The 72089-nt window shown below is 35.7% G+C and overlaps 2 protein-coding genes and 1 long non-coding RNA gene across 3 annotated transcripts in view; 1 reads left to right on the forward strand and 2 right to left on the reverse strand.

The window, feature by feature from the left end:
* Positions 1-7688: 7688 nt before the first annotated feature.
* On the reverse strand, positions 7689-38180 carry LOC136030030 (probable methyltransferase-like protein 24). Its single transcript, XM_065708645.1, has 4 exons — positions 37913-38180; positions 21518-21833; positions 16085-16243; positions 7689-7960 (listed from the first exon to the last, which is right to left on the reverse strand). The coding sequence occupies exons 2-4, from the start codon at positions 21606-21608 to the stop codon at positions 7722-7724; spliced, it is 489 nt and encodes a 162-aa protein (XP_065564717.1). The 5' UTR covers positions 21609-21833; positions 37913-38180; the 3' UTR covers positions 7689-7721.
* A 13977-nt stretch (positions 38181-52157) lies between these two features.
* On the forward strand, positions 52158-70696 carry LOC136030034 (uncharacterized). Its single transcript, XR_010618175.1, has 2 exons — positions 52158-52207; positions 70426-70696. It is a non-coding gene; the product is annotated as an uncharacterized LOC136030034 (long non-coding RNA).
* Positions 56868-72089, reverse strand: part of LOC136030031 (probable methyltransferase-like protein 24) — a 40061-nt gene continuing 24839 nt past the window's right edge. The window contains exons 3-4 of the mRNA XM_065708646.1: positions 70698-70856; positions 56868-57139 (exon numbers count right to left, since the gene is read on the reverse strand). Coding sequence (XP_065564718.1) covers positions 56901-57139; positions 70698-70856 — 398 coding nt within the window. The 3' untranslated portion in view covers positions 56868-56900. The remainder of the gene's footprint in view (positions 57140-70697; positions 70857-72089) is intronic.

Consider the following 72089-nt stretch of genomic DNA (forward strand, 5'->3'; position numbering starts at 1 on the left):
AGCAGCGCTTATCCCCTGATATTTTCAAGACTCTAAGTAAGTCTTACTTATCACTACCCGCTAAAACTAAAGGAAAATCCAGTCTAGCACCATTAACTCCAACTTCTGCAGCAGCATCAACTTTAAAAGAAATAATAAACGAAACTCAAGAGGAACTAATGAGCACTAAGTCTAACCTAATGAATGATATTTCTCGTGTCGTATCAAATACAATGAAAGATCGCCGAGCTTCGGAAATTATTAGTGAAGATATTGTGGACGAAGTTTATAATTCGATTTCCCTTGAAAATAAAATGCCAAATTTGAAAAAATTGAAACAACCCTTCGAAAACTTTATAATGCCGTGAACTTGCTTGAAAATAAAATCTCTAACTTAGAAGACAAGTTTGACCAGCTAGAGCAGGATGCCTTACTTGATAGCCTAATTTTCTACGGTGTAAAACCAAACCCCAATGTGGAACTGAGAGAAAATCTTAATGGAGTGATAACACAAATAATGGACTTGCAAGATTTTAAAGAAATGGACCTCTTAAAGGTTAATCGATTCCGCATGCCTGCTAATCAAACTGAGAATGTGAAAATCGCCCCAGTTCTAGTAAAATTTTCAAGCTTAGATACTGCTCGTAAAGTGTTTGCAGCAAAAAGTAAGTTGGCAAAGTCAGGTGTATTTGTTTTAGAAAACCTAACTAAAAAGCGTCGGGATCTATTAAACGCGGCTCGTAGCACCTTTGGCCCAAGAAGTGTTTGGTCTGATCACGGTCAAATTCTAGCCAAAGTTCCTGGTGAAACTCGTATACGCAAAATAAATTATTTGCATGAATGTATTAGTATGTGACTGGTTAATATTTTCTTGATGCGTATCCTTTCCTAAGTCATTCTTTTTTACAGTTTCTTTTTATTTCGTTTCATTTTTTTTTTCATGCTCATGGTTCATCCCGATAGTACCTTCTGTGCTATTAATTATTTATGTGTTTATAATCCTTTGACAGGTTTTTCTTTCGTAATAGATTTAGGTAAAGATTTCTTTTTTGTTCATCTGGTGATTTAAATGGACTCCAAGTAAAACCTGCTTTTGTCAATATTTTAAGTCGTGAAAGACGCCTTTGCGAGCTTGAAAATAATCCTTTTGATCTAATTAGTATTGTGAATAATTCTGTGGGTCAGGTTAATCAAAACCTGACTAATATAAACCCTGTTTGTAATAGTAAATATGTTTCGGAATTGGGGGGAGAGGAGGTTACCAAAGGAAATTATTCTCTGACTGCACTTCAGCTTAACATTCAGGGTCTTTCCTCGTCAATAGATAATTTAAGACAAATAGTTTCGGATGGACAGCCTGATGTTGTTGGTTTGTGCGAGACATTTTTGGATTCTGGAAATGAAATGCTATTGGATATCCATGGCTACAAAATGGAACATATAAACCGCTGCAAGATGGCTAAAGGAGGTCTTGCCATGTTTATATCTAGTAATTTGCATTATTGCTTACGGGATGACTTATCAAGGAATTTTGAAGGTATCTTTGAGTCACAATTTATAGAAATTAGAGTTAATGGTATTGATCTAATCATAGGCAATATTTATCGTTCTCCTAGTGGCGCGGTTTCGTTGTTTCTTCGGAATCTTGAGGAAATACTTGACTTAATATTGAAACGTCCGTGTCAGTTAATCATAATGGGTGACTTTAATATAAATTTGATGGATTCAAATTCTTCGGCTTCAGTTGATTTTCTTTCAACCATGCTTGCCGCAGGAACTCTACCAACTACATCCATCCCCACACGAGTAACTAATGTTACAGCTTCTTTGATTGACAATATCTTCTCTACGCTTTGCTTGAAGAAAAACTCAATTTTAGTTACTGATATCTCCGATCATTTTCCCATATATTCTCGGTTCAGTTTTAATCGGGGAAGGAATAACCGGGCTCAAGTGTTTGATTCCTATTCTACTAGGTTTGGTGAAAATGAGTTATCTCTTCTTGGTTCTAAATTAGCGAAAAATTCGTGGAGCTTATTTGATAATAACAAGGATTTTTCTTGTTTATTTGAGTCGTTTTATGGAACCATAAAAGAGGCTATTCTTAACATTTGTAAAGTACCACCTTCTAATCGCAGGTCTAAAAGGATTATTCCTCTAAACCCATGGATGACATCCGGACTTCTCAAAAGCTGGAGAAGGAAAAATAATCTCTGGAGGTATTATAAATGCGCTACACTTTCAACGAGTGCTATTCGTCTTTGTCAATTCAAGATTTACCGGAATATATATAATTCCTTGTGTAGGAAAGCCAAATCTCTCTATTATCTAAATAATTTTGCTGCGTGTAATAAGGATATTCGTAAAACTTGGAAGGTAATAAATTCTGTGCTTAAACCTGGTTCTCAATATAGCTCTTTACCTATGAGTCTGGTCATTGGTGATGAGACTGTAGAGGGTGAGCTTAATGTCCAAGAAGCATTTACTTCATTTTTCGCTAGTATTGGTAATAATATCGCTTTCACAGCTACTTTTTCTCGGTCTAAGTCGGACTTTAGATCTTACCTCGGGCCGTCTTGTGTTAAGTCTATGTTTCTAGAGCCAGTAACAGAAATTGAAATTACTAAAATTGTTAATGGCTTGAAAGACTCATCTTCATCTGGGCCAGATTCTATTCCTACTAAGGTAGTTAAATCTATTCTTCCTTCAATAGTTGTGCCTCTTACAAAACTTGTTAATCTTTCATTTAAATATGGGGTTTTCCAGATCCTCTCAAGCGTGCTCGGATTATTGTTCTGTATAAAGGTGGACCAAGAAATGATCCAGCAAATTATCGACCAATTTCAATTTTATCAGTATTTAGTAAAATCTTCGAAAAGGCTATGCTTTCTCGTCTGCTTAAATTTCTAAAATCTAAAGAGTTTCTTCATGATTTTCAATTTGGTTTCCGAATGAAGCACTCCACTGAGCATGCCTGTATGACCCTTTTGAATTTTATACATTCTGAATTGGATTCGGGGTTAATTCCGGCTGCTATATTCCTGGATATTCGCAAGGCATTCGATTCCTTAACCCATGAAATTCTTCTATCGAAGATGTCTCATTTTGGCATTAGGGTTAATGTATTTTCTTGGTTTCAATCTTATTTGAATGATAGGTTAATTTCTGTCAATCCACAATTTAATTTCTGTCAATCACAAGTGAATTTTGGCGTCCCTCAGGGATCAGTTTTAGGGCCAGTGCTATTTTTGATTTATATAAATGATCTTTTTTACGCAGTAAAAAAGCAGAAACCTATTCATTGCTGTAGACTCTGTCATCCTAAACCTTCCCTTGCCCATAGTGCCAGCTATAGTTCACCATCTTCTGATGTCCTTGTTTGTTTTGCTGATGATAGCACACTCGGCACTTCGGGGAACTGTGAATCCGAGCTTCGATTAAACTTGGAATACTTGTTTGAGAGAGTAATTTCATGGCTTGATGCTAATTTTCTTACCCTAAATTATTCAAAATCCAATTTTTTGATATTTTCGCATGTTTCTCAGATTTATCCCAAGTTATCAGAAATTCATCAGCCAAATGGGATAATTCACAGATCTAAAGATCGATATGTTCGTTTTTTGGGCATTCTTGTTGATGAAAACTTGTCTTTCAAGCGTCACATTGATTTGATTAAAATGAAGATATGCAGGAGTCTCGGTATTTTAAGGAAACTCAAACATATTTTTCCTGGATCAATTTTGGAAATCCTTTTTCACTCCTTGATCCGATCTTACGTTTCCTACTGTCCAATAGTATGGATGTCAACCTTTCCTTCACTGTTAAAACCACTTTCTAAGGTTTATAATAAAGCTAGAAACCTCATTAAGGAAACTAACCGTTCAAGAGTTATCCCATTACTTGATCTCGAGTCACTGTATATTCTTTCGTGTGCATGTTTTACTTTTTCTTAGCTTCATGGTGACCTCCCCCGTCCCCTAAGTGTTCAGCCATCTCTCACCTCTGATCAGAATAATTATAATCTTCGCAATACCGAAAATCATATTCAAGTTCCTTTTACTCCTTGTGTAAGGTCAGACTTTAATCCTTTAATTGCGAGTTATATTGTATGGAATAAGTTGCCCGAATCAGCTCGAAGGTGCCACTCATTCGGTTTGTTCAAAAAAATTATTAAAAATTCATTGGCTTCTTAGAAATTATTTTATCTCTTTTTATATGTGTATATGCGTGTATGTATGCATATATATTTCCTGATTATTTCATTGGAGTTTATTTTATCTACAGATCTACTTAATTAATTTAGTCTGTTCAATCTATTAGTCTATTTAGTTTTGTTTTCTATAGTTTTTCATTTTATTTATACTTTCCTCTCTTCTCCTTTTCGCTCTTCTCTCTGTGAGTAAGTGATTATTTTTTTTTCTTCTCTGAGTAAGTGGCTCGTTCATTTTCCCCTTTTTTACAGGCCAAAGAGCCTTTGGGGAAATAGTAAAATGTAATATTGTATGCGTGTTTCGTGATGAATAAATCTTATCTTATCTTATCTAGCTCGAAAATCTTTGAATCGTGGTCGATTATGGACTAAGAAGCTTTGAAACGACACCCCAAACTTTTTGAAGTTTTCTTTCTGGCAGGAAAAGACACATTGATTGCGGATCTAACAGAAAACCCATAAATTTTATTTATTGACTTGAATTTCCAGTTGAGTGACAAACCCTCAATTCTAACAGTGAATTTGATTTTTCATGAATGTTGTTTTGACATTCTGAAAGTAACCGGTACTTGTGTATTATTCAGAACATACTCAATAAGTGAAGCTAGGTTCTTTCGTGAAACAAACTGCGATGCAGGTACATTTTAATTACAAATTTGGTATTTGTTCATTATTCAATTAATTCAGTTCAATTCAGAACACACTCAAGAATTTTGCTGAGAAAATCTGGTTTCATAGCCACAAAGACAAAACTCGATTTAGTTTGCTACGCATAGTGCTAGAAGATAGTGCCAAAGACTGAAAAGAGGCAATTATATTTTTCCAGGATCGGGGGTTGTTGCCCACAACAGAGCAGTGCGTCAATGGACACCACATTACTTTATAACCTAATTAAACCTAACCTAACATCGTAGTTTGTTTCACGAAATAACCTAACTTCACTTATTGAGTTTGTTCTGAATAATACGCAAGTACCAAATAACCTTCCCAGAAAGGCTAATCTTTCAAGTAAACAACAGACGAATGTCAAAACCTTTGTCAAACCTCTGTCAAACCTTTGTCAAAGTAGGGAGAAGACTGGTTTCATTTCTCTTGTAAGAACCCTTGGGGCTCCTGACAAACAATTTGGCATTAGAACCTAGCAACAATCTTCTTCAAACAAAGCTGCATTTGACCATCAAGATCAACAAGATATGAATAGTAAAAACCGACAAGGTTAACAGAGGTCATGTAATGATTTGTGTTATTAAGAGAATTGCAGACTAAAAGTTTCTATTTTAAAATGACGGTATTTAACGCTTTTGTTAAACTCTTTAAGATTCAGAATAAATTGAGAAGAGCCATTTTTCATCGAGACCGTAAAAAATGGGGGAAATGTAAAGTATTTCCTTTTTTCTGAACTTGGAACTTCAACAATAGCGTCTTTATGCAGTAAAATATCAACTTCTTTCCTTATAACGTGTAATTCTTCAAAAGTAAAACTTTTGTTCTTTTTTCAAAGCTTTTAATGGTGTTTTCTCAAATTGAATCGCATAACATGTAGGCACAATATTCAAAATATTCGAATCACTGGTTATTGACTGCCTTTTCAAGACAAACATACTAATTATCCCTATTTGAAAGTTATCAGCCAAACGTTGTAGCTGGCTAATGAAATTTATAACAAAATCCTAAAAATTAAGGGCAGGGTATGCTGGAAAGCACATACCAGCTATTTGCGACCACATTTCTAGAAACTCTTTGAGTTTGGGCCTTTCTTGAGGGTTCTGCCTGAATGAGCGCAGCATTGCCTTCTATGCTTCTCACGATCATAATTGGCATTCATGAAATTGTACAACAAGACAATCACTATCTTATCAAAATACATTAAAAGCAACGTATATACATATACTGTGCATCATAATTACTCATTAGTTTTTTGGTGTTAATCCAGGCTAAAGCGAACATCAACTGATATTGCTCTTAGTTTAATCTAGGTGATTACGGACTTCTATCTCAGTTTAACTCGAAAGCGTAGCTAAGGAGCTGCGCTTCGGAATAGAATGAGCTTTAACAAGGGCATGGAAAATATTACTTCCTTGTTTTCAACAAAATGTAATTTCACCAACAGAATCAAAAATTAACAACAGTACAACGGTACTAAATGATTCCCAGAGATTGCTTTGGGTACCCGACTGACCGACCGTGTCTAAAACAGTAAGCTGTACGACAAATTTGGTTCAATAATGTTTCAATTTGGTTCAAAATTTTCGAGCGCTATAATGAGAGAAAGGATGAGACGGCTTGACACGTTCTGCAGATGAAGGATGACAGATTGCAAAACATTGTCGGCTAATAGTCTAGGGCCAAATGAAAAGTAAGTTGACCCTGAATTAGGATGGAGGATACCGTGAGAAGAAATTTAAGGGAAATATAAACTTCTTGGGAGGGTGTAAAGAGGGATCTTTTGAATAGATTGGGCTGCAGGAGGAGCGTGTGTAGCTGTGTTGGTCTCAGGTGGCTTGGTGCTAGAGTGAGATACTAGTAGTAAAAGTAAGGTAATAATAAAATCTTAAATGTTCTCATTGTCTTCCGTTAAAAAAAAGAAATGAATACTTTTGGAGTTAAAATTAAGAGCAAAATTCACTAAGGATTTTGTCAAAATCCTGTGCGTCTGAACTTACCGTTGCTATTGAACTTTTAGATTTTGGAGTTTCTATAGTTTTGAGCTAATGGTATAAACAACATAAATGTTACAAACAAATTTTTATTGAAATTCTGGTTTTATTTTTTATAGTGTAGCTGTAATAGCTGTTCCTTAAAATCGACGTAGATTCTTATTTAGCTCTAAACCCTCAGTTAAAAAGAACTTGGGCCTTTCCATGAAAAAAGAACTAAGCCGGATTTATAATAGACAATTTGCAAGGCATTCTTCTTGGTTAATTTACTGATTTGGAATTACAAAAATGGGGCTTTAGATTGTAATATATGACGAAAAAAAGTTTAGCTGGAGTTAGTTTGCTATTGGTTTTGACTTAAGAGTTTAGGTTTGGCTATAGGTTATTGTCCTTTAGAAAACGCAAATCTTAATTTGTTCCCTTTCTTATCTGAATGTTTTCCAACTATAGTTTGGGGATCAAGCCCCTCTACTTTTTTAACTTTGCCAATGTGATAAGAGACGGAACATAATAGCCTTACTCTAAAATAAACATAGTAGGAAAACTCAATCAGAATTCAAACAAGCGAGTTACATAACCCTTTAAATTTACAACTATATCAATTCAATATCAACTCTACCTATGTAGATAAGACTCTTTCTATATTTGTTATTTTTTATATTTTATCAAGAGGCTAAGATTATTTATTTATACCTGGGTTCTGTGTAGATCTCCCAGTCTCAGTTATTTAAACCCTGGTCTTTAAGGCCATTGTAAGGTGTAGCTGGGTATCATGAGTTGTTTCTATACTTGAAAGTATTGATCGTCCTACAAGTCTTACATAGCACATTAATGATAATCAATGAAACATACAGAATAATTTAATGCGAAAGAATTCAAACAAAATAAAATTTTGGATTATACCAAGCCATCTCATAAATAAAAAAGTCACTAATATTCGCAATTTCGTTTAGTCTATCACTGCCCATTCCAGCCTGCGAGCTGAATCTGATAAATCCATGCTTTTCCAATTTATATATTTGCTGGTATTTGAAGCGGTAGTTTTGACTATCTTGTCTTGACATTTGAAAATTATGAGTTTCTAATGCTATTTGCTTGATTTGGGCTGTAACACCTAAAAAAGAAAACAAAATAGTTACAATTCTCCAGAAACGCTGTAGGACTATCCTAAGGGAAAGAAGAGAAATTTTCCTTGGGGACTAGTTGTCTTTAGATTGAGTATGCAAAGTTTACCCCAAACCTTTCTTTTTTTATCAGTTCAAATATGCCTTCCATTTACTTTTGTTTTATCAAACAGTTTGTGGTAACGAACTGTGGTTAGGGAGCGATTCGGTCCAACAATAATTGAAGCTCTAAAAACAGAACTTTGGTAACCATAGGTACATTAAAAGGATTGCATTTGTTTGCTGATTTCAAATATATAAAATTCATTAAGTCTTATATTACTCGTCAAAAACTACGAGCCTGAGAAAATTTACTTGATTTTAAGAAAAGGGGAAAACACCCAAAAAAGGTCTAGGAATCTTAATGAAAATTGCACCATCAGATTTCACATTTTCAAGGAGGGAAGTTTCAGGGTATGAACTTCCCAGGAGAACTTCTACACGGAGAGAATTTGCTAAAATTTCTATACGAAATTATTTTTATCTGAATTATTCTCTTTTTGGCAACTCAATTTTACATATGGAGATGTTCTAGGGGAATTGACCGGGGGAAATTTTCCAGCAAGACTGAAATTGTCTTGGGAATTTTTCTGGGGGTAATTTTCCGTAGTAGGAATTCTCTATGGGAGAATTTTCTACGAGAGAGACTTCGCGTTGAGGTAGGCGGGAAATATTTCATGAAGTGGGGGGGGGGGGTTGGCGGGAATGAAATTGTCTGTATCTCCAGGATACAGGCATGGCTTGAAAAACGATCATAAAATAAGAAAAACACAAGTTGTTTTGCGAACAAATCAAGGCTAGAACAATTTTCCAGGCGGAAGTATCCGCAGGAAATTTTCCTGCGAAATTTTCTGATATCTTAGGGTACCGAAATCAGCAAGCTGATATACAAGCTTTGGACACTTCCGTTTCCCAAAAATAGCAATCTGGTAACCTAATTGTAGATCCCAAAGACCACCGATGTGGGTACTGGAGATCCGATTTTAGAGAATGAAATAAAAAAACAAGTTTTTTCAACTGAAAGTAAGGAGATACATTAAAAAATAAACGAAGAGAAAATATTACATATATGAGGGGAGCTGCCCCTTCTTAAGCCCCTTGTTCCTTATTCAAAAGTGTTTAATGTTTAAAACGAGCTGGTTTTTCCAGCTAAAAGGTTGGGCAGGACTTCAACAGCCCTTGTTTTTCAGTAGAATGGGAAAAAAGTAAAGCTTTGGCATAAAGAACGAGGGGTTTAGGAAGGAGTGTTCCCTCATGTACAGAATAATAAAGAATAATTGCTTATCATTTTAAGTTCCAATGCTGCTCCTTACATTCATTTGAAAAAGCTTGTTTTTTATAACTAATTTGTATTTGTTTTTCAAATCATGCCAAGGCCTAACTAGATGTGATGTTGGCTACCGGCCCGACAAACCCCGATTTCTTGCTATTAAAATGTATATGCCAATTATTGTAAACTGATTGGTAGCGTCCAGCTTCTTCAATTTTTCTGCTTAAGGGTTAAAATTTTGGGTTGTAATTAAGTTTTAGACAAAATTTGAATATTTTAAGAAAATTTGTGATTTTGGGGAATACACTCTTATTTATATTTTTTACTGCAGAGTTTTGGATGAATGGATAGGGGAATTAATATTCATACCGATGGCAATTATACGTGGCTTTTGATCTTCTACGTAGCAGAAGCCATCGCGGCCTCTGCAACAGGGTTCTTTGATGTTTAAATACATTAAAAATTTGCACACAAATGGGAAAAGAAAAATATTAACATTTGAAATTGCTGGTAGCAATATAAACGACATTGTAGCACTTGCTAACCACTCCCCCAAGAAATTTCCTAGGGAGGCTCACGAAGTCCTGCCTAGCCTTTTCCACCTCTGCGCCGGCAGGCAGATGATTGTAATATTTTGTGCTACATTGAACGAATTTTTTGAAAGGGAAGTGAACCATCAACCCCCTAACTTTTACCAATAATAGAGGTGAAAACCAAAATGTTCCCGGGAATATAGGGATTAGATTTCAATTTCTATCCTCCCCCTACCCCAAAACTCATCCTATATTTATCTGAAGGTTAAATGAGAGCAAGGATATTTGGGTATTAAAATTAACTCTTTGAGAATTCTATACCTGCTCCCCCAACAAAACGACCCACCATCCCTCTTTCATAATAGCTGATACTTAATTGTCAATATACATAATTTTTTGAAAGATAAAACAAATTCGTTTAGTTATATGAAAATAAACGTCAGAAGCATTTTTTGAGAGATTAATTCCAAACCCCCTAACTCCTTCCAATATTTATTTAAAGGTTCGTGGAAAGTTCGTCTGTTTGGGCATTGAAATATGCTCATTAAAATATCTTACCCCTCCTCCACCTATACAGTTGTCCACCACCCCACCTTCATAATAATTCTTGCGTAGTTATACATCACTAAATATAATTCTTGTAAAATCACGTGAATCAACTTAGTTAAATCAAGCAGCAAGATAAATGCCAATATTAACCATTATCTTGTGTGGACTACGTGACTTTTCAGGAATGACTACGCTACCGTGTGGCACTACTTTCTCTGCAGCTGGTAATAGCAGTATATTACTAATACTTTTAAATCGACTTGCTGTCTCAGATTTTTCGATCAATAGCAAATTCGTCCTCCATAGGGAAATTTAATAGTTTAGTCCCACAAAGTGCCAGAAAACGCCACTTTCTCTAGAACCTTTAATTTCCGTTTGTAATTATCTCTTCCCCAATCTCCTAGGAACATCAGTTTAAAACGATCACCCCTGAAATAAGAAATGAAAGCAAAAAAAAAACAACACTTATCCCTGTTTTTTTTTCCGAAAAATTATGCACAATTCCACCTTTTTCTAGATAACAGCTTTAAACCTCTATATCAGGGTTCTATGATGTGCCGAATCTGGTTTTGTGATTTAATCAGGACTACTTCCCTTTTTGCGGATGTTTCCCCACTTTTTGAAAATCAGGCGAATTTTCTCAGGCTCTTAGCTTTTGATGGGTAGCTTTAAACCTAATGAATTTTATATATTTGGAATGAGCATAAAAAGTTGATTCTTTTGACATATTAAATATTACCAAAATCTTTTGGTCTAGAGTTTGGGTTACTATTAGCCAAGTCACTCCTTACTTACAGTTCGTTACTACGAAACCACTGAAGAGCTGCTGTCAGTTTTTGTGTACGAAAATTTGTTGATGAGATAAACTATTTTAAAAATTTAGAAGAGTCGAAAACGTCTTTGTTGTATTACATATCGAAAAAAGGAAAATGAATCAGCTCAAAAACGAATCAAGTGTTGATTTGATGCAAAAACAAGCCAGAGGCAAAAAGTGGGCCCTTGGCTCCTCCATCCCCTTATTTTCATCTCAATTTTTTTGTAGCAAAAGGATTGACAGGATTCAATGTGAATGATTGAACAACTAAAGTGAAACAATGGCCTCTTAAGCACCGCCACTTCTTCAGCCAACGCTTTAGAAGAAAGGTAAACATGTTGATTTGTTTGAAGGGGAATCAAGCAAGGATTTTTGATCTGCACGACTTAAAGACCAAATTGAACCTACGGCCACTCCAAAAAGCACCTCCCTTGTGCAAACTTCACTACTATACTTTTGATATAAATTAGGCATGCTGCACCTTGCTTGAAGCAAAATCGTACAAAGATTTTCAGTTAGTATAATGATGGAAGATAAAGCTGGTACATGATCCCTCTGATAGCCTTCATGCAATCTCCTAGCCATCTGCTAAAGATAGGTAGGCATGGTGTATCTTGTTTGAGCTTGGATCATGCAAGGGTTTTCAATTGGTATCATTAGATATTTAAATTGAACGAGGAAACCTTCAGTGTCATCCGGCCCTAACCAATGTCAAGCTTCAGCCCAAAATTAGTTGTGTTCCACTTTTTTTAATCAGAGTCATGCAAGTGTTTTGAATCTGACTGATTAGTGGAACAAAGTGGAGTTGGGCTGTTATTCTCCAATGCCACTTCTCCCCACACCTACCATCTATATAGCAGAAAGGTAGGATTGCTCCGCCTTCTTTGAACCAGAATCACACAAGGATTTACAAATAAGCACGATTGGGGACAATATGTGTGGTCATGGTCTCTCTAACAGCTCCTCTCCCTTTACCGGTTGATTTCTTTGGAGAAAATAAGCCATATTGCACTTTGACTGAAGAGAAATCATGCAAGGATTTAAATTTTTATTAATAGAGGCAGTGGCCCTTCCAATTTCTCCCGCTTTTCTCCTCATCAGCTTTTTAGCAGAAGGGTAGGCATGTTGCGCTATGTTTAGACCGACATATCGGTAGATTTTTTAGTTTGAATGACTGGAGGACTTATGTAGACCCAGGGCGTTTCCATCCCCTGGTCTTCTGCCGACCAGCTTTGTAGCACGGAAGTAGACTTTTTAAACAATTTTTGAAGCAGAAAAAAGTAAGGATTTTCAATATGTATTTGTGGAGGCACAAATTTGTTCATTAGCCCCTTCAGCACTTCCCTCCCCGCACTCTCAATGGCAACTTTTTAGAAGAACGGTAGACATATTACGCTTTCTTAGAACCATACCAATCATGCAAAATTTTCAATCTGTATGATGTGAAACCAATGTGGGATGGATTCCTCTAAAATCCCCTCTCACCACCCATCTCACTTCTAAATTTTAGACAGAAATATAGTGCAAGTAGTAAAATTTCAAATCGAAAATATGCAATTGTTTCAAACCGTATGAATTTAGGCAACAGTAAGACCATGGCCTGTCGAAAATACCTCACCACAAGATTTTTAGCAGGAAAGTCGACACGTTCGCTTTATTTTAAGCAGAGCCTTAAAATAATCGTGCATCTGAATGATCGAAGGCACAAAAGTTTGTCCTTGGTCCTTCTAAGACAAACACAAAAATAATTTTCCCGTAGACAGGTATTTTATTTCCACCAATTGGCTTGAAAATCAAGGGGACGAGTACCTTGGACTGACGGGACATGAGAGTGATGATTCTCAGAGGCATGTAGACTGCTTACTCGGAAATTGATTCTGAACAGTGGATGCATTTCAAGGACCATCCACCCACCTTCTGCATCAAAATTTCACTTGAAATTGAGGAGAAGGCTACCTGAAACCAATTGAACGTCACTTAAGCAATTTTAAACCGTTGAACCTTATAATCTAGGCTGTTTTCAGGCTTCGAAATTTTGTTGTATCGGATATCTGATACAACTTTTTGTTGTATCGAAAATTTTGTTGTATCGGATATCGGATATTTTGTTGTATGGGGATATCTGATACTATTACAAAGAGTGACATGTAAGCAAGAATCGCTAAGTTTTTTCATCTTCAGGGAAAAAGGGTTACACAGTTGATCCACTTAGTCTACCATTTATTCGCTTTTGTGCATTGTACGGAATGGAAATGTGTTTTCGTGCAAGTGGTTGCGCAAAAATTATAAATAATAATATAACACAATGACGTTGCACTTATGTGGCAATCTCTTGAAGCTAGGCATTGAATCAAATTGCTTTTATCATCTAATCAAATACACAGGAAACAACTAATGGGTTTTATGTTTTGAGGCAAAGTAACGTAACTTCAACGCTGCTATTTTAGAAACAGCAATGTATGTTGTCTTAGGCTTCATGCTTTGGGGCAAAGTAAAGCAATAGCTTGTTTACATAGTGCATTTTAAAACTAGCAATATTGATGTTGTGCAAGGAGCTTTAGAATTAGGTTGGTTTCAAAACCGCACTTGGAGACCGTCTTTCTGGAACGTTTCTCATTTTTTTTTTTTTTTTTTTTTTTTTTGAGGTAAAAATTATTCAGACCCATCGTCTTTAAAGTTTTGAGGGGTTGCCAACTGCAAAATTTAACAAAAAAGGTTAACTGAAAGTTGCGGCAGCAAAAAATGTTGCCCTAGCAATAAAATTTTTTTTATAGTTACCGTTTCTGATAAAGGATAATGTGTAAGAACATAAAAGGTTACCATACAAAAAAAAATGTATAACAGGGTATGGAGAAGATTAAAGGATTAAGGAAGGATCAATGTCGTATGCAAGCGGAGATGGACGATAGCAAGAGAAGATCATCATTAAAGCCTAAAATCGAACCTTCGATCGTTATTTAGGTGAGCTGTGTAACTTGGGATCTGATACTCAATCGGAGTTTGACCCGAATGCCTTATATTGTTAGGACTAAATAATTTGCTGACTTGCAACTTTACTCTTTTAAAGACTTTAAAATAAAGAAATAACACCACGTTTTTAGCATACTAATGTGAAATTGTTTGTTACTAAGTTAAAATCTTGATTTACAAGAAAAATTTCAAAGCCATTTTGATTGCTCGTATTTTACTTAGATTTAAATCTAGAGTAATAGCAGAATCAGAAATACCAGAAAATACTATATAATGAATTTTCTTGCAATAATTAGTAAGAAAGGCTAGAAAGCTGTTCAAGTATAGCAGGGACGTACACACGAATTGATTTATTGATTTATACGGAAATTAACTGTATGTGTGGTGTAACCCAGGGACCTGTACTCACGCGTAAGTTATAGAGGCTGACTATAGTAACTGTACTGATGGATTTCCTTTAGAATAGTTTCTAATTGACAAGGATTTAATTGGATGGGAAAAAATATCTTGGAGCGAAAGCTCAAAGTTATTTTACCATACTATTAGCAAACTATATTCAATGGAGGGATTTTATAACAATGATAAACGTTTTAACTCAATGGGAGAGGCAGGGAAGGAGCTATAGTCCCTCTTTAGATTTTGTAAAAATCGATAAAGGCAACATTATTTATCAAATATAACATAACCCATAGGGAACATATGAAGCAAAGACTTTAGTTTATGACGAATTCATAATCCAACTTTAAATATACCCTCTGCCTTCAAATAACATTCTTCTGCATTAAAGCTTCTTAGGGCCACCCGCATGGCCGCCTTAACAACTCACAACCAATGAGGTTTACTGAATCTACCTTATTGAAGAGGCTTGAAGAAGAAGAAGAAAAAGAAGAAGAAGAAGAAGTTTATTATTCAATACAATACAATACAAAATACAATTCAAAATGGAATTACAATACACTTATTCCCCCTCGAAAGGCTCCATGGTCAGGGATACAAGGGGGGTAAAACTTGAACAGTCTAAGCAAGTAGAAATAGAACCACATAGACATAAAATCATTCTGTGAACAGAGAAAGCCCGAGCACCCCTTTTTTCAGTTACTGCTGCAGTAATAACTGAAAAAACCTAGGTATGTTTCTGGTATAGCGTAAATTTCGGAAATCTTTTTAGCTAAAACCTCGTTTCACCCCAAAAGAGTTATATAGAGAATTCAGGCAATTATGGGAAAACATATGAATAATATTTTGTATAAACCCTTCTTTGGCACTTGGTTCCCCTAAGAGGAGATATTTTCAGGCCAGTTGTGATGGAAATCTTAAGTTGACTGATAAAGTCTCATTTATAATGATCAAGAATTTTTAATTAATCCGTTTTCCTCAGCTCACCGATTTGCATTTTGTCCCATTTTTTGACGATTACACCACTTGATAGTCAGATAGTAAAAACGCTTGCTTATTGCGGTGGTAACTTAGTTTCGAATCTTAGCTTACACAAATTTTTAAGGAACTCAAAATAAAATTTGAAATCAAAGTGCTTCTAATTGGAAACCAAGAGGGTGTAGTAGCTAGAGGCATAAAGTGTATAAATGTTTGCATAATAATGAATACAATTTTATGATAATAAAATTAGAAGGCTAAAAGTTGAAATGACAAATATGAAAAAAATTAAACTCGTTTTAAAATGAACTAAAAAGTAGAAAATAATTTTGTTTTGAGTTTTTATGAATATAAAACGCATGCATCTCCATGGAAGTGCTTAGGGCTAACTTTCATTATAAGCCGGCTGGTTTTGTTCCTATTTTTTTCCTCTGTATGTACCTGAAAATTGCTAAAATCGTTTATTTGTTATATTAAGAGAAAAACTCCATCATTGTATTCATGATAAATTTGGTGTTTTTGATAATGATAATGACAATGATAGTTTTATATTCAAACAATTTACCACTATCAATCATATTTGGGGCAGCCTCGTATTCGGATTGTTCAATATCCATTTTTATGACATCGATTATACGATTCCCGTGTCCAAGAAGTGTCATGATTGATCGTAAGCTTTTCATGTGCCAACCCTTGGTGTTTACTTTATCTTTTGCTTGAAGGCCTAAAATAAAAGAAAATGCACATGTTCATTCTAATAATTCTCAATTTACCTATTTAAGCTCTGGTTTTAACTTAAGACTCTGGGCACTTTGTATGGAAGAGATGGCCGTAGGGGATTGGAAGGCGGCCCACTCTTACTAAAACTAATGGTTATAGCCCTCTTTCAAGGGTTGAAAGTGACTTAAGGACAACCAGCGTTAAGATGTGTGCATTCAATAGTCTCTGGACGATAGGGGTCTGGATGTCGTCAGCCCCCTAGCAGACTAAAAATTATGCAGGGTTTCAGTCCGTATGATTGAAAGTCCGTATAATTCAGTTCGTAAAAATATAATTCAAAAACTACTGAAAAAAGACTGTGACAAGTTGCAAAGTTTTATAAATTGTTCAAATTTCTCCTAAAATTTTATTTGCAATCCAATATTTTATTCCTAAGCAAAAACATTTTGAATACGTCCCAAACTCTCTTTAGCTGATAGTGAAAGACAATCGTAAAAGAAACAGAAAAATTTTCAAAGAAAAGTAAAGAGCGATTTTAAGACCTGAAATAAGCAGAAACAAAGTTTTATGATAGTTCAAATTGAATAAAAACAATCATTACTGCAAAAAAGTAAAGGAATCATAAAGTGAACAAAGATCAAGAGGAATAGTCTTATGAAAATTAAAAAATAGTATATATATCTGCTTCTGCCTGTGTTAGGTTTTAGTATTGCTCGCCTGACAGAGCAGGCTTTAGAAAGCTTGGTTTCTTCGTTCTCTCTTAGGTTTTAGAAAGCTTGCCAAAGCCTTTAAATGATGCCTGACAGAGAGTTGTAGCAGCAAAAACTTGATAATTCAAATAAAAAAATCATTTACAATGCAACATTACTTTTTCTCTCTTATGGGGAAGAATGACCGCGTTGAATCTGCAGACTCTAAATGGTCACTGGGCATTTCTAGATATTGTGTCTTTCTAAATATTCTAATATTTAATAAAGTTATAATAATAACTATATATTTTTATAATTATAATACTTATAATATAATACAATATATTATATTATAGTACAATAATATATGTATATATAGTATAATATATGTATATATATATATATATATATATATATATATATATATATATATATATATATATATATATATATATATGTATATATATGTATATATACAATAATATATGTATTATATTATAATACAATAATAGTATTATAATATATTATAATACTAATATATTATAATACTTTATACTTTATTATTATTTATACTTTATTAATTTATGCTAAATATTCTAATATAATAGTAAATGTATATAATAGAATATTTCTAAATATTCTAAATATTGTGTACAACAATCTTGAAGCTTTTTGATACCTGGACGATTTTTAAACACTTTAAAATAAAAACGTGCCACGGAATTAATTCGATAAGTTCGTGAAAAAGTATTGTAGTATTTACTTAAAGTGACCTTGAATGTTCCTTTAGTGACCATTTAAGTACTTTAATATGTACTTAAGTATATGAACTCAAATGGATACCCAACACTTCACTGACCACACTTCATTCATAATCTCTGAACCGTATTTTTTTGAAGTATTAACAAGCGTCGCTTTTGAAATTTTAAGTTGAATTGTAAGATCAAATTAGCTAAAAATAACGTAAGACAAAATTAACGAGGAGAATTTTCAGATACAGAAAACCGAACGTACTGCATATATTTTGGTCGAGACAACCCATTAGCTCTTCTCAGTTAAAAAAGATAAAAAACACAAAATAAAATCGTATACACACAAAAAATAAGACAAACCGAAAAAATTTAAAGTCTCCCAATCCCACCGGCTTCAAAAAGATAGCCCAGGAATATAGCCTGGAAATAAAAAGAAGGTTTGTACATTCATTTTGGAAGTCATTTTAATTATGGTAAAAACATTAGGTAGTCTCATGCCTGGTTTTAAAGCCAGGTTTTGTCAATAGTTTTATTAGTTCATGAAACGATTTACTATTATTATAAAGGGTCAAAAAATGAGAATCGTTGTCGGTGCTACAAACGGGTCTCAGGCAGGTCTCCCCATTATCCCTAGAGAGGGCGAAGTTTATGTAAACGTTTCCCTTGATTTTAACCACCTATCTGAATATTTGCATAATATCCTCTACGGGAACAATAATGATGGTGGCGAAAGGATCAAACGATTCTGTATTTTTAAACTCACTGGGCTGCGGTCAGGGCCCAGTGCGGGCCGCATCATATAACTTCACATTTTCATAAAAGAGAGATGTGTAATCGTATGGTACCTTGCTAAATGTTTGTGGGTCCGTCCAAAATAGTAACAACCGGATGAAGAAGGAAGTCTTGAGAAGTTACAACTTTTTTTTTACATTGGTGTCAATGTTGATGAAATCCTGGATTCTGACGGCACTTTTGAAAGTAACGCTAAAGACAGTGGTGGCTCTTGCCTTTCGCAGCCCAGGCAAAACTCTGATTCCCACCCCATTGTCTCCCAAAAGTTTAAGGCCAATTTTTAAGAAAATTCATTTGTTAACAAAATTTTCCGTTTATTTAATTCTGAGTTTTCTTACTTAAGCCTCTACTTTATTTTATTATAATAAAACTTCAAAAATTGCAAAATGGTTCGGCTTTTATGGCACTTGGTATTAACCAAGTGACATATAGCAATCGCCAATTCTGTCGGTCTGTCTGTCTGTCGGTCTGTCTGTCGGTCCCGGTTTTGCTACTTTAGGCACTTCCAGGTAAGCTAGGACGATGAAATTTGGCAAGCGTATCAGGTACCGGACCAGATTAAATTAGAAATAGTCATTTTCCCGATTTGACCATCTGGGGGTGGGGGGGGGGTGGGGGCCGGTTAATTCGGAAGAAATAGAAAAAATGAAGTATTTTTAACTTATGAGCGGGTGATTGGATCTTAATGAAATTCTTATTTTAAATACCGACCGGATCTGATGACATAGGGGGGAGTTGGAGGGGGGGGGACCTAAAATCTTGGAAAACACTTAGGGTGGAGGGATCGGGATGAAACTTGACGGGAAAAATAAGCGCAAGTCCCAGATACATGATTGACATAACCAGAACGGACCCGCTCTCTTTGGGGTAGTTGGGGGGGGGGGTTAATTCTGAAAAATTAGAAAAAATGAGGTATTTTTAACTTACGAACGGGTGATTGGATCTCCATGAAATTTGATATTTAGAAGGATATCGTGTCTCAAAGCTCTTATTTTAAATCCTGACAGGATCTGGTGACATTGGGGGAAGTTTGGGGTGGGGAAACCTAAAATGATGGAAAACGCTTCGATTGGAGGGATTGGGATGAAACTTGGTTGGAAAAATAAGTAGAAGTCTTGCATACGTGATTTACATAATTGGAACGGATCCAATCAATTGGGGGGGGGGGGGGTAATTCTGAAAAATAACAAAAAAATGACGTATTTTTAACTTACATAGGAGTGATCGGATCTTCATGAAACTTTATATTTAGAAGGACCTCGTAACTCGGATATCTTATTTTAAATCTCAGCCGGATCAAGCCTAATTGGGGGGGGGGGCAGTTGGGGGGACCGGAAATCTTAGAAAATACTTAAAGCGGTGAGATCAGGATGAAACTGGATGGAAAGAATAGAAACCTTTCTAAGATACGTGACTGACATAACTGGAACGGATCTGCTCTCTTTGGTGGAATTGGGGGGGGGGGGTAATTTTGAAAATTGAGGTATTTGTAACTTACGAAAGGGTGACCAGATCTTAATGAAATTTGATATTTAGAAGGATGTTGTGCTTGAAGGTTGTAATTTCAAATTCTGAACAGATCCTATGACTTTCGGTGGAGTTGGAGGGGGAAACCGGAATTCTTGGAAAACATGAAAATTGGGGTATTTTTATCTTACGAATAGATTATCGGATCGTAATGAAATTTGATTTTTAGAAGGAATTCATGTCTCAGAGCTCTTATTTCGAATCCCGACCAGATCTTTTGACATTGGGGGGAGTTGGAGGGGGAAATCTTGGAAAAACACTTGGAGTGGAGGAATCGGGATGAAGCTTGGTGGATAGAATACACAAATGTCCTTGATACGTGATTGACATAATCGTACTGGATTTGCTCTCTTTGGGGGAGTTGGGGGAGGGGTTCAGTGATTTGGCAAGTTCGGTGCTTCTGGACGTGCTAGGGCGATGAAAATTGGTAGGCGTGTCAGGGAGCTGCACAATTTGACTTGATAAATTCGTTTCCTCAGATTCAACCATCTGGGAGGCAAAAGGGAGAGGAAAAATTAGAAAAAATCAGGGATTTATAACTTACGAGTGGGTGATCGGATCTTAATGAATTTTGATATTTAGAAGGACTTTGTGACTCAGAGCTCTTATTTTAAATCTTGACCGGCATTTAGCCCCTTATTTTCCTTTTTAAATCAATCTATTGATTCATAGAATTTTGTTAGAGCTCATACCATATGATCTCTTGGCTCTTAGCTCTTCTCGCCTCGTCATAAGTGCCATATGAGCTCTTAGCTCTTGTTTTTTTTATAGATTCCGATTTGTAAAGAGCAATATTTTTGTCCTTTTTTTATCGATGTTACATTGCTTCAACTCTGCCTAGTTCTCTCTTTGCCTACTCTGCCTACTCTCTAAGTGTTGAAAAGGTCGATTAGTAAAAGGGCCTCATATACTGTTACCTTATGTGCATATTTCATTAAAATTATCCAAGCGGGAAGATGTGGGCTGGGAGTGCGGCCCAGGGCCTAGGGAAATTTTTTTAATAGAGCGCCGGTTGGCAGAGCCGGAAAATTCTCTCCCTCACTCCAGTCTTGAACTTCGAAGATTTGTAGTGGTGTGAGAAGTGGAGAGAGTTTTTTGGTTGCAGGAATAATTAATAAAGGCGTAGTTTATTTAGATTGTCTGACCTAGATTGCAATGGATGATACCACTCCTCTTGTGATCTAACAGTAGCGATAACGGGCTCAGGAAACCTTCGGCCAAACTGTGTGACACCCACTTCCCAATAACCATGCACTAATAGCAACTGTAATGGTAGAACTGAAATGGTAGAAGATAAAAAACTTATGGCCACGGGTTTATGTTGCATAAAAAAATTAATCTAGCAAAAACCGAAATCAAAATATATTTCAATGCTGAAAACCATAATTGGCATCAGTAGACATATTATCACACCATTAAAAGAATTCACACAATTCTTTTTTTTTTTAATTTTCATTTTTTCATTCCAGAAATATAGACTTCTAACAAAAACTGTATTTATCATAATAGGAAACTCACCAATTTTATGAAAAATGAATCGTCGCTCTCCAGTTTGTTCAGGCTCTTCGATAGTTGGATCAAAACCATGGACTTCGCAGCCATATTCCATCAATGCATCCTCAAATGACCAGTTATCCTTCACTCCAAAAGAATAAACGAGACAATTACCAGAAACAGGTCTAATGTTTTCGTCAAGACACACTGCCTAATGACCGTCTATATAGTCCCGACGTTTACCATCAGGGAATAACCATTCCTTCCAAACCCGTCCTCCAAAAAATTTGAGATTTCGACATGCTCCAAAGTTGTTCCAAGCATGCCACCGGGCAATATCCTGGGAAATAAAAACTGTGATCAGTATATATAGTGGAAACTATAAATCCCCCCTTGATCTGAAAAATACTTATTCGGGAGTATTTTCATTATTCCTTTTTAGGTATTCATTAGCAAATTGCCCCATTCACCCAGACTCTGCGCTACCTTAGATTTTCTTTAACTGACCTTATTGCTCCACTTAAGTATTTTACTGATTATGCAATGCTGCCAACGATACTGATATAGACAACTGCCTAGAAACTGTAAATCCTGCAGAAATTTGATTTATACTTATTTATAAAACCTTTTTAATCAGTTTTGAACTGAATTACTCTAACACACACTTTGATACACTCTCGCACAAAACACACCAAACACACCAAAACACACCAAATCCAGAATATGCCACAACAACGTTTTTGCACAATCATGAATAATATCAAGATTGACAATGTGTCTTTGCATGCGGTATCTTTGACCATTTGACCTTAAACAATGTTGTCGCAAACAAAACAACATTCTTTCGTAACGACTGGATTAGTAAATTTTTATTAACTATCTATCACTACTTACAGTTCATACAGTCATACAGTTTCTCTTCTCCCAAACGAGTGTCACATCAATTATTTTAGCACAAACCAAAGGTGAATTCTCGCCCTGTTATGTTTGACATGTATTGTCCATTTAGACCCACAGAAGATATTTTCTTCAAAAGATCCCAACAAGAGAGATTTTAATCATGGTAAAATGACCACTGAAGGATGAACTCAGAAAAAATTGTAATTTGTAGGCTATTGAAGATTGCCTTCACATAAGTAGGTAACCGTGCCTCACTGTGCCCATTACACCAATAAAAGGTGTCAAACCTCAGGAAAAGGGCTTAAAATAGAGTCCAATGAGTTGTCAAAACTTACTTACAATTTAAAACAAGATATCTTTTGTAATCAAATTTCATAACAGTTTCCAAAATAACCTGTTTCATGAGTTGACGGTAGAAAGGGGAATCAAGGGAAAAAAAGACGTTGTCAGGCTTAGCCACTGCAACCTTTGGGAGATGGATCCTTGCCAGATTCCAGGGTTTTTACGGGTTTTCCACTTCGAAAAATGTTGTTATAAGGATATAGTTTTGGTGCTTCAAAGGACCCACATCTTGCCAAATGATGCCAATTGGGGGGCATAGGGGGCATTTGCCCCACTTATCCTAAATTTTTTGGGGTATTTTCGATGGAATAATAAAAAATCGTCAGGAGTTGTAGCAATAGGAGTAGTAGTGAGAGTAAATGTTGTTGGAGTAGTCATTTAGGACTAGTTGTTGCCATGGTATGAGTGGTCATGTGATATGTGAAGCAGCAGGTAAAAATTAATGACACACAGACAACACATCAAAATAAACTAGCTTCCCCCAACAAATAGCATAAGCCTCGTTGGGCTAGGGATACACTCTTCAATATTATCAGTACCGTACTTCTCTTACTATTAAAAACGAAAAAAATTATTCGCATGTTGTGTTCAGATTGATTTCCTTCTTACCTTCATAGCTCTTGTAATTTCATATTTCGAAGATTTTTTTTTGACGCAAATTAAATTGATATTTGCTACTTCAGAGTTGATATTCCCGGAAATTTAAGACATTATTTAAATATTGTATAACGGGTATGATATGATAGACTTGAGATCTCGTGTCTGTAAGGGCAGGGATTTGTGTCCTAGTGTCACTGAATATCTGTTTCTGAAGGGGGTTAGCGATCTGACTCTTTAAGCTCAGCCAGACTCAACCGAGCTGTAAATGACTACCTGAAGAAATCTGAAGGGAATAACACGGGAAGTTTCGGATGATTTCTTCCCAACAACGCATTGCACTCCACGTCAAAAGCAGAGAGTCAGATGATCGATTTTTGCGCAGTGCAGACTATTGGTTAGTATACGGGAAAGACTGTATTTTAGATTGTTCAAAATAGTATTTGGCTTTTGGTCATTTTCTTTGTGTGGTAGTTTACATTGCCACAAATATTTGTTCAGACTACATTACAGAAAAATATAGGTAAAACTCTTCCCACTTACCTGAAGGATTTTGACTATGTTAATTGACAATGACTAACAGTGATTTTGACTATGTTAATTAGCCAGAGTAATTGAAAGAGGTATTTCTTTCTGCCTATAATAGCGGGGACTGAATGTAAAGTGATTTATTTCCACATTATCTGGGTTTTGTAACGTAATTGAAAGGTGTTTTTACAATAGAGCGTACGAGTTCTTGGAAGCGCGGCAACTTTTCAGTAAATTTCAGTTTGGTCTTCGGAAAGAACATTCTATCCAGCCATGCTGCAGTATATTCATGAATGTTTAGATGAAGGGCTTCTTCCTGCGACGCTGTTCATGGATTTAGAACAGTTTTCGACACAATTTGTCATGAAATATTGCTGTACAGGTTAAACAATTGTGGTATTAGAGGCCCAGCCCTGAATTTTGTGAAATCATATTTACATTGTCGGTATCACGTAACGCAAATTGATGATTCCTTGTCAATGCCTCGTCTTCAGTCAGAAAATGTTGGCCTTCCACAGGGGTCCATACTTGGTTCCTTACTATTCCTGATTTATATTAATGATTTTTGCAACTCTTCTGACGGGGGGAGTTTCAACATTTAGTTTGCTGATAATACAGGTTCAGCTGTTGCTGATGAGTCCACAGATGATTTGAAGCAGAGGATTAAGGAACTTTTAAAAGCATTGATTCGGTGGTTATATTCTAATCGATGTCACTAATGGAAAGAAAAACTTTAATCCCGATGATACAACTCGAATCAATTGAACTACCAATATTATTGAAAAGGGAATTACTTGTGGTCCACTGAATTTTTGAAGTGTCAAAAGTCTTAGACACTAAACCTGTAACGTATGAAGTATGTGATATAAAAGATGATGAAAATCATGGCAGTTTTTATCATTATGAACTACAAAAGGTTAAAAATAATGGAACGTATTAAATTGAAAAGATATTAGAGTCCTACTCGCAAGGGTAAAAGACAGTTGCTTGTTCGCTCGCTAAAATACAACTGTAATTTTTATTCTTAGATTGCCGCTGAAGACCTTCATAATGTCTAATGATTTTTTTATGTGACATTCATGTCCAATGTCTCTGACCCTCTCTATGACGGTTTGAAGATAACAAGTGATTTTTGAAGTAGCTCTTGTTGATTGCATTTTCGAAAATACATTTTTGATATCCAGAGAAAAGATCGTACATATGAGATTAAGGTAAGACATTTTGACTTCTCTGGCGATGTTTTGGTGGCAAATTATGACTCTGATGAATACCACCTCGCTACTATATCCTATGAGTAACACAGCAACGTGCTAGAGCTGTGTTGAATTATCAACAAGAAAATTGCGAGTGAAAAAAGGGTAGTTTCACATTCAACTATTCATTAGAACAGAGGAGAATTTATATTACCAATCCATTGGAACATGAAAGAATTGTCCTCAATGAGGATTTTCGTGAGGTTCGGGTTCGACTAATCGGTGTGACCTTCTAGCAATAACAAAAAGTTTGGCTGTGATTACATTTCATTTTCGATCCATTTAATAACGAAATGGTTATTAGAAAAAATACTTTTGTTTGTCCTGATCTTGATTGCTATGTTCATACTCTTGGACTACGACAATAAGGTCATGAAATGGACTATTACAGGGGTTGTTCGTCAATGCTCGGTAACGGTATCTGAAATTGGTTTGCTAAGTTGTTTCGCTCTGCTTTAACCCTGGCTGAAAACTGTATTGCACCGGTTGCCACAGATTTTACGTCCTCTACATTAAATGATTGGGTATTGGGAGCAATTTTTAAGAAAGTATTTCAAAAATTCTCAGGTCCAGCGCATAGTCCCTAGGCGAGCGTCTAAAATCTCAACAAAACAGGAAAGGTTTAAAGAGGGCGAGAAACACCTTATCACTCATGAGTTTAATGTTTGGCGAGAAGCGTAAGAAATCGCTCTTGTCACAGAAGAAAAAAAGTAAAAATTGTCAGATCAAAAAAGGATTTCTTGTCCTAGAAATGAGATATTTATCACATACAGGATCTCATCCTTCAAGCAACTCATCTTTAAATCTTTTCAATACAGAAAATCTTTATGTGAGCTTAAAACATGATTACTATGATGAATTTAACCTGCAACAACCGCTCTCTGAAAATGTTCATTTTTGACTTTATTCCATTGAAAATTATTCCATAGATTTTACTCCCGCATTTATAGATTTACATGTTATTGTCAAAAAACATAAAAATGGAAAACCAAGAGTGGCCGAAGGGACCTCCTATGAAAACTGTGTACTGCGCATTTGTTTAGAACAATTAGTGTCTACATAAATTGAACGTTTGTGAATCTTTAAATACATGCAGGCTATATACAATTGATGTCGATGAGTCCAATGTCCTAAAAACATTTGGGGGGTATGGCTGTTTGATATGAATATAAAACGAACACTAACACTAGCAATATACTTAGACATGCGGCAACTTTAGAATTACACTTGGCTGTAAAAAAAATCCCGATATATTTAATGTACATTAATGGTTGCATCTCAGTGTAAAAATTGGTATAAAGCTACAACTTGCTCTGTCCAATTTTATTTTGCGATAAGTAGTTGGCACTGCACCCGATGTGACAGTTTCTCTCACCTCGGCAATACTTCATTTATGAAAACAGTAAGTTATGAGTTCTGTTGCTTCGCCAATCGAGAAATTAGGAGCTAGTGGAAATAATATCAAACTGCTCTTTCCTTATACAATCACGAATCAACGGCAAATTACTACGGGTTCACTTGCCTACACGGACTTTTCATTTATCAATGGAAAAATTCTTTCAACACTTGCTTTGGCTTTTGTAAAAAGTGCTAGTGCCGTTGGATCATGGACACATTCTCCACATAAATTTGAAGCGTTTGGACTTTCATCTCTTATTTGTAAAGTAAATGGATTTCCATTCTACGATTTATCCTTAATCCTACACGACCTTATATGAATTGAAAGTACAATCCCAAGATCGAGATTCACAATCATTTGAAAATGGTATGTCTGAAGAAGTTTTTGAAAAAGCTCATGGTGCCATTGTACTGGATTTGTCCTTTACTCAAGATATGACTATTGTCCGAACGGGTACAGTACGTTTAGAGTGCACCTTTGCCGAAACATTAGAGGAGAGCATAGAATTAATCTCACTAAATAAATTTGAAACCTATTGGAAATTACCCCTGATGGCAGTCTTCTCTTAGACTTGGTACCATGAACACAAATCAAATAATCAATGTAATTGATAAGGATCCTTACATGCCCATATTCAAATCATATTGCATGCCTTTGGATTTCCTCGACCATATTCAAAGTGTTAACAATACTTTTATCATTGTTAAGAGTAGCCTATCAACTCTAAAGACGGGGCATTGGCTATACATATTTCAAACAGCGAAGAATATTGAATGTTTTGATCTACTGGTCTACCATATAAGTTCTAGGCACCTCAAATTAAAACTTTCTTGAGCAAATTGAAAAATCTATTATTCAAAATCAAATGCAAGTACAAGATTTATTAGCCAAAAGCTGTGGTTTTCATGGACTATTATGTTTTATTTTCCAATTTCGAGGATATACTTACAGTGAATTTCTTAGCATTTATGTCGAAAATCCTCGATTTGACAACTGGCTAGTTTAAAATACTCTTTCCTACATGTATAGTATAAATTTCAGTACCCTAAAAGTAAAGTGATTTCAAAATATTTGTAAATTTGTTTATTAATGACACTTTTATGTACAAAAAACTCCACATCCCTTAGATTTATTCTTTCACGTATAGGTAATGGTCGAAAGCCATAAGTGGCGGCCACTCCATAGGATTAGACTTGCGTTCATCCTGGCATTCACAGTCAGGGTCACGTTTTCTACAACAACAAATTAACTTCATTTTTATTTTGATTCTTCCTAAAATCAATAATACTATTTTGATTCGTATTATAAAGTTCAGGTGTTTCGATTTGGTTGTTTGACACAACATTACATACAAAATTCTCATATGAAGAATCCCTTTCTGTAACAGCCAAATAAAAGTCTGTAGGCTTATAATCATAGCAGCCGGTATCTTCACAACGACGTTGTAAAAACCAGAATAGTAATTAAGGCGTAGACCAGGTTATACTTCTCAAAACAATTTAAAACCGTGAAGATACGAGTGTCTTAAAAATAAACTGAAATCACGTTTAGGGATTTTTGTAATCATTCCGAGGTAAGCATTTTCCCATTGATGACACATATCATAGTGGCAGTTGGAGCATAGGAAACCTCTAGCGTGAAAGTCACAAACCTCTTCAAGACAGAAATTAAAGGCTTTAATTTGCACTTCGTATGCTCCATGTAATTTACACGGATTACATAATCGACACGTTCCATTATAATCATCAAGGAAAGTACAATTGTCACAGGTGACCAAGTGCCCAATGTTTAGAAACATAATTTTCATGTGTAAAATACTTTTCGATGTTGACTGTCTTACTCCCAAAAAGAAACTTACAGGGGGGAATGAAAGTCTTGTAGAAGAAGAAGGATAGTCACAAAAAGTAATAGACAAGATTTTTCGAGCTATTTCTTGTTGCCTTGCAAAACGGCCGTCTAGATAGGGGTTAAAAGCAAAATCATAATATCATTTTGTTTTGTCTCAATTGATTTTTCAATATATTGAGTAAATGCATTTTGTTCGTGATTTAAAAGTTTCATGCAATAGTCCAAGTATGGGGACTCATACTTCATTATATTGTTAAGCATTTTTATAGAAGATAGTTTTCTTTGAAAATAATCATAGAAAATCACCTAGAATCAAACATATTTCCAAAGTCACTAGATTCCGTATGATTTGTATTTCTCAGATTCACTCATTTTTAGCCTTGACACTTTCACTATCGATTATAGACTAACAATAGATCTCGCCAGTAACAATCATACTCCTTTTTTGCAGAATGATTCAGGTTGTTGGATTCAATATATTTCTCTAATGTACTTAATCCACCTTAATGCACTTATAATCACTTATATTCACAAAGTATGATTGTTCTTCCAGCTTGAATTCGCATATCGTGCAAACATCTTGTCCCATTTGAAGGTTAGTCGGCAATCCCTTGCAATTTTTTCGGCAGAAATAGACAATCTAGGTTTCGTTTCACCATTGTTAGTGCTTTCATTACCAATAGAGTAACTCCATCCATTACTAAGCCATCCTTGATTTTGACACACTGAACCACTGTTGCCAGATTGTCAACGCAGAAAAACGCCCAGGGGTTTTCAAAACAAGCCCGAACAAGCCCCAAAAAATTTCAAAATAAGCCCGAAACAAGCCCCGGAAAATTTTACCGAAATAATCCACTTTTGAGATTCCACTTTATAGTGAGTGCGTACGAAAGCTTGTTTCACGAAGAATGCTATATCTAGATGCAGAATTAATACTGAATTTTCAGTCCAAAGCTATTCTCATCATTTTTTCTTTAAACTTCTGGAAGAGTCTCAATTTTGTTGATCTCCCCTCAACATTTGCAGGGAAGAAGAATAAACCTACGCGGCAGGCGGGAATACTTGACATTTTTTTCTGCTTTTAAGTTTGAAATATAAAAGAAATACCTTAAGCTGTATGGCAGCCCATAGCTCTGGCCTCTCCTAATATCGAGTTAATCTTTCGTTTCTTTTTTAAGCTGTATGGCAGCTAAATATTTTGAACTCATGTTTTTTTTTCTGACGCTGAGCTTTTGCATTGACAAACTTATGGTGCGAAAGTAAAACTGTTTACTTGGAAACGAATTCGTCCATAGAATTTTCAAACTCGAGGCTTTTGGAATCAAAGATTTTGTGTTCAGACCTAGGATCAAAGTTGGACCATTTAATTGTGACTGCTGCTATTTTAGATAAAAGCTAGATAAAAAAGATAAAGGGGTCATTTCCCAGCCGAGTCCTCGAGGTGAATCCTAATATGTTATTATTCCTTACAGTTTCAGTTTTCCCTCCGAATTTACACCTTTCAACAGAGTTGCCGCCTGTCCATGCCCTTCCGAAAGCTATAGCCATATACAAATAAAGCCACTTCCCCATGCCCTACTGCCCTAATAAGTGATATTTTTTTTAATTTGTCACTAGATATTATGTTTTCTTTATGTTTATCTCTTTAGAAACCTATTTTGAAGCAAGATTATTTAATCTAAAAATTACCTTCAGCTACGTGGCAGCTATATATTTTGAACTTTTATGATTATTTCGGATGTTAAGACTTTTAGCTGAAAACCTTTTTTTTTCTTGTCACCTAGTTTTAATGGACGCGGTTCTCAGCTATTTCTTAATGTATTGACTTTGTAATACAACAAAAAAAAAATCACAAGTAACAGAAAACACAATGAGATCTCTTCAATAAGCAAAATAATTTTTGTGAACAAAACAGAATTTTGGCCAAACTATTACGACAAGAAATACACAGGCTGAATTACTTCTTTGGATAGAATGGTAAAATGCAAAAAAGAAAATAATTGAAGCTTGAAATTTTATAATACAAGGGAAAAAAGCTTCAAGAGAATAAACGCAATGATAGAAAACTCTCAATACTTTTGGTACATTTTCTTAGTACCTCAAGTAAGAAAGATTAAAAATAATTTTTGAGAAATGAGATACTATGAACAGCTTTTGACAAAAAAATGCTACAACAGCTGAAATACCAATATATTGAACGAACACGAGGAACTTTTGATTTAAAAAAGCTAAGTGCAAGCTAAAATTTCAGCGTCATCACCTTAGGAAAATATGCATATCAAAGGCTGATTATCTTGTAATACAGCATTTTGGTTTTTAAATGCAGCTTATCAATCGATTTCTTTTACCAATCAGGCTTCAACCCGAAGATTCCTAGTTTTGGCTCCACTGAAGGGGCTCATTTTTATATTAATTTCACAGAATCTGAAGAATTCCAACATTCGTTTTTATTTTTTTTAAACCGATGGTTTCTTATTCAATTCCTATTATACCTTGAAATGCAAATTGAAAAAGAACTCTTATTAAAAAATAATTTCGTATCTTATTTTCAACATTATTTGCTAGAATAAACAGGAAAACGTAGAATATTAAGCTTTTTCGTTGGATTTTCAATTTTTTTTTTTTGGAAAGTCAGCAGAGTGTAAAATATAAAATTCTTTCATTGGAATTCCAAACTAATTGGTTGGACTTTGAAAAATTGGGTATTGGAAAGTCAAGAGAACATGAAATATCAAACTTGTCGCTGGACTTTAAACGTTTTTTGTTGGAAAGTTAAACAAATCGTTGAAGATCATATTCACTTTTTCTATTTTACACCTTTGCTGAAAATTCAGTTATAATTTTTTTTTTAAGCAATTGAAAGTTCAACGCATTTTCTTGTTGGAAATCCATTTTTTTAAGTGTATATCTACAACTCAAGAAGTTAGAAAATAACACCAAGAGAAAAACAGCATCAGATGAAAAGAAAACGAATAAAGAGCCAGTTCTGCAATTCTATAGTAAAACCAGTATGTCATCAAGATCATTGTTAAAATTCATATCTGTGGTTGCAGTGGAGCCCCCATGGCTATAGATTTCACTGTTGAACTGCAACATTTTTTTAGTAGGCTCAAACTGGGAACAGCAAATACCACACTGACAACCACAGCCGAAAGACTACTATTGAGTTCAGCATATGCAACAATATTCGATTCGGAAGTTTGTTCTTCACAACATTCATCATAGAAAATGACCTCTCAACTACAGCATTGCTTATTGGCAAGCTAAGGAGGGTCAATGCCCACCTCGCTAAGTCGCAACATGGAGGAACACCAGCTGGATCAAGATGGTGCAGGACCTTGACCCAGAATTCACAAGGGTCACTTGGAATTTCTCCGCCACAAGCTGATGCCCAGTCAACTACCAAGAGTCTTCTCCACTGACTCTCTAACTCACTAATATTCAGCACTGGAATAACATCCAAAGGCAAATCACTAAATCGAGGACGCAACTGCGACAAACAAATGGTCGGAGAAAGCACTTTTAGTTTCAGCAGAGAATCAAGAGCTGGGGGCAAGCGCTTTAAAACCGCTCTAGCTGCTGTCTTGAGAAATTTGAGGCAACGCAGCTTTACTTCTTCCTTTTGGTGACTGGTCAGCTTAGATCTTTCAAGCTCCAAATTGAACTCGTATCCGTAGTAAACCTGGACTGTAGGAAGGTAATAAATTTCGAAGTCCATATTCACTGTTAATGACACTGCAGACGTGTGCAATATTCTCTGCAGAAGACTTGATACAAACTCTTTTAGCTCTTGAAATAAACGAAAGTGATCTGCGTTAGTGTGTTGGAAAAGGAGGTTAATTCTCTGAAATTCAGCCAATAATGGCTTCAAGAAAACAATATATGCCTTATTTCGTTCATCGAGGTACATATCATGGAGCATTCGGGCAGTGTAGCAACGTTCCTTTTCCTTCGCTAATCAAAAGTGCGCTGACAGCTCAGAATACTGCTCGAGTATGCAAACGACTGCTCTATATCGAGACAGCCAACGGGTATTGGAAGGAGCAATCATTTTCAACGGGGTATTCCCATCGTTTATGAGCTGGAACATTTGCTGATATGCCTCTCTTCGTAAAGGACTAAAGTTAAACCACTTGTAAGTCTCTGAGAGCATGAACTCCAAATTGCTTGGAAGCTCTCCAACAGCCTCGGAAGCACACAGATGTAGGGAGTGACATACACATTTGAAGAGTTGGAGTTGAGGCAACCCGTCATCTTGTAATAACGTGAACAGTGAATGGTTCCCACCACACATGTTGTTTGCTCCATCTGTCCCAATACCTATCAAATTTTTTAGGGGAATTCCACATAAAGCTAAGAAGTCTTTCAGTTCTTGATGTAAAATCACAGAAGTGGTCGAAGGTACTTCAACCATGCCCAAAGTAGCACAAAGAACTTCCTTCATCTTGGGGCTATAGTATCTCACACAAATACACATGAATTTCATGGTGGCAACGTCGGTCGATTCGTCCAGAATAAGGGAATACCTGCTGTCACCAACATCAGCAACAATCTCCTGGAGACTTTCTGGTCCAAGAACATTCTTGATAAGGGCTGAACATTTTGTTCTCTTCAATTTCATTGCCTCGGAAACTGGTCCAGGAAAAGCAGTCTTGATAATGGTGGATAGGTGGTCAATAGTCATAATCGATGAATGACTCGCGACATGTGCTGCCAAAATCAGTTCTGCTTTTCGTGCTTTGACATCGAGCTGAGTAATTCCTAAGAAAAGAATGGGGTTTTAATTCGGCAGGTTAATCTGCAAAGTGTCAAATAATTCCTGCACTGCTTTCAACAGTTACTCCCTTTTAAAAGTGAGAAATAATTTGGAAGAAGACTAAACTGACTTTTTGTGCAAGCTTTGAATAAGCATCTAACGCAAGGGTAAAGACGCCCTACAGGCTGAGGTTGAGGAAAGCCTCATATTCTCAGGTATCGAATTTGAATAAAACGCTTTGAGATTGTAACATCCAGTTTGCGATATTTTTTTTACTTCAATCGTTTGAGCTGACAGACCACAGTCTAGGCTACTAGTTTTGCATGTAGTGAGGTCCTGAATATGTAATGAAGATTGAGGCTATATGGATCTTTTCGGCCTTCTGGCCTTTGCCTCCTTACACTCTACATTCACATTCAAAATGAATGTGACATTAAAAATGACCTAGGACGAAAACAGAACTGCAAGGTATTCGTTTGTAACATTTTGAGTGTTCCATGCTTGGGGGTTATGAAGTCCATCTCAATCTATTTCAAACACAATTTCAAGAAAAAAGTATTTGGAGTCTTACCTTTATCCATGTTTTGTAGATGAAACATTTCTATTAAATAATTGTAACTAGTAATCTGCTGCAGTACATATTTCCATGTGATTCATATTACTTGTTTTCTTCTTCTTCTTTAGTGAATCGTAGGGTAAACCTTTCCTCGAAAGTTTTGTAAAAGAATGAACTTGAACTTAAAACAAAATTAGAAATATTATTTTTTGGAGTAGAAAAAAGCCCAAAACAAGCCAAATTAAAAAATAATAAGCCCAGTTTTCCGCCCCAAGCCCACAACAAAAAAACAACCGCCCCAGCCCAGAGAAATAAGCCACCGGGGCTTGAAACAAGCCAATCTGGCAACAGTGCACTGAACTCTCTTTCAATACTGAAGCAAAGTCACGCAAGATTGCGTCAACCTCAAATCCAATGACGCAGGTGTACTATACACGTGCACTATTGCGTAAAGTATGCGTAATAATTTCTTGAAGGGCTAGTAACTCTAATAGTTTATCCCTTATCTGAGTGCCCGGAAGCAGAGAGGCAAAACTGCTCGTAATGTTTTTAAATATCTGCACTTTTTATAGAAGAAGTTGTCGTAGAAAATTTGGAAGGGACTTAATCGATTGGAAATAGAAAGGGTTAGTGTGCTTTTTAATAGCCGAATTCTGTTGAAGACCAGCCAGCCCCACACAAACTTATCATTTTTCCAAACACATTCGATTAGTATTTTGGGATAGCCACTTTGTTCAGCGTAGATGAAATGTTGGAAGATTACATCTTTGAGGATCGCAACACCTCTAGTAAAGGGTTTAAGATATGCCCTGGGGGCATATAAGGTCGTATATACTTTGCAGGAGCCTCATTAGATTGTTAATCAGAAGTAATAGTGCCGGTTTTAAGAGTCAAAATTATCTGAGAAAAGCTCCCCCCCCCCCACACACACACACATGTCGTATTATCCGAAATACAACCAATATAAATTTTGAAATAGCCCTTTTATTCAAAATAATCCAAAGATCATATAAACACTTTTGGGGTTGTAATGAACTCCCAGAGCCTAAGGGCAAGTGCTAGAAGTTGTGCCCCGGATGCATTTAAGGTTTTCATAGAAGGTATGATTGTATAAATTTTAGAGGAGGCTCATTTGGTTGAAAATTGGAAGCTTTAGGTCCCTTATAAGAGTCAAACTGATGGAGGGCAACTGTACCCCATCCCCGACTACCGCTATTTCCACTAAACGCATCTGATTGAAATTATAAGAAAGCCATTTTGTTGAAAGCAGTCCAAAGAGCATATAACAATGCCTCTAGGGTTGACACAACCCGTAAGAACCCTAGGGCAAGGGTTGCAAGTTATACCCTGGGGCATATAAGGTTTTCGTAGAATAGGTTGTCGTAAAAACTACAAAAGAGACTCCTTCAATTGAAAAACGAAAGTTCTAGTGGCCTTTGTAATAGTCAAAAGTGATTAGCGGGCAACCACCCCCAGCCCCCAAGCATAAAAACATCCAATCAAAATTTTGAGATAGCAATTTTGTTCAGCGTAGTTAAAGGACCCAGAAATGATGTCTTTGAAGATGACAACCCCTCCCCTCCACAGCCCTCATGGAAAGGGTTGTAGATTTTGCCTGGGGGCATATGAGTTTTTATTTTTATAGAAAAAGAGGTAGTATTACTTCAAAGGGGGCTCATTGAATTGGTAGTCAGAAGTTCTAGTGCCCTTTTTAAGTATGGTCAAAATGATCAGAGGGCAGCTACCCCACCTCCTTCCATTGGTCGTGTTTTTACGAAAATCTTTCAATAGAAATTCAGGATAGCCATTTTATTCAAAATAGTCCAAAGATTATGTTATAAGGCTTTTGTGGTTGATATAAACCACCAGAACCGGGGGCAAGGGTTATAAAGTATGTCCCGGGGACATTTAAGGTTTGGATTGTTCATGTACGATGAGCCAAATTGAAACTTGCATTAATTGAAAAACATTCAGAAATTCAATAAAGACAACAAGTTTTTTTTTTAACTGAAAGTCAGGAGCGAAATTAAAACTTGAAACGAACAGAAATTATCCTGTCTATGATTGGGACTTTTCCCTTCTCAGCGCCCCACTCTTTACGCTAAAGTTGTTTATTATTTTAAAAAGTAGAGTTATGACAAAGAGGCAATTTTTAGTTTAGAGCGGGTTAGTTTAGTGGGTTTAGTTTAGAGCGGGGCGTTGAGGAGAGGACAGCCCTTTCACATACGGAATAATTTCTGTTTGTTTTAAGTTTAATGTCACTCCATACTTTCAGTTACAAAAAACTTGTTTTTCTTTATCAAACAGTTCGTGGTAACGAACTGTAGTAAGGAGCGACCCGGCTCAATAGTAAACGGAGCTCTAAAAACGGAATTTCGATGCTAAAAGATATATCAAAAGAATCGGGTTTTTATGCTGATTTCAAATATATAAGTTGTATCAAATTTAGTCCTTGTCATCAAAAGTTAAGAGCCTCAGAAATTTGCCTTATTTTAGAAAATAAGGGAAAACACCCCTAAAAGTCATCAAATCGTAACGAAAATCACAGCATCGCATTCAGCGTATCATAGAACCCTACAGAAAAAATTTCAAGGTCTAATCTACAAAAATTTGGGATTTCGTATTTTTTGCCAGAAGACTAATCACGGGTGCGTGTTTATTTGTTTTGTTTTTTTTCTTTTTCCCAGGGGTCATCGTATCGACCAAGTGGTCCTGAAGTGTTGCAAGAGGGCTCATTCTAACCGAACTTAAAAGTTATAGTGCCCTTTTTAAGTGACCGAAAAAATTGGAGGGCACCTAGGCCCCCTCCCACGCTCATTTTTCCCCAAAGTCAACGGATCAAAGTTTTGAGATAGCCATTTTGTTTCGCATAGTCGAAAACCATAATAACTATGTCTTTGGGGATGACTTACCACCCACAGTCCCTGGGGGAGGGGCTGCAAGTTACTAACTTTGACCAATGTTTACATACAGTAATGGTTATTGGGAAGTGTACCGACGTTTTCAGTTTTTTTTTTTTGTTTGGGTGAGGGATTTAGGGGAGGGAGTTATATGGGAGGATCTTTCTTCGGAGGAATATTCCATTGGGGAAGAGAAATTCAATGAAAAGGGCGCAGGATTTTCTAGCATTACTATTAAAAAAAAAACAATGAAAATATAAACATGAAAAAGTTTTTTCAATTGAAAGTAAGGAGAAGCATTAAAACTTAAAATGAACAGAGATTATTACGCATATGAGTAGTTCTAAAAATACTTTAGCATAAAGAGCGAGGTATTTATAAGGAGATTCGCTCTTTATGCTAAGTTATTTTTAGTAATTTCAACTATTTATTCTATGGCCTTTCTGATTCAGGGGTCATTCTTAAAGAATTGGGACAAAACTTAGGATTTATTGTGAAGAGTGAGGTATTAACGAGGGGACAAACCCCCTCATATATATAATCAAAAATATAAGAATATAAAAGTTTGTTACGTAAGTTAATTCTTAAGTTACTCATATTTTTTACTAATAAACACGTTCGTTAAAAATTAAAAGTTCTAGTTGTCTTTATAAGTAACCGAAAAATTGGGGGGCAACTAGGCCTCCTTCCCCACCCCTTATTTCTCAAAATCGTCTGATCAAAACTAAGAGAAAGCCATTTAGCCAAAAAAGAATTAATATGCAAATTTCATTTTAATAATTTATGTACGGAGAGCCAAAATCAGACATGCATTAATTCAAAAACTTTCAGAAATTAAGTAAAAAAACAAGTTTTTTGAATTGAAAGTAAGGAGCGACATTAAAACTTAAAACGAACAGAAATTACTCCTTATGAAAGGGGCTTCTCCTCCTCGACACCCCGCTCCTTGCGCTAAAGTTTGATTCTTTCTCGCAACTCTACTTTTTAAAACAATAAAAAACTTTAGCGTAAAGAGCGGGGTGTCGAGGAGGAAAAGCCCCTTTCATATAATGAGTAATTTCTGTTTGTTTTAAGTTTAATGTCACTCCATACTTTCAGTTTAAAAAACTTGTTTTTCTTTATTTAAAGAAAGTAAAAATGCAAATCATTGTTGAAAGAGACATTTCTTTTCCTTTTTTATCGGTCGGGATAATGACACGTCTGGGGGCCATTAAAAAAAGTCTCTTGAGTACCCCTTGCACAAGCACATAAATGACCTAATATAAACCATATTCTTATTTAATTTAAAGAGCTGTTATTCATTTTATTGAAAATTTCGAAGCACATCTACTTTTACTTACAAGTGGTTCCGCCGAATCGGACAATCCTCCACTAAGCACAAAAGTTCGTGTATCACTTCTATCACATGTATCTTCTTCAATTTTATTTTTTTCAGAATGTAATATCGTCATAAACATAATTATTTCTAAACAAGATAAGGTTAAAATAACCAGCCAAGAAAAATACTATGGTTTCCTTTTAATAACATTATAGAATAAGTAACTTATTTTAATTTCACAACCATTTAAACTTTTTAAACGCTTATTCAAAGCGAATAACTTGCCAAAGTTTAGATGCAATTTCAGACTGAGGAAGCATAGCCAGTAGACCGAAATAATGAGAGTGCTTGTTGCCGAAGCGTGACTTATTTGTTTTTTTTTTTTTTTGCCTTGCATTCATAGTTCGATGTTTTTTTATCTCTTTTCGCGACTTTTAACCTGCTGGTTTTTGTATTTGCTTCTTTATATTTTACTTTTAATCCGTTGGTGGTTATGGTTAAATCTTTTATAAAGAAGAATTTTAAGATCTTTTTTAAGCATATCACTTAATCTTGTATAAAAATGCTCATAGTGCCATGTACTAAGTAAAAAAAAAAAGGGCTAAAAAAAAAAAAAAAAAAAAAGGGCGAATCAGTGCTACCTCAGCTTAAATGTAACTTTTTCAAATTTAACATGAGAGAAAAACCTGCGGTTTAGGGTTAAGAGATGTTGAGCAAGGTAATTCCAATGGCTTATTTTTGATTCGACCCGCCACAGATTTCAAGAGTTTTGAAGGTTCTTTCATAAATTCCAATAAATTATTAATTCTTATTTAAAGTTTAAGATGGATAATAGATAATAGTAACCGTTCTAGATCAGCTACAAACGGCAAATGTTTTAAATTTCAGAACCTCTTTTTATTTGGTCACTGTGGGTAATGGTTTACACTTTTTACACTTTACTAGGTCACAACACAGGGTGGATGTTTTATAATTAGTCAAATAAAAGAGAGATGAGCATGTTAAGAATGATATTTAGGGTACTTGAATTTACCCAAAAATTAACCATCAGGGTTTCAGAAATCCGTCGCCATAGTCAGATTACCCTTACATAACCATCGGAATACCCTTATTGCTGTGAAGAGTATAAGGTTACTTGTGAATTAAATATATATGAAACATTTTTTCCAAATAAAGAGCGATTAAAACTTCCGAACGTCCAGCAAGTTCCTTGCCTGAAACAAGCAAAATTCACCTTGAATGAAGAAATGAGAGCTAAATCGAACAGAAAATGGGTCTACGCTGCTTGGATTCTACAGCATGATAGATTGCACCAATATTTGGTTGACTTCGTTAGCGAAAGCGTTGCACTTTGGATTTGTTGATTTGCCATCCTCCTACATGAGGAAACCAAGAGCTGCATCCAAGTGAATGGGAAGCGAAGCACGTTGTTCAACATCACAACTATTGTGCGGTAAGGGTGTGCTTTCGCCTCAGAATTGCTTAATTGTGTCATAGACCATGTCATGACTCGAACAACCAATTGATTACCCTTTGGCCTCCAATGTCAAGATCGAATCCCAACGGACTTTGACTTCGCAGATGACATTGACTCGTTTCTAACTCCGTACAACTGCTAACAGACGTTCTGAATATCCTGCATGAAGAAGCTGAAAAAGTTGGGCTTTAAGTAAATTGGTAAAAAAAAACTAAATAGGTGTAGTCGAGTCGAGAGCCATCGGTTATGCCTCCGGAATTCAAAACTTACACAGCAAACTCTCATATGGTTTCTGTCTCGTCTTTGGATGCCACCAAAAAACTGTGCTAGAATTATAAGCGACTTTGACCCCACATCCCATGGTTGGATACGCCCGAGGGGTAGACCTAGGACCAGATTGGAGGAACTTTCACAAGTTCCACAACATGGCCTATATTGCTGCTGTTGAGGTCTCCCTCATAGTAGCAGAGAGGTCCATCTGGAAGAGAGAAGTTGTTTTGCTTTCTGCGCCGCATACCTAGCGGCAGGAACCTTAAGTCAAGTAAGTTATCTATTAAATGCAGTAGTTGTCAAACCTCATAGCTTTTAAAATGGTTTCTTCAAAGTAGAAAACTAAATCTTGAACACGGGGTCAAATAGTGGCAGTCCTAGGCCGTGGCAGGGGGAGGGGCAGCTGCTCTTTTTCAGTTTTTCTGGCATCCAAAATTACGTTCCAATTATGTTATATTTTTACACTTTTCTGCTATGCCTTGCCCCTCCCCCAGATTATGAGGCTTAAAACCGCTACTAATCTCAAAATACGCAGTATCTGATTAAAATCAACTTTATTCTCTATTTCCAAATACATTATTGCCATTAAGTTCGCTCTGTATGCAAGCTATTGCTGTACTATTTTGCTCCAAAATATGAAATTTAACTCCAAGTATTAGCCTCTTGAGGCTCAGCCTCTCAGAAACCCTAAATTTTCTCAAATTCATGGGTATGTCGATATTTTATATATTATTGTTCTACCTGAAATACTGCAGGACAAAAAACGTTAAATTTAAACGTGGAATTCAACGTTATAAACGTTGGAATTTAACTCCAATTATTAGGTTATTTCTGAAAATGCATTATGTATAACCTAAGGCTATCTTATTTTGCCTCTAAATAAATCTATTTTTTCATTCATTTTTTTGATACAAAGAAAAATTTGATTACAAGTCTAACGTCTTAGCGGATACGTTCTTTGCTTAATATTGCGGAACTAATCCAATATGTCACATTATTTATTGTAATTATTGTGTAACCACTTGAGTTAAGAAAAATTATCTGACTCAAAATGCACCAAGTACGAATAAAGGGTTGACGATTAGCCACTATATGTAACCCCTAGCCCTGAACTTAAACATGATTTTCCATTCTTACTTACAAGTCATTCTCTATTATGGAGCAGAACACCCGAACAATGAAACTCTGAAGCTTGTCACCGGCAGACTTGTAAAGGTCAAAAGCCTAAAATTGCTTCGTCTTGGCTTTAGGAACCTGCCTAGGAAATTCCGAGTACGTATCCTTTAGAGCGGAAGGTGAGTAAAGTACAGAAGAAGTGAATGCCACCCGATCCTTTGAAAATCCATCCCCTCTATCTCCTTGTCAAACATTCTTTGCCCCAATACGTTTCAAGGCGGATCTGGGATTGTTCATAGAAAGAACGGAGAGGTGTTTACAACTGTGAAAATCATCATCCTCAGATCTCATTGGAACGATGTAGTTGCCCCATAAAAAGCCGATTGGTGCCAACAAAACTGTGTATCTATTTGCTGAGAAATTGATGGTGGGGGTGGTGTCGGAAAGGCCGAGAGCCCACTTTGCGCCTCTAGTAATACAGATGGATAATTATTGTGTGATTCCACCTGAAGCAAAGTGTAACATGCCTATCTTTCTGCTAAAAATTCGATGTGAGGAGAGAGTGGAGATAGAGGAAATGGAGAGGACACTGTCCCTTTTTATGCGTCAAACCATACCGATTGATAATTATTGTACATTTACGAAAGGATAAAGTGTAGGATTCCCACCTTTTCGCTAAGAATTTGATAGTTTGCGGGGTGGGAGCTTTGGAGGATCCATCGTTCCGTTATACTCCTCCAACAATACGGGTATTATATTCTTATTTTTCAAGTCTTGGCGATTGAAAATACTTACTTAATTCCAGTTCAAACAAGTTGCCCACTTTTCTTTCAGAGTTTAGATGACCGGAAGAGCCATGAGCCAAGTTTTTTTTTACTCTGATGAGTTAGTTGGGAAGTCATTGAAGAATTTTACTTCGAACAGGAATTTTCCTTTCTTCCAAAATAATTCGTCTGAATTTGAAAATTTTTCGGATTACAGTCTAACTTCAATTTGAACCCATTGCTTGCTTTCTAGCTTAGACGAATCTTTCTGCTCTAAAGCAGAATCAATGCTCGAAGAAATGAAAGCTTGGCAGACTGACCATAGATACACTTCTCTGAACTAGAATGTAAAACTCTACCTCACCTCGCATAAATTTAGTTTCAAACAGTTCGTGGTAAAGAACTGTAGTAAGGAGCGACCCGGCTCAATAGTAAACGAAACTCTAAAAAACGGAATTTTGAAAATAAAAGATACATCAAAAGAATTGAATTTTCACGCTGATTCCAAATATATAAGTTTCAATTAATTTGGTCTTTTCATCACAAGTTACGAGCCTGAGAAAATTTGCCTTATTTTGGAAAATAGGGGGAAATATCCCCTAAAAGTCATAGAATCCTAACGAAAATCACACCATCGCATTTGGCGTATCAGCGAACCCTATAAAAAAATTTCAAGCTCCTATCTAAAAAAATGTGGAATTTCGTATTTTTTGCCAGAAGACAAATCACGGGTGCGTGTTTATTTGTTTGTTTTTTTTTTCTTTTTCCCAGGGGTCATCGTATCGACCAAGTGGTCCTAGAGTGTCGCAAGAGGGCTCATTTTTAAGGAAATGAAAAGTTCTAGTGCCCTTTTTAAGCGATCAAAAGAATTGGAGGGCACCTAGGCCCCCTCCCACGCTCATTTTTTCCAAAAGTCAACGGATTAAAATTTTGAGATAGCCATTATGTTCCACATAGTCGAAAACCATAATAACTGTGTCTTTGGGAATGACTTACTCCCCCACAATCCTTGGGGGAGGGGCTGCAAGTTACAAACTTTAACCAGTGTTTACGTATAGTAATGGTTATTGGGAAGTGTACAGACGTTTTCAGGGGGATTTTTTTTGGTTTAGGAGGTGGGGTTGATGGGAGGGGGCTATGTGGGAGGATATTTCCTTGGAGGAATATGTCACGGGGAAGAAAAATTCAATGAAAAGGGCGCAGGATTTTCTAGCATAACTATAAAAAAAAAAAACAATGAAAAAATAAACACGAAAACGTTTTTTCATTTGAAAGTAAGGAATAGCATTGAAATTTAAAACGAACAGAGATTATTACGCATATGAGGGGTTCTAAAAATACTTTAGCATAAAGAGCGAGGTATTTAGGAGGAGACAAATACCTCGCTCTTTATGCTAAAGTATTTTTAGTAATTTCAACTATTTATTCTACGACCTTTTTGATTCAGGGTTCATTCTTAAAGAATTGGGACAAAACTTACGATTTAGTGTAAAGAGCGAGGTATTAACGAGGGTACAAACCCCCTCGTACACATAATAAAAATATAAGAATATAAAAGTTCGTTACGTAAGTAACGAAAGTTAATTCTTAAATTTCGCATATTTTTTACTAATAAAAACGTTCGTTAAAAATTAGAAGTTCTAGTAGCCTTTTTAAGTAACCGAAAAATAGGAGGGCAGCTAGGCATCCTTCCCCACCCCTTATTTTTCAAAACCGTCTGATCAAAACTAAGAGAAAGCCATTTGGCAAAAAAAAAAAAATTAATATACAAATTTCATTTCAATAACTTATGTGCGTTTTACTGTTTTACTGTTTACTGTTTTAAAAATAAGAATTGAGAGAAAGAGTCAAACTTTAGCGTAAAGAGTGGGGCGTTGATGAGGAAGCAGCCTCTTTCATATACGAAGTAATTTCTGTTCGTTTTAAGTTTTAATGTCGCTCCTTACTTTCAGTTAAAAAATTTTTTTTTTTTATTTAATTTGACTCAAGGACAAGTGAAAAGAATCCTGTTTAATCCCAGGCAAGTTTTTAGCTTTTAAGTTTTTACGCAACTTTTCAAAATGTAATCTTCTATGCATGAGTGCAGCTCGAAGTCAGCATATTTTATACAAACGCATATCTTTTCATTAGATATGCGGACAGGTTGTCTTAAATTAGACCGCGTGAAAATATTCATAGAGTCTTTTAATATTAAATTGTTATAAATTGGGCTTAAGGAAATATCGCCTGTGTCTCTATTTATAGCCAAATTTCTATTTATATGTTGTTTTTTTTTATCTCAATTGCCTCTTTAAAAGATTGTGGTAGGCCATTTACGGTAGATATTAAAGTTGCCTCTTCAAAAAGAACTAAATGGTCAGGAATTTCGCATATATGCTAGGCCAGAGCTGAAACATTTATTAGTGAAAGGTATACCTAACTTACAAATTAGCTAACATAACGAACTTTTGCATTCTCATGTTTTTATTTTGTATATGAGGGGGTTCACCCCCTTGTCAGTACCTCGCTCTTTACACTAAAGCTTAAATTTTGTCCCAATTCCTTAAGAATGACCCCTGAATCACAAAAGCCGTAGAATAGATAGTTGAAATTACTAAAAATACTTTAGCGTAAAGAGTGAGATATAAGGAGGAGGTGAGCCCCTCATATGCGTAATAATTTCTGTTCGTTTTAACTTTTAATGCTGCTCCTTACTTCCAGTTGAAAAAACTTTTTCATATTTATTTTTTTCATTATTTTTTTAAATAATGCTAGAAAATCCTGCGCTCCCTTCATGGAAATGTTCTTCCCCCATGACAAATTCCTCGATGGAAAGCTCCCCCCAACATGTCACCCTCTTCTCAACTCCTCCCCCAACCAAAAATCCTCCTGAAAACGTCTGTACACTTTCCAATAACCATTACTATATGTAAGCGCTGATCAAAGTTTGTAACTTGAAGCTCCTCCCACGGGGACTGTGGGGGAGTAAGTCGTCCCCAAGGACATAGTTATAAGGTTCTTCGACTACGCTGAATAAAATGGCTATCTCAGAATTTTCATCCGGTGACTTTGGGAAAATAGTTAGCATGGGAGAGGCCTAGGTGTCCTTCAATTTTTTTGGTCACTTAAAAAGGGCACTAGAACTTCTCATTTCCGTTAGAGTGAGCCTTCTCGCAAAATTCTAGGACCACTGGGTCGATACGATCACCCCTGGGAAAAAAAAAACAAACAAACAAACAAATAAACACGCATCCGTGATCTGCCTTCTGGCAAAAAATAAAAATTCCACATTTTTGTAGATAGGAGCTTGAAGCTTCTACAATAGGGTTCTCTAAAACGCTGAATCTGATTTTCTAAAATAAGGCAAATTTTTTCAGGCTCAAACCTTTTGATGGGTAAATCCAAACTTGATGAAACTTATATTTTTAAAATCAGCATAAAAATCCGATTCTTTTGATGTATGTCTTAGCATCAAAATCCCGTTTTTTAGAGTTTTGGTCACTATTGAGCCGGGTCACTCCTTACTACAGTTCGTTACCGCGAACTGTTTGATCATATAAAAATGACCAGAGAAAAATGTTGAACAAAGAATGGCTAAATCTGAAACAAGTGCGGTAAGTACGTATATTATAAGTAATTTGATTGTTTGTATTAAGAGTTTAGTTTAGTTTTTGATGCGTAGCCTCGCAGTTTTAGGCCTCATGATCGTGGGGAGGCAAGGTAAACCGCAATAGTGTATAAAATACAACCATGGCGTTACGGTCATTGTTGAATTGGTTGAAGAGGGCAAAACAGTAGCCAGGGAGGATTGGAGAGGGTTAATGGGTGTGAAAAAATTAAGTTCTCGTCCCAAGCCAACTGATGGCAAAGGCGGATCTAAAGTATTAGAGGCATAAAGTATTAGAGGGGGTCAATTTGGCAAGGACGCCAATAATTAACCGAATTGGCACGTTTATTTAAAAAAAGAGCAAGAGCCAAATGAGGATACCAGAAAATTTGTAGGAGGGGCCGCGGGGCCCATGACAGATGGCTTTCGAGACCAATTCAGCAAGAGCCACGAAAGGCAAAAGTCCAAAAAGTGATATCCAAATCTCATAAATGGAACAAGAAAGATCGTGAAAAAGTGATAATAGGCGAAGGCATACGCGTCGTAATTTAATCGGGGGGGGGGGGGGAGGAAGAATTATTATCTTAGGATGAATAGGAATTTCATCTTCTTTCATTCTCTTTCTCTCTCTCTCTCGCTCACTCTCTCTTTCCTCGTTTCTCTCCATTCTTCGGTAACTGTCCTTTATTTCATTTGTAGGAAAAAACATTGTCCTTTGATCCAGCCTCAGTCCTGTCTATTATTTTGTTTTTATTAACAGATAATTCAGATATTGAAAAACATATTGTTTTATAAGACCATTACTGAATTTATCTGAATTTATTTAGATTATATCCGAATCCTTTAGATATCTTCTTTAGATTAACATCTATAAGATTATATTCAAGTCCTGTATACGGAACGAGAAAAAATCGTAGTTATCCGACTTTCTCTCTCTCCCCCCCCCCTCTCTCTCTCTCCGTTTCTTCCCATTCTTCGGTAACTGTTCGTTATTTCATTTGTAAAAAAAAACATTGTCATTTGATCCAGCCTCAGTCGCACATATTATTTGTCATGTATACGGAATAAGAAAAATCGTCCAAAAGCGATAATAGAACAAGGCGTACGCGTCGTAATTTGGTGGGTACGACTATAAATATCTTTCGCTAGTTGTCAAACTCTCTCTCTCTCTCTCTCTCTCTCTCTCTCTCTCTCTCTCTCTCTCTCTCTCTCTCTCTCTCTCTCTCTCTCTCTCTCTCTCTCTCTCTCTCTCTTTCTCTCCATTCTTCGGCAATCGTTTATTATTTTATTCAAAAAAAAAAAAAACATTGTCATGTGATCCGGCCCCAGTCGCGTCTATTATTTTAGTTATTAGTAATAAGTGATTCTGAAATTGATCAACCTGGTGTTTTATCAGGCCATTACTGAATTTATATAGATTAGATTCGAATCATTAAGATATATTCTTTAGATTATATCTACAAAATTATATTCAAGCCCTGGTATGCGGAACAAGCAAAATCGTGTAAAAGTGATAATTCAACAAGGCATACGCGTCGTAATTTGGTGGGTCGGGCTCTAAATCTCTTTAGCTAGTTGTCGAACTCTCCCTCCCTCTCTCTCTCTCTCTCTCTCTCTCTCTCTCTCTCTCTCTCTCTCTCTCTCCATTCTTCGGCAATTGTTTGTTATTTTATTTGTAAAAAAAAAAACATTATCATTTGATCCGGCCTCAGTCGCTTCTAATATTATCCTATGTTTTCTCTAAAACCGATAATAGATAATCCTATATAAGGTTTTTTAAATAGATAAAAAACCGATAACCGATAATCCTACTTCGTCTAAAAGAGTATATTCCAAGTCCTGTGTATGGAAGAAGAAAAATCGTGTAAAACCGATAATAGACAAAGGCATACACGTTGTAAGTGGACTTGGGAGAGAGGGTCTTCAGTCTGTTTGGCTGGTTAGAAAACTCTGAATTGAGCTACCATTACTGGATTACATTAGATGGATAATATAGCCCAAAAAAGTAAGACCATGGGCAGACTGACACAACAAAGAAGACACTAAGATTCGACTGTGGAGGACACCAACAAGGGGTGTGGTTTAAAATTTATAGAACCTGAGATTCAAGGGCCTCCTCTCCATAAAATACAAAATTTATCATCCTAATTTTTAGGGCATCTATACACTAGCAAAGCTTCGTCTGATCTCAGTTTTTAGTAGCAATTTTAAATAAAATGACCACAAATAAGGCACAATTTTATTTCTAAAAACAATCAATATAATACAAAAGGCTCTATGGAGAAGCTGGCTGGACTAGAAAGTGTGAATTTATAAAAATGTTCGCTGGAAAATGATACGGCAGAAGTAGTCACTGTTGTATATACATATTTTGTTATTAGGAGGCAAGGTAATCCAGATTATCAATCCCTTTTATTGCCACATGAAACACTCAGTGCAGTGGTGAGCCAGAGGTTTTAGGAAGTCATCTACACCTCAGTCATCATCTCCGCAGGTGATGCTGAAGTTATACTTCAGGATCACCAAGTGCGAAAGTGTGGTTTCAGACCGTGATTAAGTGAACTTGAAAACATCGAGGTTCAAAACTGAAGCTAGGGTAGCCTTCTGTCTCTCAATTCTCTAGAGATCGTCGATTGTCAAAAACCCTTCAAATAGCACTTATTCATTGGAGGATATAGCAGGTCAATTATACCAGCTTGGCAATCTGGTCTCTAGGGGTGTTATAGGCGATCTGAAACGATTCTTTCTGGCAAAAAACTTGTAAAAATTTCAGGTAGCTGAAAATATTCTACGGGACTGTTGGAAAACAGGAAATTACGTCGAAAACTGGTTGGAATCATCTTACAGGTTACTGCCTTCTGCTCATGATAATACCGATTTTGTTCTAAAAGCAATATCCTTCTTAGAGTACACTTGTAAAAAAGAGCTAGACCTTTTCCAAGATTTCTAAGCAATTAGAGGAAATAGAGCAAAATCCTAGCAAACATTTGTAGCATCTTCAACAAGCTACTGCCTGATATTAAAACGGTATCTTTCGCCAATGAATACTTGATTACTTTTTGAATATAAATTTTCAATTTTAACATGGGATTTTCGAGTTTTATCAGTTCAATTAATCACGGCCTTCAAGTGCGGAAACATTGAATAACCAAACTGTCGTCCACTGGACTCAGAACCAAGTTAGTGGCGGAATGTGGTGCCGGTGGCTGGAAAAAAGAATCGTAAAAAAACGAACCTAATTCTCCCACAGCAAGTGTAAAAGACTATTTGAAAGCAAGCCTAAAGGAACAGCAGAGTGCTATACCAATGTAAGAGGAGATATGAACACTAAGGCTGTGTGGGGTATTATGGGAACAGACGGAGGCTATGCCACGCTATCTGTAATACTGAGCGTCTTAAGCATCTGCCCTATGTCAAAAATGTTTTCATGAAAACTAAATCGGCATCTGGCAACGTATGGATGGAAATGTTGACGGAAATCTCATAGCAGAACGGAGAGGAGTCACTGAAAATGGCAGTTTACGAAGACAGGCTTCTGAATAGTTCCTATTGGACTAGATTAGTGTTTGACGGGGGATGGAACAATCGCAGCAATGGCCATGACTAGACAGCCAAAGGATGTGTAGGGATTTTCATTAAAAAACTACCATATGTAGGAATCAAAAATAAATATTGTTATATTTGCTTAAGAGCTGTGAAAAAGTAAAGACAGTACATAACATACCACAAGGGAAAACTATAGAGGACGGAGCTCGTATCAAAGGCCTAATAAAGGGATTCAGGACTCCACCTAAAAGTAAACCACAAATACGATAGCCAAATTCAAGGCCAGCTAGAGATCACTAATCAAGAGCAATGTCATCTGCTGGTCTACAATAATCAAGAAGACTGGAGAATAATAAAAGTTGAAAGATCAAGGCACTATTGGGAGGGTTTTTGGATGGATTGGTTGTTGCCTGAAATAGTTGACTCAAGAATGGATAGGAATTTAGAAATAAAAGATCCAGCATGTGTCATAATAGCCACATATAAAAACAAGCACTCATTTCTAGTCGTAATGAAAAACGTGCATCAACTTCCGAAGAAGCAAGCAGCAAAATACGGAAAACTGACCGGAAAATTGACCAGATCCCGGAAAAAACGGAAAATTCGTCAGAAACCCAAGATTTTTCATTGTTTAATTGGTCGGAATCCGAAAATGATCAATATATTTTTATTTTAACTCAATATTAAAAAGAATAGCCAGCTGCTTCTACTTTCGTGTTTGATCCGATTTCAACATTGTAGAGCCTTTTCTTTTGCTTTGCATATTTTACGAATAACTGCCATGTCCTTACTAAAAAAAAATGAAAAAATAAAGTTCATGTATGATAAAACCGGAACCCTCCCCCCACCATCAAGGAAAATACATCCCCACTGAAAAGAACCCATGAATTTTCCACCAGACAATACCCCCCCCCCCGAAGAAAACTCTCCCGCGAAAAATGCTCGCATGTTTCCCAATAACAAATACTATCTGCAAGCAATGGACAAATTACAAAACTTAAAAAGGTACTTGAGCTTCTGTAATGGGGATCTATGATTTTTGTTAGTAGTCGGGGAGGAAGGGAAATACCTCAAAGAGTGCACTTTTAGGCCAAAACATTCCAGCTCTCATTGAGCCATGAGATAAATACATAATTAGTTCTAAGGGAATGATGAGGAGAGCATGGAGGTAGAAATTTATGTATAGTCCCCATGGCCATAACCTGGGTGTTTTGGGGTCAGGCGGTATTTCCTTAGGGGAAGGAGTGCAAAAGGAATATTAAAAAAAAACTCATCAAAATGTAAAATTATATACTTTCTTATGATTTCTGGGAATGTTTTCGGCCTATTCTTTTATTATGAATGTAAAGAGTAACATTAATCCCAAAAATGAGCATAATTTCTTTCGTACAGGAGGAGGACTGCCCCTTCTTCATCCACACCTTCGACACATAGTTGCAGAAGCTTAGGAGGGTGTTCATTAGACCAGAAATTGAGATTTCTTGTCCTTTTTTATAAATCAAAAGTGAGACCAACTATCCACGGGGGGGGGAGTTATTTCCCAGGGGGCAAACGCCAGCCACCAGAAAAGATATATTCTGTCAATTCTGCCATTCGTATTATTCCAGGCTAACTGCTACAGTTAAACAAAATTTGAGATTTTTTGTTCCTTTTTTGAAACGCATTTATAACAGTTTATTGTTAGTTATTCTCTTCTCATGCATTTCCTTTTCATATTATCGAAAACTTTCAACCATTTCAAGACAAGATGTCCTGTCCAAAACAAGATTCATTATCTTCTCGAAACTTATCTTTTGCCTAAATATTTGACAAGTGTCAATCCCCGCTGTTATTTTATCTGAAGATGTGTTTTTTTTTATTGTATTACAGGTTGTTTACTATTGACATAGCGGGTGACACTGATCCAGTTTTTGGGCTGTAACGTTGTCATCTGAGATTCTGTCCCAAAGAAACAGGTACATTGGCCTTAAGGCGAACTCCTCCCCCAACTTACACTTAGAAACACCGAGCCTTCTCCATTTTAGCTGAACCTCTATTATATACAATTCTATACAGTTTTCTCAAGCTTCAGCCAAATCATAAGTTCATATGAAGCGTCAAAATAAATGTCTATGTTGCCATTTATTTTGTAGAACTACCTGCATATTTAGAAACCAATGCTCCATCATAAGGAATTACTGCCTCTGAAACAGGAGGCTCAATACTGCTATAGTTTTTTTTTAGTAATTCCAAATCAATTGACTATCTCAGAATTTTCACACAATAGCTTTTTTAGCATGCTTGAAAACGCCGCTTTACTATGGGGCAGTCTTTTAGGCCGAAACAAATATCTATGTATTAGACATTTTTTTAATAAAGAGATATGCAATTCCGCTTCCCCTGCTTCCGACCCCTGTTACAACGGTTTCACTTTTGATTCTGCTGGCTTCCACCCCGGTTCAACCGATTCCAGTTCCTACTATGCCCCCTCTGAATTTGGCTCTCCATGGCTCTCGTTGCGTCAGTTCCAGGTTCCCCACGTCTGCCCCCTGATTCCACAATTCCTATCCAGTTAATTACTCTCCGACTCCCAAGTTCAAGTCTCCAAGTCAGGTCCCATTGATTTCAAGATTTTGAATGCGACTGCCTCCATGGTAGTTTATGAAAATAATGACGTAGACCACACTGCCTTTCCATAATACAATAACAAAGGAGATAATAATGAGGACTTTTTTCCCAAGACAGTGAACCAACAAAACCTATTTGAATAGTTCGGCTTTATAACTAATGGCCGTCTTCAGCAGAGAAAATAATAAACAATAAAACACTTACAATAAAAGTTCTCGGTTAAAAATCCATTTTTTTAAAAATAGCCTTGGCATCATTACTTCTTAACGAAAAGCTCAGCCAATACTGTTTGATAAAAGCTAACATTTTACAAGCTAAAAAGGTTCATTCATTTCACTAACTGTATTTATTAAGAATTGGAATAATTTCTTATGGCTATATTTGCCTTCTCTGCAGCTAATCTGATAGTTCTTCTGGGATTGGGCTTGTTTTTATTAGTTCCTTTTTTTGTTTTATTTTGAATTAGATTATTTTCTATAATTAATTTTGTGTACATAGGGTTGAGTGTGTATTCACCCAAGTCTCTATTTAGGGATGTATTATTATTTAAGTTTCGTTTGATTTCGATTGCCTCGCGGACAGTTTATTTGATACCTAGGTCATTGCTAATTAAAATTGTTTCGTCAAATAGAACATAATGGTTTGGATTTTCGAAAATATGATTACTTAAAGCTGAATCGAAAGATATGGAGTTATTTTTAGATTTTAATGCTTTTTCAGTACTTTATTTGTGTTGCTGTAATCTTGTTCCTAAATTTTGGTGGGTTCAACCAATGTAATAATTTCCACAACTATATGGTATTTGATATACCCCTCGTAGACGAGTAACTGGTGTTTTATCCTCACCAAAATTGAGAAGATTCAGTATACTTATATTACCTGTGAATACAACATGTAAATTGTTTTTTAAACAAACTTTTTTCGGTTTTGAAGTAATTTTTGGAATATAAGGTAGGTGAATCGTGCTTGTGGGATCATTCGAATCGTTTACTGGTGTGGGATTTAAGGCTTCAGAAGAATGCATCTTTGAGCAATAACAGTATTTATGAGAGAAATTGGATACCCGTTGCCAAAAAGTATGTCTGCAATAAAATTTAATTCTTTTTTAATATACGGCTCTGAACTTATATTAAGTACTCTATCCACAAGAGATATTACCACATCTCTTTCAACCTGCGGAGGATGGTTAGATTTGAATTGAAAAGTATCTATTATTATGCGTAGGTTTTTTGTAAACCGTAAAATCAAGTTTATTCACACTGCGTGTTATCAATACATCTAAAAAAGGTATTTTTCCATCTCTTTCGGTCTCTAGGGTGAATTGCAGGTTTCAATGGTAAGTATTTAAATGTTCTAGAAAACCTTTAAGTTCAGTTTCGCCATAAATCTAAACTGAATTATGAATTATGAAACTGAATTATGACAAACTGAATCATAAACTTATTATTGGCAAATGACACCCCTCTGTTGCGCATTATCACGCTTAAGGGTTTTACAACCTTCTCCCCCTGGGAAATAAATTTATCGACTTTAAAATGACCATGGTTTTTATTTCAACTTGTTGTGTGCTGATTTATGTTCGTGAAACTTGTGGCGTGTTTGTTTTTTTCTTCGTGAAACTTTTATCCTGATTTTTATCTTCGTGAAATTAAGTTTTTTCGTAGAACTGATTTTCTTGATCGAACTTGTTGCATGTTAATTTTTTGTTCATGGAACATGTTGCGCGTTAATTCTTGGTTATGAAACTTGTTGCATGTTGATTTTTCTCTTCTTGGAACTTGTACATTGACTTTGCTCATCACAAAACGTATTTGTTCATGATACTTGCTGTAAGCTGATTTTTGTTCGTGGAACCTATTGTACGACAGTATTTTTGTTCGTAAGACATGCTGTATATAATTGAGTCCCTTCTGAACTTTATACGACCACCTCTTCCATAAAATCTTATATGCCCCAGGGCATCAGTTACAACCCTTCGCCTGGGCTATGAGAGTGGTGGTTTGTTGACCCCAATTTTTTACGGGGCGGGGCGCTGGTTGCCATTGGATCCTACTCTAAAAAGTTTTGACTCTAAAAAGGTAATTAGAGCTTTCAATTTTTTATCATTTGTCCCTTCCAAAGTTTATACGACTACCTCTTCCGTAAAGACCTTATATGCCCCCCGGGCATTACTAACAACATAAGAACAAAATGGCTACATATATATAAAGTTCGATCAGACACAATTTGGGAAAAGAGGGTTAGTGGCTAGTTAAAAGTACTGGCAGGCAATAGTCAACTTTATGACATGTTATATTCCATAGAGCTGGGTCATCCGGGCACCCAGCAAGGACAAACCTTGATTTAACGCTCATAACAAAAAGGCTATCCGAGCAAAACAAAAGGCATACAAGCGCTGGCTACACTAAAAGAGTGAAAAGGACAGATTTTAATTCTTCAAAGCACGTAAAAACTCAGTTCCCATGATTCGACAATTTTTGGCACACTATCGTGGAGAACAATTCACCTTTGCTGAATTCTCGAATCCAAACGATGGCGATAAAGAAGTTCCCGAGTTCTCTCATACATTCAATACTGCCCTTGATCTAATGAACTATTCCGGTCCTACAGTCGTGTGCATTCTGCATCGTCTTAATGTGACCAAATCCACAGGTCTTGACAGCATACCTAGTTTGTCTGGAAGTCCTGTAGTATCAAATTAGCTGGACGTTTGCCACCGCTTTCCTGGAAGGGTTTCCGAAAGGAACCTTTCCGTACTTATGAAAAACCACCAATTTCATTCGTGGACCTAAGCTAAATGACTATGCCAACGACTGTGGGGTCAAATAGGTCTATTAACCCCCTCTCTTGCATTAGAAAAGTTTACGAAAGCGTTTCCAATCGCACACTTTGTCTGTAAAACAACACGTTTGGTGACTATCGATATGGATGCCACCGGAAAGCTTGAATGCCTTTTGGCCCAGCGCCAATAGTGGGTCTAACTTCCATCAAAAGAATATGACGTTTGACTATTGTATTAGACATCACTAAAGCTTCCGACAGAGTATGGCATCGTGGTCTACTAAATAAACCCTGCACATGTAGTGTCCATGGAAGTCTATTAAAAGTAATAAAGTGGCTTCTTTCAGATCATTCACTGTGAATATTTCTCGACAGGCTCACTTCCCTCGAACATCTATTAAAGGCAGGTGTAACCAAGGGTAGTATCTTGGAACATATGCTTTTCCTTATCTACATAATGGCATAAGAGAAACCTTGCAATCCCTCTGAATCATTTGGCTGATAACACCACAGCATATGTGGCTACCTCAAAACAAAGATCCAGCTCAAGTCTCCCCACCATTACAGACAGATCTTGTAAATTGAAAAGTGGTCTGACACATTAATGCGTCGAAAAAAAAAGGATCTGCTGATTTCACGATTAAAAGCGTGACGCATACATAACAACTTTATTTTTAAGAATGAAACTATAAAAAAAAGTCGACAAGGTTCGTCACCTTGAAATCAGCTTCTCCACAAATATCGCTCGGGAAGCCCACCTTGATTAGGTGAGATCCTCCTGTGTAAGAAAGTTAGGGATCACTTTTCACTGCAGAAAAACTACCACCACCAAGCTTAATTATCCCTAAGCTTAATTAATGCTCCAAAAACGCTTTTGACACAATTTCAAAGGACCCAGAATGGACTTGTAGATAGATTTAGTCGTTACTAATGACTTTCTTTAGTCTGTTAGAGAGAGTTTAGATGTAATGTCGATGGCTGTTTTCTATATATACAAAAATTTACCTCTTTTATAGACCTTTCTCGTATTGTCCCATCCATTGTCCAACCGTCAAGTAGACATAAAGGCACATAGATCGGTCCAGTTATTTCAAGATCGACATGTCGAGAACAGAGTGCTTGAAGAACAGCTTCGTTCGACGTCGCCTCTCGATTCGGAACGATCTTCCTGGGGACCTTCTTCCTAAAATTTTTCTGTTGACTCCTTAAAAAGAAGACTTCACAACCATTTAATTTATCATGATGAATTGATGTCAGAGACTTTTGGCAAATTGAATATTTAAAAATACAAATTGAAGGATAAAAAGAATTTATGGTATTGCAATTTTCCACTTATCCATTCAAAAATCAAATTTCATTTTCACTGTCGTTGATAAATCATACAATACCTGGTGTCAATACCTGATGCCACTAATTTAAGGATAAAAAATTGTTTGTGGTGCAAGCTTCGACTTATCCATTCAAACAATCAAATTTTGTATTCGCTGTTCTTGGTAAATCATATATTTCAAAATTCCTAGTGTCAAGAATTTAGGGATAAAAACTGTATGGTGGTGTAAATTTTCACTTATCCACTCCAACAGTCAAATTTCATTTTCACTATCCTTGGTAAACCGTATATTTAAAAATAGCTGGTGCCGCGAATTTAGGGACAAAAAATTGTGTGGTGCAAGTTTCATCTTATCCATTCAAACAATCCTTTTGACTGTCCTTGGTAAATAATGTATTTAAAAACACCTGTTGCCACTTACTTATGGATAGAAAAATATGTGGTGATGTAAGTTTCCATTCAAAGAATCAAATTTCATTTTCACTGCCTTTGGTAAACCATATGTTAAAAAAATATCTTGTGCCGCAAATTGAGGGGTAAAAAAAATTATGTAATGCAAGTTTCCACATATCCATTCAAGCAGTCAAGTTTCATTTTCATTGTTATATTTATAAGCACCTGGTGCCACTTTACAAGCGGCACCAGGTGATTGACAAATGGCACCAGGCACCGGCACCAGGGACTGAAAAAATGAGTAGTGTAAGTTTTCCCTTTTCTTTTCAAACGATTAAATTTAATTTTCACTCTCCTTGGTAAAACATCTATTTAAAAACACCTTGTGTTTTTAAGGAAAAACTTCTACTATATACTTTACTTGCATGGAAATTACTTGCATGGGATTAATTTGATGCTTCCGGGTATTTTGCAAAATAGATACCCAACCACAATATTTCGAGTGGGAGTGTATATAGATAAATCCTTAATAAGAAGAAAACGTTTCATATGACTAATTTCTTTTGTTGTTAGATTAGGTATTTTCGCGTTGTATTCTGTTTTGTGTGTGTTTGTAATTCATACTGTTGTTTAATTTCCTTGCTTGATTGTTATTTATTTATATTTTTGTGTGTATATGGCCCATGGGTTTTTGAAATACACTTATCTATCTAGCCTATATATTTAAAAACACCTTGTGTTCTTAAGGAAATTTAGGGAAAAACGCTTATGGTGATGTAAGTTTCCACTTATCTATCCCGACAATTCAATTTCATTTTCACTGTCCTTGATAAATTATATATTTAAAAATACCTAGGGCCACGAATTTAGCGATAAAAAAATAATGCTAGTTTATGTTTCCACTTGTATATTCATACCATTAGAAATCATTTTCATTGTCCATGATAAATCATATACGGTGTTGCGAAATTAGAAGTGATAAAATTTCTGGTGGTGTACGTTCCCATTTGTCGTTACAAACACTTATATCTTACTTTCACTGTCCTTGATAACTTAACGACACATGGTCAGTAAAGCAAATAGTTTAGCTATGGAGTAATACGTGTATAAGGAAATTAAAATACTTTAATACAAAAGAAATCAAGCAAAATAAAACTTCGGATTGTACCAAGCCATCTCAAAAATAAAATGATCACTTATATTTGCGATTTCATTGAGTTTATCAGTGCCCATGCCTGCTTGTGAGCTGAACCTGACAAACCCGTGTTTTTCCAGTTTCCATATTTGCTGGTATCTAATAATATATGTTTCACGCCAACTTCTAACCATTCCATAGTTGTGAGTTTCTAATGCTATTTGCTTGATTTGTCCCATAACACCTAAAAAAAAAAAAAAAAAAAGAAAAAAAAGGTAAATGGAAATCAAAGGAGCGAAAATTGACAAAAGAAAGAGAACACAAATCTCAATTACACAAGGTGCTGTAAACAGGTTTTGTAAAATGAAAAGAAAATAAATCCTGATCACAATCTGTTAGTTATTGAGTCTTTATGCAATAGTCTAAAAGATAGAAAACAGGTTTGAAATATAAAATAAAAAAGTAAAAGAAGACATTTTTTACATAAACGAGATTGGAAAATTTATCGAAGCGTGTTGCTGAAATTTGCGCTTGCAATCTCACAAGCTTTATATTATATCTGAAAATGAAGGATATGGATTTCTTAGGTTTTACTTTTTCATACATTATGATCTTGTGAGTGAGCTTTTTACAGGATTAAACTGGAAAACAAGGTTAATTTAGCAAAAAGTAAACATCAATATTAAAACTCAAAACGAGTAGAAATCAGCTAATATAAGTAACCAAACCATTCAAAGAAACTGCAACATTTACAGAGTTTTCAACATCTGCTTCATTTGTGGATATATTTTTATGATACTTTTTTGATCTCGCATTCTATGGTGATGTAGAATAATCAAAAAGATCAAGACGGCTAGACTACGTTTTACTGTATGGCCGGCGTTTACCCTTCCCCCGTAATATACCCCCTCCCAGAAAATATCCCCCGCGGAAAATCCCTCCGGAAAATACCCACCTTGCAGAAAACTACCCCTCGGAATAAAGTCCCCTGAATGACACCCAAGCCCCCGAAGACTGGTTATTTTCCAGTGACTTTTGAGTTGTGAAAAAGGAGTAGAATTCTCAATTTTTGAATTAATGAGCACCCTTCGAAGTTTTTGTGACCATGAGGTGGAGGTCTAGATGAGGAAGGGGCAGCCCCCTCCTATACGGAATAAGTTCTGCTCATTTTGGGGTTTAATGTTACTCTTTACTTCGTAATAACAGTGTAGACCCGAAATATTCCCAGAAATCATAAGGGAGAAGATGTAAATTTCAGATTTTTGATGCGTTTTTTAAAGTTTCTTTTGTACCCCCATCCCCCCAAAAAATATTCCTAAGAAAAAATCCTAGTTACGGCCTCGGGAATTATACGTTAACTTCCACCTCAACCCACCACTCGTCTCCCCCGTAGAATTAATTCTGTACTTATCGGATAGCTCAATGAGTGCTGGGATGTTTTGGTATTAAAATGTACCCTTTGAGGTATATCCCTCCCTCCTTAACTATAAAACAATCAAAGAACCCCGTTGTAGAAGTATAAGTGCAATTTTAAGTTTTGTAATTTATCCATTGCTTACAGATAGTATTTGTCATTGGGAAATATGCGGACATTTTTATAGGGGAGTTTTCTGCAGGAGGGATCGCTTGGCGGACTTTTAAGTGGGGAGAAAATTTCTGGTAATAATTTCCTTTCAGGGAAGATCAAATTATCTGACAAGATTTTTCTTTGGAAAAATATGGATAATGTCCACAAGGGTGATGCAAGGTGGAGCCTCTCTTCTTAAAGCATTCAAATAAACGCTGGAAACGTTTTTGTGCAATAAAAAGGGAGGTGTATCCTTGAAGCATCTTTGTGGACATTAACCAAATTTTTCAATGGCCAAATCTTGCCAGAAAATTTGATCCCAGCTGAAAATTTCCCTTGCAGAGTTCCTCAGTGACATTCTCTCCATATTTAAAATCGTGCATCAAAAGAGGAAGAAAACAAATAAAAGAATTCCGTAGAAGAATTACGGGGTAATTCTACTCAAAAATTTCTCCCCCTTGAAAATCCAACCCTGCGGAAAACTTCCCCACGAAAAATGGCTATTTTTAAGGGAGAGAGGAAAGGAGGGTGGAGGTAAAAATTGATTTATAATCTCAAGGAAGTTTTAGTTGTTTTATAAGTCAAAAGCAACTAGAGATCAGTCAGCCACCAGGGTTACTTTCCACAGGGGGAGGGCGGGGTATTTTCCGAAAGGAATTTTCCAAATTGGTATTTTCTGGGGGAAGGAGGGATTTTCTGGTGATACTTTCTGGCTGAGGGGGGGGGGGTAATCACCGGCCACCCAGTAAAACGTGGCCAAGCCATCTTAATCTTTCTTTCGTTGTAGCCCTAGAATGTGAGATCAAAAAAGTTTCATAAAAATAGTTTCCCGAAATGAAGCAGATGTCGAGTACTCTGTAAATGTCACAGCACTGTTCGTTTAGAGCAGAAGTTCCCAAACTTTTTTTTCGATTACTTTAAAAATTTTACTGGTTCTGGTTGACCCCCTTTAGCTACATTTCTAGCATATTTCCAAAGCCCGATAAAAATGTGAAGATCAGATATACCTATGGAAATTTGCTTTGTGGCTCAGTTCCAAACAAAAATTAACAGTTTTCGAGAAAAAAGTGAGAACTGGTTGGTTAATTAATAAACTAATTGTGCAGTGAGCGGTTGTCAAAATGTAAAATTGACCAATCAAAAAAGTGTGTTTATTCAACTTAATTTTTTTACTTCTACTCACGGCACAAGGAACCTGTTTCTCACTTATTTTATTCTCACTAATTTTTTTTCTCACTTATTTTATTAGAAATAATTGGAATGAAAAAAAGAATACTTTCCTGTGTTTATATATTCAAATATGTAATTATTATACTTTTAATTAATAGAGTAAACTAAGTTTTATATTTCTACAATAACAATCACAAAATAGTCATATATTAATGAGAAAAATGTACTTGATGAATTGAGAGCAAATTACCTATATTAGGGTTCAATTTGGTTAGGAATAACCGCAGATCTCCCCGTTCTGTGATATTCAATCTGCTCCTTTGTTCTGTTAAAAGGTTTGTAAACACTAAAACTCTTTTAAAAAAGATATGACGAGGGAAACGCTATCAAGAGCTTTCTCGCAACTACCCACAGTCCAGGATATTTTTCGGGTATTTCTGCCTGCAACTGAAATGTTTGATTCCCTCTTTCAAATTTCACCTTCGGCTCCTCATTAGTACTAATCTCGGGTAGTTCCTCTTGCAATATAACATTGCCCAATTCCGTTTCATCAAATGGATTTGATATGATCAATGATGGTATATCCATCGTCTGAATATCTTCAAATCTGATTTTGAAATCATCATGCAGGGTAATTAAATGCTGAACATATGTCTGAATATCCTCATCACCCGTGACAAGTTTAAAAACTGGGAAAGTTCGCCCAAATGATATTTTTCTTCATATATTTCAATTTTCCAAGAAAAGCTGAAATTACACCCTTTGCTTTTAATAAATTGAGACTGCCCCTTTGTAATAGTAAGTTAATGTCATAAGTTTTATTAAACAAATCTGTCAAATACTCGGTGTCTGCTTTCGAACTGATTAGGTTTTCTCTTAAATTTTGATCTTTACTTTCCAGACACTCTAATACTAATTCAAAACTTAAGTAAAATCTTGTTAAACATGCATCCTTCGATAACCAGCGTACTTAATTATGTAAGAGCAATCGTTGAAACCCTTCATCATTTTCATCGCACAATTGTGCAAATAAACACGTATTCAATGCATTGCTTCATATTTTGCTAACTGGGTAAGGTCGACTCATCCAGTTGAATAGAAAAATGAGTTGTTAGTCACAAATTGAAGTGATTGGTGAATTCCTCACTCAAATTTTTCACTACTAGCTGTTGTCAGTGTATGACACAGTAAATTGTTGTTACCTCTGGTATATTTTTTTTAAGATGGCTTATTAGCCCACGAAGCCACCTGACCATGGTAGGAGCCCCATCAGTTAACACCAGAATACCGTTTGTAAATGGAATTGATTTTGTTTTCACAAAAATCACTCGGGACAATAAATATTGATCCACCTTTTGTGTCCGTCTTTAAAGTTTTTGTGAATAGTAACTCTTCATGAATTAACAAATCAAACATATGCCAATAATAATGCTTCATTACCAGGTAAGGTTGAGTCATCCAGTTGAATAAGAAAATGAGTTGTTTGCAGATAATTACGTAAGAAACTTTCAATATCAGAGCTCATTTTGTCAATACGTCTTTGTGCAGTTTTGTTACTCGAAGGAATTCTTTTGAGTATATCAAATGGGGAATTGCTCAAAATAGTTTTTAAAACATCTTCAACAGCGGGTAAAATAAATTTTTCTCCAATGATGTTTGGTTTTCCAGATTTTGTTATAAGTCATGTAATATTGTAAGATGCTCGCAAGCCATTATCATTTCTTTCATATGTTGAAGCAAACATACTGTGCACAGTGGGCCTCTTCTCATTTTTTTCCTTCTATTTTAAGAAAATGTTCCAAATCTTTATCTATTTTATCAGGATTCTTAGATCTTCAGGCTTTGATGGTTTCATAGAGTCATTGCTCAAAACTTTGTTGCATAATGGGCAACAACTTGTCTGCTTTTGATGGTAGAAACCAAATTCTAAATAGTTAACACTGTATTGTCGACATTTCATCTTGGATTCAGCCATGTTGGATTCATACATTAAAAAAATTGTTGTAGTAAATTTATGGCAGTCTTACTGAACAAGATATGGCTACTTGAACAGAAAAGGAGCATTGAAATTTATTAATTAATTATTGCAATGAACTAAACAAAGAACCGTCAGCAAACTGATTCTTTATCTTAAAAGCAATAAATCGCTAAGATCAATAATAAAGTTTTATGAAAACGACTGAGCCGAAATCATTCTTTGTTTTTTTTTACGTGTAAAATAGATCGTTAAATCATAAATTAAAAGTACGAAGTTACAGCATAAAGGCAGGCGATTACTTACTTTTTAAACAAAAACATCGGTTCGCTTTACTTTTCCTTTCACAAATTCGAAAATAAATGAAAAACGTTTATCCTTACCATTCGTGTTTATATTGGTGAAGAATCATACAAGTTCAAGCAAGATCGTAAGCACATTCACTACAAGTCATATTTCGTCCCTTTGCAGTTCTAAACAAGCGTTGCAGAAGGCGTTGATGGCAGAAGCAGTGCTTTGCAAGTCTTGACATGTTGTAGTGAATATTTATAGTGAATGAATGCTACAGTGAATGTAGTGAATGTTGTAGTGAAAGCTTTTACAAGTAACAGTTGCTGAGCTTCTTAGAATAATATCTGCTTATATTGATAGGTGAAGTCAAGCCAATATTTTTTTTTGTTCACTATCGAAATCAGATAAAATTTCGTGGACTCTTTTTCACTGATTGTGAGCCCTTATTTTTCGTCACACCAACTTAAACCCCGTCAAGTTTTCCGTGCACCCCTGGGGGCCCACCTTGACCACTTTGGGAATCACTGGTTTAGAGGGTTTAGCTACTTATATAAGCTGACTTTTGAATAAGTCAGTACTCGTTTTGAATTTTAATATAGATTACATAAAAAAAACTAGTTTTTTTAACTGAAAGTAAGGAGCGACATTAAAACTTAAAATACGAACAGAAATTACTCCGTATATGAAATGGGTTGTCCCCTCCGCAATCCCTCGCTCTTTACGCTAAAGCTTTTAATTGTTTTAAAAAGCAGAATTGTGGCAAAGAGTCAAACTTTAACGTAAAGAGCGAGGGATTGCGGAGGGGACAACCCATTTCATATACGGAGTAATTTCTGTTCGTTTTAAGTTTTAATGTCGCTCCTTACTTTCAGTTGAAAAAACTAGTTTTTTTTTATGTAATTTCTGAACGTTTTTGAATTAATGCATGTTTGATTTTGGCTCTCCACACATAAACTATTAAAATGAAATTTGCATATTAATTCCTTTTTTGGCTAAATGGCTTTCTCTTAGTTTTGATCAGACGATTTTGAGAAATAAGGGATGGCCTAGTTGCCATGCAATTTTTCGGTTACATAAAAAGGCAACTATAAATTTTTATTTTTAACGAATTTTTCTATTAGTAAAAAATATGCGTAACTTAAGAATTATCTTACGTAACAAACTTTTATATTCTTTAATTTTTATTATGTATATGAGAGGGTTTGTACCCTCGTTAATACCTCGTTCTTTACACTAAATCGCAAGTTTTGTCCCAATTCTTTAAGAATGACCCCTGAATCAGAAAGGCCGTAGAATGAATAGTTGAAATTACTAAAAATACTATAGCATAAAGAGCGAGGTATTTATCTCCTCCTAGATACCTCGCTCTTTATGCTAAAGTATTTTTAGAACCCCTCACATGCGTAATAATCTCTGTTCGTTTTAAGTTTCAATGCTACTCTTTACTTTCAATTGAAAAAAAAATTTTCCATGTTTATTTTTTCATTGTTTTTTTTATAGTAATTTTAGAAAATCCTGCGCCCTTTTCATTGAATTTCTGTTCCCCCATGACACATTTCTCCATGGAAAGATCCTCCCACATAGCCCCCTCCCCTCAACCCCACCCCCAAAACCAAAAAAAATTCCCCTGAAACCGACTGTACACTTCCCAATAACCATTATTATATGTAAACACTGGTCGAAGTTTGTAAGTTGCAGCCCCACCCCCAGGGATACTTCGGGGGAGTAAGTCATTCCCAAAGACATAGTTATTATGGTTTTTGACTATGCGGAACAAAATGGCTATCTCAAAATTTTGATCTGTTGACTTTGGAGAAAAAATGAGCGTGGGAGGGGGCCTAGGTGCCCTCCAATTTTTTTGGTCACTTAAAAAGGGCACTAGAACTTTTCATTTCCGTTAGAATGAGCCCTCTTGCGACATTCTAGGACCACTTAGTCGATACGATGACCCCTGGGGAAAAAAAAACAAAAAAAAAAACAAAAAAAAAACAAACAAATAAACACGCACCCGTGATTTGTCTTCTGGCAAAAAATTCAAAATTCCACATTTTTGTCAATAGGAGCTTGAAACTTCTACAGTAGGGTTCTCTGATACGCTGAATCTGATAGTGTCATTTTCGTTAAGATTCTACGACTTTTAGGGGGCGTTTCCCCCTATTTTCCTAAATAAGGCAAATTTTCTCAGGCTCGTAACTTTTGATGGGTAAGACTAAACTTGATGAAACTTATATATTTAAAATCAGCATTAAAATGCGATTCTTTTGATGTAGCTATTGATATCAAAATTCAATTTTTTAGAGTTTTGGTTACTATTGAGCCGGATCGCTCCTTACTACAGTTCGTTACCACGAACTGTTTGATTGCTATTTAGTAGTTAAAAAGAACTTTGTAATGTTCTAACTAAGTGACCCTTGTGTTTTGGGAGTCGTTATCAATGAAACGGGATAAAATTGAAACATTAGTGAAAAGATTGCGATGTTGATGAAGGAATAATTTTCTGCTTTTACAATATGAATTATGTGTATTTTAAATTTATATGACCCTTTTTGCTTTCTGCTTTACAAATTGGAAAAAAATCATGTAATTTCTGATGTTTGTTTTAATTCTGTAAAATCCGGCTCGCAGCTCAACGGAAAAATACTCCCTCCCACTGACCATTCTTTTCCTCCTGGACCCAGTATAGGTTTTTTATAACCGAAACGGAAATTTCTCTCGGAATTTGCTTTTGGCTGTTATTACGTATATGAGTGGGTTGCCCCCACCTTGGTACCTCGCAATTTATGCTAAAGTGTTTTGAATTTTTAAAAAGATTATTATTCTAATTAAAAGGTCCTTGCGTGCCAAAATTCATTCTTAAATAATTGGAACAAAAAGTCAAACATTAGCTTAAATAATGATATACTGAGAAGGGGGGCAACCCCTCTTGTTAATTATTTCAAATTCATTATTTCTGATCAATATTCCGTATATGAAAGGGGCTGTCCCCCTTCAAAGTCCCGCTCTTTAAGCTAAGGTTTGACTCTTAGTCAAAAGCCTACTTCTTAAAACAATAGAAACTTTAGCGTAAAGAGCAATATGTTTACGAGTGGGCAACCCCTTTCATATATGGAATAATTTATGTTCGTTTTAAGTTTTAACGTCGCTCATTACTTGTAGTTAAAGAAAAAAGTATTTAGTTTCTGAACGTTTTTGAAATAATGCATGTTTTGAATATTATCGCACATGAATATTTAAAACGAAATTTGCATAATAATTTTTTTTTGGCTAAATGGCTTTTTCATAGTTTTGATTGGATAACTTCGATAAAAAAGAACTGGGGGAGGAGGCCTAGCTGCCCTCCAATATTCGGTAACTTTAAAATGCAACTAGAACTTTTGTTTACGAACGTTTTTATTAGTAACACATATACGTAACTTACGCATTAACTTACGCAATGAACTTCTATATTTTTATTATGTATGTGAGGGGGTTCACCCCCTCGTCAATACCTCGTTCTTTACATTAAAGTATGAATTTTGTCCCAATTATTTAATAATGAGCCCTCCATTTAAAAGGCTGTAGAATAAATAGTTTTAATTATTAAAAATACTTTAGCGTAAAGAGCAAGGTATTGCGGAGAAGACGAACCACCTTATATACATAATATTTTTCGTTCGTTTTAAGGTTTTAATGCTGCTCCTAACTTCCAATTGCAAAGAAATTTGTTATATATTTTTTCATTTTTTTTTCAAATAATGCTAGAAAATCCTGCTCCCTCTTCATGAAGAATCTCTTCCCTTATACTAAATTCCTCCATGGAAAGATCTTACCACGTAACTCCCCCCCCCCTAACACACCCTGTTCCGAGCACAAAAATTCAGCCATCATATAGGCCATTAATATATGCCATACACAAAACAGTCTTTCTCTCAATTCTTCTTTTTAAAACAGTAAAAAACTTTAGCGTAAAGAGCGGGGCGTTGATGAGGAAGCAGCCTCTTTCATATACGAAGTAATTTCTGTGCGTTTTAAGTTTTAATGTCGCTCCTTACTTTCAGTTAAAAAAACTCGTTTTTTTTATTTAATTTCTGAACGTTTTTGAATCAATGCATGTTTTGATTTTGGCTCTCCGCAGAGGAATAATCAAAACGAAATTTGCATATTTTTTTGGGGGGGCTAAATGGCTTTCTCATAATTTTGATCGAATGATTTTGAGAAAAAAAGAGGGGGGGCGAAGCCTAGTTGCCCTCCGATTTTTTGGTTAAATAAAAAGGCAACTAGAACTTTTAATTTTTTACGAATCTTTTTATTAGTAAAAGATTTACGTAACTTATAAATTAGCTTACGTAAAGAACTTTTGTATTCTCATGTTTTTATTACACATATGAGGGGATTTGCCCCATCGTCAGTACCTCGCTCTTTACACTAAAGCTTAAATTTTATCCCAATTCATTAAGAATGACCCCCTGAATCACAAAAGCCGTAGAATAAGTAGTTGAAATTACCGAAAATACTTTAGAGTAAAGAGCGAGGTATTAGAAGGAGGTGAGCCCCTCATATGGGTAATAATTTCTGTTTGTTTTAAGTTTTATTGCTGTTCCTTACTTCCAGCTGAAAAGCTTTTTCACTTTTATTTTTTAATTGTTTTTTTTTTTAAATAATGCTAGTAAATCCTGCTCTCCCTTCATGGAAATTTTCTTCTCCCATTACAAATTCTCGAAGGAAAGTTCCCCCAGCATATCCCCCTCTTCTCAACCCCTCCCCCAAACCAAAAAAATCCTCCTGAAAACGCCTGTATACTTTCCAATAACCATTACTATATGTAAGCACAGGTCAAAGTTTGTAACTTGTTGCCCCTCCCACGGGGACTGTGGGGGAGTAAGTCGTCCCCAAAGACATAGTTATAAGGTTTTTCGACTACGCTGAATAAAATGGCTATCTCAGAATTTTGATCCAATGACTTTGGGAAAATAATTAGCGTGGGAGGGGGCCTAGGTGCCCTCCAATTTTTTTGGTCACTTAAAAAGGGCACTAGAACTTTTCATTTCCATTAGAATGAGCCCTCTTGCAACATTCTAGGACAACTGGGTCGATACGATCACCCCTGGAAAAAAAAAAAAAAAAAAAAAAAAAAAAAAAAACAAATAAACACGCATCCGTGATCTGCCTTCTGGCAAAAAATGCAAAATTCCACATTTTTGTAGATAGGAGCTCGAAACTTCTACAATAGGGTTCTCTGATACGCTGAATCTGATGGCGTGATTTTCGTTAAGATTCTATGACTTTTAGGGGGCGTTTCCCCCTATTTTCTAAAATAACGCAAATTTTCTCAGGCTCGTAACTTTTGATGGGTAAGACTAAACTTGATGAAACTTATATATTTAAAACCAGCATTGAAATGCGATTCTTTTGATATAGCTATTGGTATCAAAATTCCATTTTTTAGAGTTTTGGTTACTATTGAGCCGGGTCGCTCCTTACTACAGTTCGTTACCACGAACTGTTTGATATGGCTCTGATTCAGATAAATACTAAATTAGTTCTAAGGGAAAGACGAGGGGATTCTAGTCTTTTTTGATTAGTCGAAAGTGATTGGAGACCAACCAGTTGCAAGTTGTATTTTCTGTGTGAATATTTTCCACGGGGAGGGGAATATTTTCCAGGCAATATTCACTAGGGGGGGGGGGGTATTTTCCAGAGGAGATATTTTCTGCGAGGGTGTTTTTCGGGGGTGGGAGGTATTCTCAGGGAGAGTAAACGCCTAGAACTGTTTTACTGATGAAGGATTACAGATTGCCAATGGTTGTTCTTTTGGCCATCCACCTGGGGCAAAAAGAAAAGGAAGTCGTTCCCGAATGGGGTGGTAAGAAGTCATAAGAAAGGATTAAATAGGATCTGAAACTTCATAGGAAGGAGTAAGAGTGGAGCTTTGAACAGATTGGGTGGAGAAGCGGGGTACACCGCTGATTCGGCCTCAGGTGGCTTGGCGAACCTCATAAGAACACTTTTCTTATGAAGCATGGTTTGAAATGCTGAAATGAAAGAAGAAATGTCAAAACACTCTCCACAATGAAAATACTAGAACAAAATTAGGTTGTTAATTATGCAAGGCAATTATTTAGGTTTGATCAATATTGAGTGCATCTATTTCTTGGCTCAGCACAAGGTTTTAAAGTTTAGTAACTTCTGAAGAAATGTCAAAGCAGCTTGCTAAGAAAATAAAATCAAGTGGAATACTATAAAATAAAATAAAAAATAAAAATAAAAACAAGTGGAAGCTATCTCTTTGAAAAGGGGCAAATGAAAAATGGCTGTTCTTGTCATCGTGCTATTTGGTGAACGGCTCGTGCTTCGTAATGCTCCCAACATAAATAAAAACTAAATTTTTAATCAAAGCTAAAATGTGTTGCATCTGTCTAAAGTAGCACAATGCACCACGCACAATACATGTGCATGCACATGCACAATGCACAATACATTATCAATGTTAGCGCTACATATTAAGAAGAAACAAATACAGATAAAAAGGATAGCTAAATATAAATAGAAGAGAAAATGCAAGGGAAAATCTAAGCTGATTCAGGTAGGTCGTAACTAGGGCCCGGCTAATTTGTATTTTAGGGTCCGATACCAATATTGATATAATCGTAGCGTACCGATACGATACCGATAAAACAGACGGATGGATTCGTCTCCAGAAAAAAACCCAAGGTTTAATCCCCCCATTCTCTGCCCATATTCATACTCAGATTTTTCTCCTTGTTCTGTTACACTGCAAAGAACAGCATCGATAATTCACTGTGGATTCCAAAAATTAGGCCATTTCTTTACCTTTTCTGATCATCAACTTCTGAGCTCACAAACCAATGGCGGATATTTTTGGAAGTGATAAATAAGAAAAAACATTAATCAAAGATGGAGGATCAGTTACATGAACACAAATACGTGAAAATATGATTGAAAGAAGCGTTAAATATTTATTGAAATTGATTATTCAAAACCCAAATTTCAATGACAGTACATTGAATTTTTATCATTCAAATATTAATATGAAAACTTTTCATTCATATGTTATGGTCTCTTACTAACAAACCTATGCTAGGCATACTGGATACAAGAGTGCAGCTTGAGTTTTAAGCTCGGATGATGGATTAAAAGAAAGTGTCGACAAAATTGTCGAGTATGCCGGCAAATCCGGACACACTAGCTATATTTCCAAGGTTTCCAAAACTTACAAGCGGTGACGACACCTTGGAACTCTCCCCTTCCCACCTCTAAGCCCCCCTCCACCCCTTAGCTGTGTCCCTAACTGGATGTCATGGTTTTAAGCGATTGAATCTTAAAGCTTTCACCCACGTAGTGAACATTCATTAAACAGAAATGTATGGTTTATTGAATTCTTTTTGTTGTTTTGGCATAAGTTGTACGTTCTTGAACGTAGACCATACATTTTGAACATTGTTGCACCAAGTGTGTATTGATAAGTATCGACAAAAATACTTCGACTTCAAGTGACACACCTGTGCTGCTCTCTCCACCACGGTAACACTTAGCTGGTGGCTCCGCCCCCAAGGACTAGACAAGAAAAAATTATCTGAGGAAATCTGGTGCCATCTTCTGGATAGGTTGCGCATATATATACTTTATTTTTTACAGAATTCTCCTATTTTTTTGTATTGTCGTGACTTTGGCTCCCTCAGAAATGTTGGTCCCAAAATCAATCCTTATGCACATCTCCAAGGACTTGGTAATTGCACTTATTTGTGACCCAAAACAAGAACATAGCGACTATAAGTATTCCAGGTAGAGAAAGATTATAGACCACTTGCAGCAAACGTTACCACCTACCCTTATTTTGGAAAATAGTGTTCTTTCCAGATCGAAACCCAAAATCAAATATTTATACCTAAAAACATTAAATAGACATAAATACGTATATGTACATGCATATATAAATAAAATACGTCCTTAAGGCATGCAAGAAAGAAAAATTATCCTCTTAAAATTCCAAAGGGCGTATGTGCTGTTACGCTTGTCATGGAGACATGTTATTTGCTTGAAGATTTAAGTAAAAATTTGTCAAAAGTAGAGAGATGAATTTGACTGTGTGGTTTCAGTTTTGTATACAAAACATCAATCGGTCTTCAAGATGCACATACTGAAAATTTGGTTGTCCTTATTTAGGCTGTTCTTAGGGTATAATCTTAAGGAGTAAATAGTTAGAACGAAGTAGATACGTCATTGGAAATGACTAGTGGATGATTATCCACTTGAGAAATCCCTTTTACTTTCCAAAAAGTGTACCACTTTTTCGTTTTACCGTGACTATGCAATGCTACCTAGGGCAATGATAAATTACTGATACAATGAAACTTAAAGCTACTAATAGCAAAAAAAAACTTTGTCTAAGACATAAACTTAAAAATTGAGCTCTTCACCAATAGCAAATTTTATTAGAATGAGCCTATAAGTCCTGGGTTGCCACCACTGAGGATTTATAGCCAAATTTGGCAGTTCTTTCCTACTTAAAGGGTTTCTTTATTTCTAGGAAATATTACTCCTTGGCACATGTGGCTCAACAGCAGGAAATGAACAGAGTTTTCAAGAATAAAAACCCTCTCATCGGCATTTTGTCTTGATTGAACTGTTTTCTTCTGCTTGATATAGAAAATGCTTCGTTTCTCTTACACAGTTCGATTTCAGATTCGATTCAGATTCGATTCAGATTCTTACAACTCCTACTATAAGTATTCTTGCAACTAATGCAATCACTATCCCTTTTGATTAATAAATATTAAAATAAATTTCGTTCGCAACTACCTGTTTCAATCATATTTGGGATAGCTTCGTATTCAGATTGTTCAATATCCATTTTTACAACGTCGATAATACGCTTTTCATGTCCAAGAAGTTTCATGATTGATCTAAAGCTTTTCATTTGCCAACCCTTTGTGTTTATTTCATCTTTCCCTTGAAGGCCTGAAATAAAACGAGATATTTGAAAGTCCATTCTAAGAATTCTTATTTTTGCGAGTAAATACGACGAAGAGACAATAGAACATTCGATTTAAAGAAAAAAGACGGTTGCGCTAAATTCATGAACAAGTTAGAAAATAAACGATTTTTAAACCTGGATTGCACAAAAAAAATATCTGAATAAAATATTGTAAGTCGACGGTCATTCTTACCGTAAAACGTTAAATTCCAATTAGTTTATAAAATTTGTATCATATGAAATATCAAATTCCATATTTAACAACAATCTTCAAATTTCCAAGTTCGTTTTCTTCTCCTGTCCTCACGTCGTCACATTTTGTTTTGAAAGCCTTCATTTAAATCAAAACGAATTACATTACAAACGATCTTTTTTGTACTTATTAAAGCATTAAAACAAAAATGAAAATTGTAGTGAAATAAAATCTTGAACTTATGATCTCTCAGTAATTAATAACATTACCTATAAAATAGTCTGATTAATTTTATTAGTTCTTTCCAAGACTGTTCAAGACGCATAAATGGTTTTTAGTAAAGCACCAGTGACGCAGTAGGCCTTAGGCTTTTACAGTTAGGGAAGGGGGCAGTAGTCAAACTCTTGTTTGTGGAATTTTTTGTTCGTTTTAAGCTTGATTTGTATGTTCAATTTAAGTTTTATTCGTTTTAAGATTTATTTATTCATTTATATTAGTACCCATTGTATGTCTCTTTGCTAAGATTTCTTATTTAATTTCTGTTCGTTTTAAGTTTCATTTATTCTTTAATAGTAATTCTTGGTCGTTTTGAGCATGAATTATCCTAGTTTTTTTTTATTTCTGCTGGTCTTAAATTTAATGTGGCCATTACTTCCTTTGAAAAACTTCCTTTCCTGGAAGTTTTTTTAAATTATGAACATAATAATGACCTTCGTTATTATTTTTATTTTGTTTCGTACTAAATTTGGAGTGCTTTCTTGGTTATCTTCATTTTCCTCTAGCGCTATTTTCCCCCTATTTTTCCGTACACTTGAATTTTGCAAACTAAAAAGTGCAAAATATGTTCTGGTGTTTTGAAAGCACAAGGTACTTCAGCCCTAATCCTCTTAGTTTCTGCTCGTTTTGAATTTGACTCGGTTATTTATTGCGATTTCAGTTTATTTTGGGTTTCATTTTTTTTATTGTAGTAATATGCGGTAGTTTTACGCTGGGGAGATTATTTGACTTTATTTCTACATATCTT

This window comes from Artemia franciscana, chromosome 8 (assembly GCF_032884065.1).
Source record: "Artemia franciscana chromosome 8, ASM3288406v1, whole genome shotgun sequence".
In the NCBI taxonomy this organism is placed as follows: Eukaryota; Metazoa; Arthropoda; class Branchiopoda; order Anostraca; family Artemiidae; genus Artemia; species Artemia franciscana.

Bases quoted from the DNA above. Each gene is read 5' to 3' on its own strand.
- LOC136030030 (XM_065708645.1), bottom strand. From the start codon at position 21,608: ATGGAATATGGCTGCGAAGTCCATGGTTTTGATCCAACTATCGAAGAG. The intron at 16,244-21,517 runs GTGAGTTTCCTA...CTTTTATTTTAG, and splicing joins ATTCATTTTTCATAAAATTG to GCCTTCAAGCAAAAGATAAA. The intron at 7,961-16,084 runs GTAAATTGTTTG...TTTCTTTTTTAG, and splicing joins CCCAAATATGATTGATAGTG to GTGTTACAGCCCAAATCAAG.